The sequence below is a fragment of the Bidens hawaiensis genome, unplaced genomic scaffold (assembly GCF_021521415.1).
Source record: "Bidens hawaiensis isolate Kalapana, Puna unplaced genomic scaffold, B.hawaiensis_p1.1 tig00039120_1, whole genome shotgun sequence".
Taxonomy (NCBI): Eukaryota; Viridiplantae; Streptophyta; class Magnoliopsida; order Asterales; family Asteraceae; genus Bidens; species Bidens hawaiensis.
The window spans coordinates 80,874-152,732 of NW_027496886.1; the positions used below are offsets into that span (position 1 = coordinate 80,874).

General features: G+C 35.2%; 2 protein-coding genes and 3 pseudogenes across 4 annotated transcripts in view; 1 reads left to right on the forward strand and 4 right to left on the reverse strand.

The window, feature by feature from the left end:
• The window catches only part of LOC143591001 (serine/threonine protein phosphatase 2A 55 kDa regulatory subunit B beta isoform-like), a 12,703-nt gene extending 7,067 nt beyond the window's left edge, over window positions 1-5,636 (reverse strand). Inside the window, exons 1-4 of the mRNA XM_077071331.1 lie at window positions 5,532-5,636; window positions 2,603-2,706; window positions 2,362-2,460; window positions 2,151-2,270 (exon numbers count right to left, since the gene is read on the reverse strand). Coding sequence (XP_076927446.1) covers window positions 2,151-2,270; window positions 2,362-2,460; window positions 2,603-2,706; window positions 5,532-5,634 — 426 coding nt within the window. The 5' untranslated portion in view covers window positions 5,635-5,636. The remainder of the gene's footprint in view (window positions 1-2,150; window positions 2,271-2,361; window positions 2,461-2,602; window positions 2,707-5,531) is intronic.
• A 20,608-nt stretch (window positions 5,637-26,244) lies between these two features.
• On the forward strand, window positions 26,245-30,343 carry LOC143591002 (inactive protein kinase SELMODRAFT_444075-like; annotated as a pseudogene). The gene is made up of 9 exons (XR_013145593.1): window positions 26,245-26,455; window positions 27,379-27,533; window positions 27,604-27,698; window positions 27,782-28,770; window positions 28,842-29,002; window positions 29,556-29,632; window positions 29,728-29,875; window positions 29,954-30,103; window positions 30,176-30,343. The product of XR_013145593.1 is annotated as an inactive protein kinase SELMODRAFT_444075-like (transcript).
• Window positions 30,344-32,749: 2,406 nt separating this feature from the next.
• On the reverse strand, window positions 32,750-33,362 carry LOC143590997 (PRA1 family protein F2 pseudogene; annotated as a pseudogene).
• Window positions 33,363-41,425: 8,063 nt separating this feature from the next.
• Window positions 41,426-47,087, reverse strand: LOC143590995 (protein FLX-like 3; annotated as a pseudogene). The gene is made up of 4 exons (XR_013145592.1): window positions 46,551-47,087; window positions 46,321-46,466; window positions 42,107-42,187; window positions 41,426-41,973 (listed from the first exon to the last, which is right to left on the reverse strand). The product of XR_013145592.1 is annotated as a protein FLX-like 3 (transcript).
• A 6,591-nt stretch (window positions 47,088-53,678) lies between these two features.
• On the reverse strand, window positions 53,679-58,880 carry LOC143590994 (3-epi-6-deoxocathasterone 23-monooxygenase CYP90D1-like). Its single transcript, XM_077071326.1, has 7 exons — window positions 58,633-58,880; window positions 57,797-58,121; window positions 55,766-56,167; window positions 55,119-55,208; window positions 54,831-55,016; window positions 54,586-54,716; window positions 53,679-53,984 (listed from the first exon to the last, which is right to left on the reverse strand). Exons 1-7 carry the CDS (start codon window positions 58,878-58,880, stop codon window positions 53,897-53,899), a joined length of 1,470 nt encoding a protein of 489 aa, XP_076927441.1. The 3' UTR covers window positions 53,679-53,896.
• Window positions 58,881-71,859: the final 12,979 nt, after the last annotated feature.

Consider the following 71,859-nt stretch of genomic DNA (forward strand, 5'->3'; position numbering starts at 1 on the left):
TAGGAAATAAATGCAGCAATTACCAAGGCAATTAGTCTTATATATATGTTCTTGTTCTAGTTTAGTAGATGTCAACGTTTTGTTTATCAATTGACTTGGTTAATACTTGTAACCAGAGACCAATCCTTCTCAAATTGGGTCCCTGTCCTTTTCATATTCAGTAATAAAAAGTCAGTTCTTTCGGTTTTTATCAATTCGCTCCATTGCCGGGAAACTAAAGGAACGATGGTGCAGACCAGGGGTAATGATGGCAAACTGGCAGTAGTGTTTCGCCCGATCAAATCGCCGTTCAGCTGTCCACCATTGCCGCCAAGCTCGACACCATAGAGTCGCAATTGAGGGATGATGTTGCAGCACTCAAGACCGTGATGTTTGGAAAACCCCTCTGGTGCAACGATCAAAGTTCTCCCCCAAGCTTTGATGAGTTCAGGAACAAGTGGACGACAAAGAACCTGAGGTCTGGTCAAGGAAGACGATACCAGTGACAATCCCATGTCTGGAGTCGTACACGAATTTCCTTCTTTTTCAGCCATGATTAACCTTGCTGTCAGTGATGATACAAATAGTGGCAGTAACATTGGTCTTGGGTCTTCATTGGTGGGTGAGTTCGGGACAAACAAACCCAAGTTTTTGAGTTGTATGGATCTATGGTGCAACTTTTGTACGCGTTTGGTACAACAGCTACTTCTGTTGCACTCAAATTGGAGGAAGTATGGCCCTATTACAACAAGCAAGTCAATATCCATAACATGATATCATATTTTCTTCATGCTGGGAATAAAGATTTGAAACGCAGAGAATTAGCAAGAAAGTTGCCATTCTCGACTTGAGGAGAAGTCGGTTACCGGGCAGGATGTATTGATATGAACCCGACTTCTATTCGGGTGAGTATTAGGGCCGGATCCAAGGGAGCTTATGGATCCAAGCAGTTATTGAGTAACAGGGGTAGTGGGAAGATGAAGAGCTAAGGTTTAGGAAATAACTGCAGCGCTTACTAAGGCAATTATAGTCATAAAAGCATCTAGATTTTGCTTTTTGTTGTGTTAAAAAGATGGTTTTCAGAAGCAAGAAATCCAAGCTTTTCGCTTTTGGAATACCAAATTACAAATATACCCACCATTCCATGATCTGTAAAACTAGTAAATATATATAAAAATGTCCTTTTTGATCATTTTTACCTACTTTTTGGTTTTTCCAACCACAAAAGCTAATCCAAAACACTTTTTTTAAACACTACTTTGAAAAAGCCACAAGTAAATAAGCTTAGCCAAATACCCTCTTAGTTTATATATATGTTCTTGTTCTAGTTTACTGGATGTCAATGTTTTGTTTATCAATTTAAATGATTAATACTTGTAACCGGAGACCAAACCTTCTCGATTGGGTCCCTATCTTTTTCATTTTCAATAATAAAAAATCAGTTCTTTTGTTTCTATCAAATGGTTCCGAATAGGGACCCAAATCGAGAAGGGTTGTACTCTGGTTACAAGCACAAAAGCTAATCCAAAACACTTTTTTTAAACACTACTTTGAAAAAGCCACAAGTAAATAAGCTTAGCCAAATACCCTCTTAGTTTTATATATATGTTCTTGTTCTAGTTTACTGGATGTCAATGTTTTGTTTATCAATTTAAATGATTAATACTTGTAACCGGAGACCAAACCTTCTCGATTGGGTCCCTATCTTTTTCATTTTCAATAATAAAAAATCAGTTCTTTTGTTTCTATCAAATGGTTCCGAATAGGGACCCAAATCGAGAAGGGTTGTACTCTGGTTACAAGTATTAACCAAGTATTAACTGTGCATGTTTGAGTTATCTTTATAATCCATGACTAAACTAACCTCTAAAGTCTAAACCAAACAGCTTCCTATACTAGATCAAAAATGTTATATAATATCCTTTTGAACTTGTGGTGTTACTGTTTAAGAAGCACATCACGGAACATCGAATTCACTTTTTTTTTGTGGTTATATAAAGAGATTGACAACTAATTGATAAAAGAATATTATCACTTGACATAAACGTCAGTATTAGACTTGACATAAATGAAATACCATAAATGCAAAATAAAGTCTACAGTTTACAGATATGAGCATGTTACAAGCAATGTAATTATGCAACAAAGTGAGAAGAATATGGAGTGATTACCTTCCAGAACTTAATAGTTTTATCGTTAGTGGACAGAAGAAAAAGGGCACCATTGGCTGTATGGCACCATCTAATTTTGTTAATTTTCTCCTCAATCTCCAAACTCTTTAAATAATCAAACTGAGAGAGAAAAAATGGAGATATAGTAACAACATATATATATATATAGCAATCAACTAGTAAATAAACATGATAAAGAGCTCAATAATACCTCAGGTTCATGGCTCTGGAACTCAGTTTTGTATCGAAACTCTGGATGCCTACTTGTTGAGTAATCAGTCTTCTCTAAATCTTTTCTACTTCCACCATTCTACACAATGCAGCAAAATTAAAATGAGTGCAAGTAACATGATAAACCATATACAGAAAGTCAGAAACCATAAGTACAAAATGCAAGTTGTAAAACATAAAGAAAATATCAAACAAAAAATAGAATATACTCTGGCACAAACCTCCTTTGTATCTGTTCTTTCAAATAATACTACCCTGCCCCCACGATCACCAGTTGCAAGATGATCACCGCTTTTATCAAACTCGATTGCTGAGATAATATCAACTGAAAAAGAAAACACAAATAAATCAGATAAAATCAGATAATCACAAACTTTTGGATAAGGCTAAAAAGTGAACAATAACACAAAATGGTCCTAGATTATACAAAAGTAAATGGAGTTGAAACTTAAAACACAAGATACAAAGATCATATGAATTCATAAAGGTAAAACATTTTGACTGCTTCATAAGTCATTAAAACAGCTAAGGAAAAAAAACTGCATGACTAAAAAAGTAGATGCCAAGAAAAGGTCTAATTTGTGAACCATAGAAAACTGCAATAAGTAATAGATATCAAAGTTCTAAAATTTGGTGATAAAGTAAAATGAAAAACAAAGCTAACAAAGTAATAACTAATTTCTAGAAAAGATGAAGATTCGATTACTTATGTTCACATTAAACATTGCCCTCTTATATAGTATAATATTCCCTACTTGCCATCTATAAATGTTTTAATCCTGCTTACTCATCTGCGACACAAAACTTAGCTATTCATATAACCTGTCCTCATATAAAACAGTGGAAACTATATTGAAGTTGATGGGGGTTAATAGCTGCTAATCACTGATGCATTTCGTATATCAAAGCAAGGCCTGTGATGACCACACATAGGGTATATGAGTATATCTAAGTGACAGCATCTACCACGTGAACAATGTGATAGTAACATACAGATATAAAAAGAATTTGCAATGACATAAAACACAAAACAACTGGCGATATTCTCGTGACACGTTTTTGTCACGTTAAGGGTGCCAAACACGTTGGAACAGCCTTCCGAGTCAAAGCACGTGGAAAGTATGTAGGCGTTCAATTTCAACCCATACTAATTATAGAAATTATACTTCAATAAAATAAAAGCAATAATGTAGTAATGATACCCAAAACAAATTCAGCAACTATGTGATTGGACATAAAACTTCCAACCTATGATGAGATTCCATAACTGTTAAATTAGAATAATGATGTTAAAACTTTTATGTAGAAACTACTAACTTGTAACAATATAGAACTTGCCATAACCATCATCGGTAAGAACGGTCTATAATAAATATAAACAGCCAATCACCTGTCCAATATCACAACCAATCATGCAGTAATAATGTGTTGCAAAACGTATACACTAATAACATTAGAATTCTATGTTTACAGAAACAGCAAGCACTAGAAGTAATCTATTAAAGATCTCTACAAGCCTTAACAGTTACTGAGCATGAGTTGGTTAACGACCTAATTTGATTGTTTCAGTAATCATCAATTAATCACTAAGGTATCAATATTCAATCCAATAAACAAACAACATACTACCTCCAAACCCTAACATAAATCCGCTTATCGTAAGTTCATAACAATAAAAATATAAATAAATAATAACCAAAATTAAACGTTGATGTAGTAACTAACTAATAACATTATAAAACTTGGCATAACCATCACTGGTAACAAGTAACAGCATATAACAAATATAACCACCAACCACCTATCTAATATGACAACCAATCATGCAGTAGCATGTGTTGCAAATTCTATACCCTAATAAGACTAGAATTCTATGCTTACATATAAAAACAACAATCACTAGAATTAATTCATTAAAAACCTCTACAAGCCCCAACAGATACAACCACCAACCACCTATATAATATGATTAACAGTTACCTGATCGAAGCACAAGTATTAAACCTAATTTATTGTTTCCATAATCATCAATCATACCGTATCCAAACCCAAACATAAAGCCACGCCTCATATAATTCTTCATGTATGAACTATAAATCTCATTCTTGTTCAAACTTTTACGATTTTCCAAAATTTTCACCTTCACTCGTATAAACGCTATACTACTTGTTTAGATTTTCGTCAACGTCATCTGAAACGTCCTGGTATGTGAATATCTCATGCCTGTTAAAAACCTCTACAAGCCCTACACTTAATAAACAAGTCTATAATCTGCTACATGTGATACTCCTCTAGCTCAACAACTATATCAAGTACAAGGATTCATTACACCTAATTTGACTGTTACCGTAATCACTAATCTATCAATCCAGTAAACAGACAACATACTGTATCACAACCATTCACACAGTAGCACTGGTAAGAACAGTATAAAGTAAATAACTAAATATAACCACCTATCTAATATCAGAACAATCATACAGTGTCAGTGGCACAGGTGATCAAATATGCATAATGTTACAAATTCTATATACGCTAATAACATTACAATTCCACGCTTACATACAAAAACAACAATCACAAGAACTGATTAAAACAGTAACCTGATCAGAGCACAATAGTATTAAACCAAATTTGATAGTTTCCATAATCATCAATCAATCACAACCCTAACATAACTCCGCAGATCGTAAGTAAAAATAAAAATAAAAATCAATAATAACCTAAACCAAACTTTTATGTAGTAACTAACTAGTAACAATATAAAACTTCACATAACCACCAACTACCTGTCTAATATGTCAACCAATCATACAGTAGCATGCGCTGCAAATTCTATACACTAATAACACTAGAATTCTACGTTACTAAGCCCTAAAAGTTAGTTAACAAGTGTCAGTAATACATTAAAACAATTAAACAAGCTGATTAACAGTTACTAGTTACTACCTCATCAGAGCACAAATATTAAACCTAATCTGATAGTTTCCGTAATCATCAATCAATCACTAATATATTGATCAGCTCAAACCCTAACATATAGCTACAGATCGTAACAACAAAACTAAAATCAATAATAATAACAACCTAAACTGATCAATTAAACAAATAATTAAAGGTAATTATTATTATTATTAATATTATTATTACCTTCCTGTACTTCTTCACCGGCGGTACGTTCACCGAAGACCTGAGAAAACTTCCACTCTAGCTGCTGCTGCTGTGGTGGTGGAGCTGCTGCTGATTCGTTCATTTCCTCTTATTTCTTCGTTAAGTAAGTAATCAATCGAATAACAATAATAATAATAATAATAATAATAATAATAGGTAAACCTAAATCTAATTAAAGTGAAATGAATGAATGAAACGCATGACCGAATAGCGATTGAATGGTGGTGTACGGATCGAGAGTGAAGAGTAATAATAATGTGGCATTTGGAGGTTGAATTAATTAGGGATGATTGAAGAGTATCATCATCGTAATTGATTTGTTTATGGATTGATTCAGATTCAATTTGCAGAAGACGCAGACAATCAATCAATCGCCTCGTTTTTCTTCGTAGTCGATACAAAGGATAGAACCAGTCACCAAACCCTTATTATTATTATTATTATTATTATTATTATTATTATTATTATTATTATTATTGTTTATTTTTGGAAAATTCCGAAAATAATAGTTTATGAAAACAAATTTAAAGTTTTATCATTCATTTGTAAAAAATTCTGAAAATATGTATTATGAACTAGTCGTGATGAGTATATTTTGATGGCACACGAGTAGTTTGTGAAACCAATTAAAATTTGCCACATAACGAGCGGGTTCACTAATCATTTACTCGTCACGACTAAATAAGTTTCATACCTCGTAATCAACACCCACGAGTAATTTATAAGTCCTTTAGTCGTGACGAGTAATTCAGTCACTTCATTTTGAATTAACATATACATACAAGTTTTTTAAGTGATTGGAATTTATACAAGAATCAAAAGAACACCACTTAAATTATACAGCATTACAGCTTTAACAACAAAAAAAAATATTCAAATATAATTTTATAATATTCTACCACAATTGTAGTCTGGGCCTATGGTGAAAGAGCACAGTCTGGCCTGGCCCATGTTCATGGGCCAACAAATCCTTTAAAACCCATATAGTGGTCCACTGGTCCTCACGTATTCACTAAAGTGGCCATAATATATTTATTATTAAACATGTTATATTTTTCAAAAAACAAAATACGAAAGATATCAGGCCACATTTTTTGTTTATAGTTATGATAACGGTATTACGAACTTATGTAATTTTGTTATTACGTCTACAAAAATTCAAAAGTTTGCTATTACCTAATTTATCTCAATACCTGCGACCCCACCAGTTTGGGTTTGGCCCTAGCATTTTGGCCCATCACGGTACTGTCGGTGCAACCGAAACGAGCTGTTCGCAAGTTCGGATGGATAAAAAGCTTGAGAACTTTTCGAGCCCGGGCCTCAAATAAAGCTCGTTTAGTTATTGAGCCCGAGCTCGAGGCTCGTTTACACTCACCGAGCCCTAACGAGCCTTCAGTATTCTTTTAAGTTACACCTATTTTGGACTACTATGTATTAAGTTAACACTTCACAATTGAGCTCGAGTTAAGATTTTTCGCAAAATATATAAAAATAAGAAAAACTATATATATAAATTAATTAATAAATAATAAACGATCCTAACCAAGTTAACCTGAGCTTGAAATCACGAGCTCAAGCTCCTCGACTCGCACACACTCCTAATCACATATAAGATTTAAACAATTCCAAAATTTATTGCTTCCACTCTAATTCTACACATCAACAAAACATGTCTATTTGGAATGAGACTCCCAAAAAGAAACAAACTCAAATAATTTATTTCTTATGAATAACTCATATAGATCTACTAGTAACCGATTATTTATGTTATTGTCTTTATAAAGTCCCTAAACATTTTTTAACAACACAATCACTCAAATTTTTTATATTTTTAACCGCTATTATGTTATTAAAAGCATTAAAACTAAATGACGTAGTTGAAACAATGACAACAATATATTTTTTTAACTATTTAGTGATTATCTTTACCAATAAATTTCAAACAAGTTTAATAACTGTTTCATTTAAGTCACCCAACTTAATGAGTTAAAATTATGGTGATTTTAGGCAAATTGGAAATAAATATCCTACATTTTTTGCATTGTCGATAATAATCCCAACTTTAAAACTCACTACCAACGGTCCAACCTTTCAGCTATTATGGTCCTCCGTTAAAAAATACTTAACGTCGTTAAGTTTTTTTCGAGTTTCAAACCAATGTTTTAGGGCTTTTTATCAGAAGAATGATACGCGTCGACTGATGTAAATCTTATCTCTAAACGGTGATTCAAATGGCTTGATTTTTGTTATTTGGTAATTCAAACACCCGAATTGAAACAATGTTTCGTCATTTGGATCACCGTTTCGAGATAACTTTTACATCAGTCGACCCGTATCCTTCTTCTAATCAAAAACCCTAAAATATCAGTTTGAAACTCGGAAAAAACTTAACGGCATTAAGTGTTTTTTAACGAAGGACAATTGAAAAAAAAATAACTAAAAGGTTGGACTGTTGGTAGTGATTTTTAAAGTTAGGATTATTATCGACCAATACACAAAATATGGGATTATTTATTTTCAATTTATCGTGATTTTATTAGTTAGAAAAAAAATTGAATAATTTTATTAAAACAGTATTGAAACTTAGTTAAATTAACACTTCACTCTTAAAAAAAAGAAAGAAAGAAAAGATATGTAATGATTTGTAAGTAACATGGTAAATAGCAATATTTTGGGATTGGTTTTGGGGTGGTGACTGGTGAGTAGTGACAATGACCTACCTTATTACCTTGTTTAGTGATTGGTATCAATATCAATAGAACCCAAATTAAAACATGAGTGACTCGTATACAAACAGACTGAACCCAGGCTGACCCTCATGCAGCAATTGATCATCTGGGATTGAACCCCCCCTGCCACCTGTTAGCTAGGGTTCAAGGCAAAAGAAAAAGGTGGCCTGAATCAATGATAAAAAAGAGACATCATAACTTGTGTCTTCTAGTGGTTCATATGCCATTTTCTCCTTGTCCTTCTATCTATATATATAAGGTATCTTAACTAGAAAAAATTATTGAAAGTTTTAAACAATGGGCTTAGTTTTATATATTTCAAAAGAGGCAAATATATATATAACTTCACATATCAACAAAAGTATAAAACCGTTCATTAGCTACTCGATATTCAGTGGTAGACGCACTTCATAAGCAGGGGTAGCGTAGCATCCGCTACCCGCTACCATCCGCTACCCCTCAACTTTTCGTCGACAGTGTATTTTTTTTCTTTTTGGGTCGTTTTCGTATTTCGCTTCCTCTGAAAACTTTTTACATTACCCCTATATGTTTAGAGGTCAACCAATTTAAAAGTTCAAATTAAATAAAGCTCAAAGCAAATAAAAACAACAAATCTTTTTTTTTTCTTTTGTTTGAACGAGAAACATTAAACAGAAACAGACTCAAGCATAAACAAGCTCTACGAAATATCATATTTTAAAAGTTCAAATAAAAAAAAAGCCCAAACAAAGCTTATAGCCCAAAACAAATAGAACCATTAACTTTTTTTTTTCCTTTTGCTTGAATGAGAAATATCAAACAAAAACTAAACATAATCATCATTTTGAGGTTGAAAATTTTAAAACAGTTTTGGTCCTTTGGATATGCAAATTGAAGACTTGGAAATAGATTTAGTGAGGTTTTAACTATTTTGTTAAAAAATATGTTTGGATTAAATCTTGAGATTCGTTTTCTATGTTTGACATATCTAAGATAGTGACATTTTCGGAAATGTATCTGAATAATTTTAGTAATGAAAAAATATGGTGTATTTCGGTGATCGTATGACCTTTTATCACACTTTAAAGAAAGATGATACATTTTTAAATTTGGGTGAATGTGTGACCTTGCTCGTGTAATGGTGGAAACCAGAAAGCACGTCATGTTTTCTTTTGTTTATCAAATGTTAAAGCTAGCGTTGGTTTTACCGGTTGCAACCGCAACCGTTGAAATATGTTTTTCTAAAATGAAACTTATCAATACGGGTTTGCGTAAGTGAATGTGTGATAAGTATTTGAACAATGCTTTAATTTGTGCAGCGAAAGAGAAACGTTAGTTAAAGTAAAAAAACATGGTGTAATGGCTCAATTTCAAGCTTTAAAAAATGTATAGGAGAAATTTGCACCTCATATATCGTGCTTCTATTTTTGTTTCGTTTACATTGTATTGAATACAGTAAAAAAAAATTTAAACGTTACCCCTGAGATTTATGTCTAGATCCATCACCGTCGATATTAACATTACTACATTAGACGAGCTTAAACAAACTAAATATTACATTAGAGCTCATTTAATACACGAGTTTGAGTTTCATGTACCAAGCATGATTAGAATCGCAATATAAACAACTTTGTCATTATCCTCTACCTATACATATGGTATAATTACAACAAATATAACTAAATAACATAACATGCAAAGTTAATTTTTTAATGTATAAAGTAGTTATATATGCATAGTAAAATACTTAATTAAAAAGAAGAAACTTGAGCTTATAAAATTACTCATGAGCCGAAGACCGAACTCGAGCTCGAAACAAGCAGAATTCAAGCTCTTCGAAGTTATATGAACCAATCAAGAGTTTGGGTTCGACTCATTTGCATCATTATAAAAAAAATAAAAAATAATAATAAAAACCTAAGATAAATGTGCTTTGAAAACTAAGAGACAATGAAGTTTGTAACAAGTTGCTAGTCTCTAAAATATTTTACATGAAAAGAACCTAATAAGTAAAGGGAATAGTTTCAGCTTATGCCTTTTTAAAACTTTAGAATTAAACTATATATTATATCAAATGCACCAAAATTGCTTTTAACTTACAGATACGAATAACTGTCTAAATTTGTTTATTTAAAACTATTATTGTTACTATCATTTTAAAACTTGTAATTATGTAATAGAAAGTAAGTAATAACTAAAGCAAATTTATTTAAATTTCTTTTGGTATAATGGTTGTATTGGAATTGAAATACTTGAAAATTTGGGATGTGAGACAAAATTTGTATATGGTATTTGTCATTGATTTCATAATATTATTGTTGCAACATGCATAGCCCTACCAAGTACGAACACATGAAGAAATGAGTGAATGAAAAATAAAACACAAGCAATGCCAGAAACCACCAGACCTGCAACATCCATGGACCATAAGCTTTTGTAATATTAAAATTCAAATTCAGTATGATAATTACATCATAGGATCATGAGATGTTAAAATGTATGATAAAAATTGATTTATTTATTTACTAATTTTTATTTTAATAGTGAGATATATATCAACCTTCTCTGTTTTTAGAAATAACAAATGGATCATGAGAAAATTAAAAAAATACAATAAAACAGAGAAAACTACTATTAGTCAGTTGGCTTTTAAATGTATTTTATTTCATTTCCTTATATTATAAGGTAAAAGAAAAACTATATAGTTCACGAAGTTTGCAACTTGTACACTACGTATATGTAGCTCGTATGAAATACAGATATATAACTTTGTAAGCTATATATTCTTTTATCTTTTTTACATTTCTAGACTTATAATTAATAGATAATTGAAAAAAATGACTGATATGCAATAGTAGTTTTTTCTGTCTTCTCGTAACTTTGTATGTGTGTGTATATGAAGTGAGGGAAAAATGGAATACATACAAAGTGTAATGTAAACAAGTATTTATCGTACGAAACATACGAAGTGAACGAAAAATGGACACGATGGCTTTTTTCGTAATTATTCCAAATAAAGTAATTATACTAAAAAGTGTAATGTAATTATTATTGTTATACTTACTTTGTTGTAGTGTAATAATAATTACTTTATAACAAAATGAAGTATTACTTTACTTGTAAAGTGTAGCATAATTAGAAAAAATGCCACCATGTAGGTTTTTCTTTTTTTCTTTTTTTACAACTAGACCCTTGAGGTTTCTCATTTGCTGTCAATGTTATCCAAATCACTAACTCCGTTAGAAAAGTCTGTTAAGTTGATGGGCATTTTAGTAAACTTAGCTTAAGTACAAACGTCGAGATGGAACCGCACATAAATGATTACATTTCTAAAAACGCAAAGTAGAGAAAGAATACAAACATTCAAGTGGTCCAAAAATAAGAAGACGATAACGTGACATAACATATCCAAATGAAAGTTTGCAGAGGTTGATGGACATGAAGTAGACAATTGAGACGATGGTTGTGGGGTTTATGGCTTTCATAAGTTATGAGATCCCATTATTGTTTCATTTTATCTACTTTTGGTTTATTTACTAATTTCAATTGTACATAATATTTGACTAGTTATGCAAGTTTTAAGGAAACATAACACTTCTAACTTTTGATGTTTAAATAGCATGTATATGCTTATGATAATCTCATTATAAAACTTGTTAACATGATTCAAGTAACTATATCATACAAAAACGAAAAAAAAAAAGCTGCTTGTGAGTCATTTGAGGTCGGCTCTTTAAAAGATATTTTATGTTATATACAAATTATGACTATAAATATATAAAAATATTTATAAATAACTAATAAGTAATAAACAACCAGAGTTTGTACTTGAAAAACACACACTGGACGAGCTTGAGTTAGAAAAACGAGTCGAGCTCGAGTTTTAAAAATCTAGTTAGAAACGAGCCGAGTTCGATCTTAGGTGACAGAGGCGGGATCAAAGAGCCCCGAAATCGTATACGCGGCACGAATGAGAGTTGAGGAGGAAGATATTGTTTGAAGAAAGGTTAAATAAATAAATAAATAAAAATTCTCTTCTAAATGCTTTAATCTTTATATATATTGCATGGAAATTGAAAAAGAAGACTAAAGGGAAGGATGCACTAAAGAGTGCTCTATTTAGTGATATATTTGTCTGAGTTGACCAACATCTGATTTGAAGCTTGAGACTTCTTAACATGCCATGGCCAACCAACCAAACACACATATTAACATTAAAAATTTGAGGCCATCTATACATATGGCCTTATATTTAATCACAAATCATTTCAAACAGTCGTATGAACAAATATGGAGCATCCATTTTAACCTTTTAAGGTTTGATCATGACCGTCTATAGTCAGAACCGTCGTTCAGATATTGGTTAAACGACCGTTCAAACCATTAACTTTCAAAGTTTGTTTCTTAATGGTTAGAACGTCCATCTGAATATCGTTCAAACGGTCATTCTACCTAATAATCTTCAAACTTTAACTATTTTGAATTTTTGATCAAAATGGTCGTCTGAGTGCTTTATGAACGACCATTTGATGATGTGAAATCAAATAAGAATAATGTAGCTATAACATGGCCCTATAGTAGTGTAAGTTGATTGCCCACGACATGGCTTCGTTGTACATTCATTTATGAAAAAAGAATCACTATTTTAGATTCTTATCTCATTTGTTGAATTATTATCAATGTTGTGTAAGGAGGTCCATAAGGCCGAGTATTCCCCGAGTATTCGTTACAAGGTACGGTGCCGAGACGAGTTTCTTTAACTCCGTCTAGTTACTAAGAATCGATCAAATGTGGTCAACCTCAGCCAGAGTCACATATAGTCGGTTAACTTGGACCTATTTTGACTTAAAAAATAAAACATAATTCGTATTTCTATAATATTAAAGAATTAATATCATTTTTTAATTACTTATTAGCAATTTATAGAATAACATAGTATTCAAAAATGAATTCTTCTTTCTTATATTGATATTCGCTTATTTTGTTATAGATATCAGTAAATTTATGATATTTAACACATATAAAATATTCAAAAACTAATTTTCTTTATATTTACTATGTCCGAGTACACCCAAATCCCCAGTCGGCCGCTTAATGCCTGCCTAGCGACTTTTGCAACATTGATTATTATTATTAACCAGCAAAACAGTGGCGGATCTAGAAGAGAATTTCAGGGGTAACCTATTTTTTTTACCGTGCATTCACTTAATGCAGGTACATAAATAAAGTTAAACAAATACATAATAGATTTTTCCTTTCCGGCTTTGTAAAGTTTGAAGTCAAGTCATTACATCGTCATCTATTACTTTATCAAATGTTTTTCTTTCGACCACACTAACTAGACCATTGTTCGTATAATCATCACTCATTTAATTGCGTAAATCCGTCTTGAAAAATTGCAATTTAGAAATACATCTTCCAACATCGTATCAAACCTTTTTTGTCTTAATTCATTCAATGTTCGTATTGTTCTGTTTAAAACTTAGCCGTTCATAATAATTCTTGACCATTTTAAGATGTTTTGAGAGACCATTTATGAGACATAAAATATCTTCTATAAAGTGCATATAAAAAACAAATTCAAGTTATTAAAAACTAGAAAGAATAGCTTTGCATTATATTTTTAAATATCTAAAAGTTAACTAAATTACTTAATTATATATGCTAGCATATGAATAAACATTCGTACATAATTAAATTCAATTATTTCAATAATAAAAAGTACGTAACAATAAAAAACCAAAACCAATACAAATAAAAGAAACCGGAAACCTAGAAAGAATGTCAAAAGGACTTTTGGAAATTGTATAGTGAATTCAAGATATGATATATAATAAAATAAAATAATGAAAAAAATGTTTTCTTTTCATAAGTAGGTTATAGGTGGGTCAAGCCTTTATGTTTTAAAAGCCCACTTTAAGTCTTTAACCCATTTTCATATATAGAGTACGTCCTCTTCAATGTTTCAATAACAGTTTGCCGGCCACCGCTCTATGGTCGGAAAATTTTTAAACATTTTTTTTCCTCTTTTAACTTCAAGGCTAAGGCTTTTGAGAGGTATCCTAATATTTGTTCAGGGGTAACCTATCTTTAAATTGGAGGGAAAAACAAAAATCTAACACATCCTTAAGAAAGTTGAGGGGTAACCCGGGCAACCCCTGGCTTCCATATAGATCCGCCCTTGCAGCAAAACCAATATTCATTATCTCATGCATGTAAGGTGTTGTTTGTTTTTGAAGACAAAAACTGTCTGCAATCTGATTTCATCTGATTTCATGTCTGCAAATGAAGATGTGGTCTGAAGGTCTGCAATCTGAAAATATAATACTGTTTGTTTAATAAACTGGGTATCGTCTGCATAAGCTGAATATTAGCTACATATCATACATATCACAGTAAGTCATTTAACATCTGTAGATTAGTAAAATAGTTGGTGGTGGGCGGTGGTGGTGGCGGACGATGGGTGGTGGTGGTGATGGACAGTGATGGTGGGGGGTGGTGGACGGTGTTGGTGGCGGACGGTGGGTGGTGGTGGCGGACGGTGGGTGGTGGTGGTGATGGACGGTGATGGTGGTGGGTGGTCGACGGTGGTGGTGGTGGCGGACGATGGTTAATAGTAGTGGACGACGGTTGTGGCCGACGGGTGGGTGGTGGTGGTGGTGATGGACGGTGGTGGTGGGTGGTGGATGGTGTTGGTGGCGGATGGTAGGTGGTGGTGGTGGGTGGTGGTTGCGGACGGTGGGTGGCGGTAGTGGACGATGGTTGTGGCCAACGGGTGGGTGGTGGTGGTGGTGATGGACGGTGGTGGTGGGTGGTGGATGGTGGCGGTGGTGGTGGTAGTGGACGGTGGGTGGTGGTGGTGGCGGACGATGGTGGTGGTGGACGGTGGTGGTGGCGGCAACGGATGATGGGTGGTGGTGTTAGATATTGGGTGTTGGTAGGATGTTAAGAAGTGTGAAAAAGTTAAACAATAGCTTTTTTTTAAGACCATAAAAGTAGTTTGTAGATCTTATTTAAAAAAAAACAAACAGTTTTCAGAAGCTTATGTCTGCACGCCCGCAAAGATAAGCCTCCTGCAAATGTTTTAAGAAAAAACAAACACCACCTTGACATTATAAAACTGTGAAGATGAAAGAAGGTGGGCACTAGGGCATACGGTTTGAGCGTTCGGTGAATGTGCAATTAATTTCATTAAATATGATATATACTTAACAATACAGACATCTTGGACCACCTGTCATGGCCCCTTGTTTCACGCTTTATTAAACCTTATTATATTTATTTATCCTGCAAAAAAAATCCCAAAACAATCTAAAAACGCTTTACATAACACATATTTAAAGAAATGAAAAGGGCATGTACAAAAAAATTTATGATTTAAAACATATCGCGAAATGAGATGAGATGGTTTTTCAAAGAAAAAAAGTTAAAGTGGTAGATGTTATCGCGAAGATTAAAGCTAGTTTATTTTTTTGGATTAGAAATAGATCTAAATTCAAATGCATAGAATGGAAGGACTGATACGATTCCCCTCTTATATTGTTGTAATTTCTGGTTTTCCATGTGGTTCTTGATTTAAGGACTGGCATGTGGTTTGTTTTGTATAATGAAGTTTATTTTTCAAAAAAAAAATTAAAACATATATCTTCTCTAATATAATTTAATTGAAGTATTAATGTGTGTGTTAAATTTCCACTTGTGGCCTAGTAGTAGGATGTTTGGTTCTCTAGTGGAGACTTAAGTTCGATCCTCACATATGCCACTTTTGATGGATTATGGCAATAAGGGGTTTGAACTATGCATTGCGAGGTTGTCAGAGAGTTAATGAGTTATGCTTTTGTGGCTGCACAACGACTGTCAAGTGACAGTCAGCGATATGTTTTTCTTGAGGAACGCCCAAGCCAAACTTCGAAGCCAGCATGAGCCTGGTTAAGACAACATAATCTAGTCGGAGTGAGGTGTTAGTGCACAGATTTGGTGTCCGCAGTTGTTCGAATAGGATAGAGGTTGTTTAGTCTTTATATTAATGTATAAAGGCACATTCGCTAATGATGTTTAGCGAATGGGCCTCATTCGTTAAAGACTAGACATATTCGTTAATGTAAGAGCTCATTCGTTACTACCGTGTAACGAATGGAGGCTCATTCGTTAAAGTAATGCCCATTCGCTAAGGATGTTTAGCGAATGGGAGGTCATTCGCTATGGGAAGCCTCATTCGTTAGTGATGTTAACGAATGAGAAGGACTGCCTATAAATAGGCCTTCCCTAGTGAATGTGCATAGAGATTTGTGCCATATTTATCCTTTGTAACGTTATGCTGCCGGATTCTCTCCAGGCTTAATGTATTGATCTCTATTAACGTATTGAATGAACACGACTTAACGTATCGATTTGCGACTAGTTCCTAGGCTTGTAAACGTCCGTATAACGTTTCTACAATACTTGAAAGAGCTTGGGGTTAGGATCTAGAACTTATGATTACGACGATACATGATGTTTAGGTATGATTAATGTTGTTATACGTTATGAATGATGTGAGAGAATGAATTGGCAGAGTGACGAGAGATAATTGATAAACAAACTTGAAAAACTTACATTAATGAATAATTTACAGCATATATATAGGGGGTGACCACATTCGTTAACATCACAGTTAACGAATGTGTCATTCGTTACATTAACCACATGAATGAACTCTTCATTCGTTAATACATTTTTAACATATAACGAGTAGCCCTCATTCGTTATCTCATTCGTTAATCTGGGTTAACGAATGAGCTTACAGATTAGACGAATGTGTTACATTCGTTACGGGGTAACGAATGTAACATTACATTAGAGCGAATGGCCCATTTAGTCATATTTACATTAAGACCCCTAAACTTTAGATTAATTACATTAATGCCCTAATAAAGACTGAGACATACAAAACGTGTATCAACAAACTCCCCCTCGTCTCGAGCTCTTTATCATACTTTAGCGTTGAAAAATCTTTGTCTTCCAATCAACGCGGCTATGAATCTTGTATGCGTAGCAAACACGAACAACCCTCTGAAACGGCATTGCAAGATCATAATCCTTTACATTAGCGAATATGATCTGATTTGTGAATAACGCGTCGTTGTCAGACTCAGATAGATTGACCAGCCACATCGAATCAAATACACGTAACGTCTTCGTGCGTGAACCCTGGCCATAAACAATAACCGCTTCGCCTGTACGATTATCATAATACCAATAATTAAATGAAGTGAATAGACTCTGAGGGAATATCTTCATCGGAACCCTCTTCATCGTCTTCGGCGGCTTCACTATTAAGATTAACTTCCTCCATCCCGTGCGTGCATCTATTTCGTCAATATATTTGTGTGTCGGCACCTAAGGCTGGAAGAATTTGAAACCAAAACGGGTTTCATGCAATAACTGCCTGTAGAACCAGCTAGCCCATTTATCGTCTCCACGGTTAACAAACGGACAATTAGCTAAGGTTCGTACATCCCATCGAGGCATAGATAAAATATCGTGTGGGCGTCTGAAATAATAAATACTATGCTCCCACTTCACGATATATACCTTAAGATCTGAATCGTACTGCCAGGCCACCATATCACCTTTAACGTCTTTAGCAGGCTTGTACTTCTTCATCTGGTATGCAAATTCCCGAGCTTTCTCAACTTTCACATCTTCTCGGTCATGATATCTGAAAGTCTTGATCATCTTATTCATCTTTTCAACATTATGCTCAAACATAGTATCAAAAGCACGTTTCATCTTCTTCTCTGTAGTGGACACATGACTCGATTCTGTAGCTTTTAACTTATCTTTTTCTTCCTGTAATCGATGCTCTGCTGCAATGAAATGCTCAGTTGTAAAGAACGGAATACCCGAGTCATTGTTATTATCTGTGTAAAACTCCGGATATTCTTCAGCAGTAACATATTCTATTTCCACTTCTTCAAAATCAGGTACATTCCCTTGAGGAATACCTGTATCAGTACTATCTTCCATTTCCACATCCACATTCTTACCCAATTCCTCAATCTCATCATCATTTAAATCCAGAAGCAAGGCAATTTGTTCTTTTGTTAAATAATGATCAACAAATTCACCTTCTTCGATCTCATCAGCATTCACCATACTGTAAACAATCCCATCCATTCCTACAAACAGAAACATGTTAGCCGGAATAACGTCTATTGGCTTGGCTCTCGTGTAATCTTTATATGGAACAATCTATAGATTACTATCTTCTGACCCACCACCAACTCTCGCATCAGTCTTATTACCCACTGACGGTGTGGAACTTCCGCCCGGTTGCTGATCTACGCCACCCCCTGCACCATCCTGATCGTCTTCATTATTCTTCAACTTCTTTAATTCATATTCTTTGCATGTTAGTTGAAGAATAATGTCCTCTTGTTTGTCTAACCTCTCCCCCTGAGCAGCAACTAGGGCTCGAAGTTCCTTATTATCACGCTGAGCCAATAGAAGATGTCGAAACAAATTTCGTTGTGCCAGCTCATTTGCAGCTCGACCTGCTTGCATTTGAGTGTGTTGTAAATGCAACAAATTCATCATGTGAAACCATTGAGCGTGAGGAGCCATGTGATAGAAATTAGGATGTACTGGTTGCATAGGACCTTGAGGACGACTGAATGTCATAAAAGAGTGCTTAGGCCTTGGCAATGGTGTAGGAGTAACAGATGTTGTTGACTGTGGTGAAAAGAGCTTGGGGTTAGGATCTAGAACTTATGATTACGACGATACATGATGTTTAGGTATGATTAATGTTGTTATACGTTATGAATGATGTGAGAGAATGAATTGGCAGAGTGACGAGAGAGAATTGATAAACAAACTTGAAAAACTTACATTAATGAATAATTTACAGCATATATACAGGGGGTGACCACATTCGTTAACATAACAGTTAACGAATGTGTCATTCGTTACATTAACCACACGAATGAACTCTTCATTCGTTAATACATTTTTAACATATAACGAGTAGCCCTCATTTGTTATCTCATTCGTTAATCTGGGTTAACGAATGAGCTTACAGATTAGACGAATGTGTTACATTCGTTACGGGGTAACGAATGTAACATTACATTAGAGCGAATGGCCCATTTAGCCATATTTACATTAAGACCCCTAAACTTTAGATTAATTACATTAATGCCCTAATAAAGACTGAGACGTACAAAACGTGTATCAACATGAGGCAACGTAGCTTTCCAAATTTGAAGAATGCGATTACCTAACACACAAGAAAGTTATCATTCTAAAAAAATTGTGTATTTCTTTAAAGGTACATGTAACGCATATTCCATGTTTTGTCCTAATAGTTTGATAAAGGTTAGTGTTGTGTGGTATTTTGACTTGTAATTACACTACTAGCATAATTACAAAAATGCCACCACATCACTTTTTTCCTTCGCTTCACACAATTTGTAAGATGAGAACCAGTTTTTACATTAAAGAAAATAAATTTTAATGTGGGGTCGATGGATTGTAGATTGTGTGGTGTAGTGGAAAAAACGAGTGATCATATATTCATCTCACAGTCTCGTGCTATTTTACGACGTTAATTTACCAATTTATTAGTAATTAGTGACTTAATGTTACATCCCTCTATTTTCCCTTTCTCGGTGCAAGAACTTCTCAAGTTCTATAGCACAAGTAATTTGTACCACCAAAATGCCAAGGTCTTACAATCGTGCTGGTGTATAGACAACAACTCAGTAAGTTTATCTAAAACGATAGACTAATATAAAATATAAAGTCTTTAGGCTATCTTTAGATCTAAAGTCATTCTCCGTCTCATAATGTGTCTCCAAAAGATAATTTGTAACACAAAATAATAAAATAAAAATAAACATTACCACCCCTTTAAATAAAATAATTTGTAAGTAACTTGCATATTATATAATTCAAGTTTCTGAAATTGTTCAAAAACCAATAATAATAATAAAAAAGAAAAACTTTTTGAAAATTGTAAGACAATAATAAAATGTTTTCGGACGTTCGAAAGGTACGTGGGACAAGATCCGACCCCTCGCCGAAACCACCACACCTGACAACCGCGACCGTGTCAGACAACCGCCGTAATAATTTATTACCGCCACTGTTAACGTCAACTTAACGGAGGTCTCACCAAATATAGAGTTAGTTGACCGTTTACGTGACGGTGAAGAGTAATGGTGATTGGTCCATGCACATTAGATTTCAAATCTTGCAAGGGGGACTACCGAGGTAGATTTTTGTAAGTTAAAGGGGGTATGGTACAGTTCTACCCTTTATGAACTAGGTGTGCAAACGAGTCGAGCCCGAGCTAGACTAAGCTCGAGCTCGGTTTGTTTAACTTACACAGAGCATGAGCTTGAGCTCGGCTCGTTTCGTGCTCTATTTTCAAAGCTCAAGCTCAGCTCGTGAGTAGATTTTCAAGCTCGAACTCGGCTCGTTTATTATATTTATCAATTATTTTTTATATAATTATAATTATTTTTATGTATTTTTTTCTATTATAATTTTATGTATAAAATAGTATATTATTTATTATTAAATACATAATAATTAATAATTATTAAATACATATATTTTAAAAATTTATATAAATGGCAGACTCGTTTAGGCTCGCGAGCCGGCTCGAGCTCAATAAGTGAAGCTCGGACTCGTTTATTAAACGAGCTTACTTTTAGGCTCGGGTTCGGTCTCGATTAAGTTCGGCTCGATAGAGCTTTTTAACGAGCCGATCTCGAGTAGCTCACGAGCATCTCGGCTCGTTTGCACCCCCTGCCTTTATCTTTCTAATAAGTGGAGTGGGCCGCCTTGGTTAATTATAAAGGTTGACAGGCCAACTCGTTTAACTTTTTTTTTCTTTTTTTAGAACGGCAACTTTCTTGTATTTAGACTACCGCACTTTTCAAATTTGGAGAGCCCCGATGCCCCACTCTGGCCAGACTATGTTGTCTTAACCGGGCCCACGCTGACTTCAGGGTTTGGCTTGGGCGTTCCACCGGGAAACCATACCGCCGGTTGCCACTTGATAGTCATTGTGCTACCACAAGAGCAGAACTCTCTGGCGTAACACACGGTGGGACGAAAACTCGGGTGGGCTCAGGATTCGAACTGGCAACCTTTGCACAAGGTCTAGCTCAAATCTATCATTGCCAATATCCACCCAAATATGACACAAGTGGGATTCGAACTTGAGCCTCTACTGGAGAAACCAAGTCTCCTACCACTAGGCCACAAGTCTCCAACTCGTTTAACTAAACAAGCTAGATAAGTTAATCTGAACATGTTTAGTTTTATAAACATGCTAAATATGTCAACTCAGAGTATGATTATTTTCTTGTCCTGACTGGGATATGTAGAAATTGCCACCCCTGGTTTTAATATAGTGTGCAAGTTTGTAGCAATTACTGTCATCGTCAATAGAGTAAATTACTATAACTTGCATAATATATTATAATTGGTGGTGATATTTTCAGCGCTGGATATGGTTGACATAATAAACTTATTAGTTTTAGTATTTTTGAACGTTGGATATGTTTTAGTTATTTGACCAACACTTATTAGTTGACAGAACATAAGGGACTAGAAAAACTATATTATGAGTTGACGCATCTCATAGTTTCAAGTTTTGCCTCAAGAAAATACATAATTTGTGTCTTTGAATAGCGATAGCCAGATAATAGTTCATCTGGTTGCTTAACCATAACATAAGCATCCATTCTCGTACTTGGCCATACCTCACCATGCAAGGAGTATGACTGATAAGACAAACTAGTTTAAGGTACTTAAAAACCATAAAACATTTTAAAAACACATAAACGAGGTGGAGCTTGTAAACCACTTTAAGCTCAAATTATTTAAGAACGAGATACAATGTATATGTATAAAAGAAAAGGTTTTCAAATACCTCGGACTATCCCTTCTTATAAAGACAAATACATAAACGAAATCACACATACGTATGCCATCAATGGGAGATAATGTGTTGCCATGGCTCAGTTGTGTATTATAATCGAGTTTTGACACATTGCTTAACATGAGTTTGGAAGGCATATGCTTACGACATCAATCTAATTGCAACGTAAGTAACTGTTACAGATCTTCGGTAAGAATGGCACAAATGTGGTCCTAGCATAATTTCTATAGTGGTCCATGTCGTATATTTTCCTTGCAGGCGTTCACGTGTTTGGTTGTGCTACTTGCAGCGTAAGATAAGAAGCGTACGGAGAAACATACTTTCTCGATCTCATTAAAGAAATACATGCCAAAGGTTCTTAGCATATATCAAAATAAAACCAAACTGTTAGGTTCCAAGGCCACCCCAAAAAATCCTTGCCTTCTATGACTCTATGTGTCTCGACCCCAAATTCAAGCACGTTATTATTACTATAAAAGCTTGATTATTACTAAAACAACTCGAACCTACATGAATACACCTCCATTTGAAAACACGCACACACACAACTCCATTACTTGTAGTAGTTTAAAACTTGAGTCGCTTTTAAATTCATTTTGTGATTTTAGTATCATCAAGATACTTTGAGAAATCGAAGTTTATTTGGAGATTGAATGATAAATCATGATATATTGGACCAACAAACATGTGTGAAGTACACGCTCGGTCAACGGTAATATTATTTTGATGTCAAGGAACATATAAGATTATAAAAGGTGAAGCTCCTAAACCATAGAGGGTCAAGGCGGGCACCGCCCCTGATAGAGGTCAGGGGGGTTAGCCCCGGTGGGCTCAAGGGACAACGCATCATTGCTGGGCCAAAAGTACACATTAATTTATCTTCATAAATGACTATAAATCAGTAACAAGTTTTTAATGATCGGTAGCAACAAAGTTACTATCAATTGTGTTCCTATCAAATGATAACTTTAAAGCGGTTGTGAACATCATTAGTTATTCCTAATTGTCATGCCCTTTCACCACGACTTGTAAAATATTCAACAAAATCATTATGATGGTCGAATTCTCTATAATGACTCGTCAGGTTCGATTTAAGAACAACTATTTCAACTTCAAATTTTCAAATAGAAGAACATTTAGTTCTTTGAAATACACTTTTTTTCTTATCAAGAAAATTAATATTGATAAAATATAAATAGTTTCAAACACGTTCAAATTAGCCATATTTCACTTTCACATTTCACCACTATTCTCTCAAGCTCCTCAACGAGACAAATTAAAATGATACACAAAGCACAAACTTTTAACATCTTCCTTTATCTATGGTGTTCCTTGTCTCATTCTAAATTTCACCTATTTTACTTTATTTTGTCTCACAAAACCTACATTTTAGAAGTGAAGCAACCAACAATCTAAAAAACAATTTGAATAGCATTTATAATACATATACTTTTTATTTGTTGTTGGATTCGCGTGAAGGAAGGTCTACTCTTCGAACAACGGACATTCTTGTGTTTAGTTGGGGGGTGGGGGAGCTGCTATGTTTCTGAAAAGGGTTTAGCAGGTCATACATAGTAACTCAACGACGCCGAAGAACGATAACTTTGTTTTCAGTAGGATTGGTTTTGCTATTCAAAAAGGGGTAGCGGTTGCCCGCTTACCTGTCTCTCTATTGTAATTGGATCCTTTTATTTGTCAATAACTCATCATCATCGTACTCGGTATATCCCACAAATAGCAAAGCTATGGTACCGTAGGAATAGAGAGACTGCTTCCGGTGAGACCCCCGGCTCGATAGTAGTTTTACATCAAGCCTTGGACATAAGACACATAACACTCAACCATCAGCACACCGGCCAATTAGTGCATGTACCCTTGTCTTTCGGCTATCAACTCCACCACATGATGCCTGATTAATCTTTCGTCACTTTTAACATTATTTTCACGAGATTAGTAAAATAACGTCAAAATTAATACAATTTCACTTTAGCACACCTGAGGGTTCACACATATATACACATTATATGCGTACCGCAAGCAGGGCGCTTATTTGTCAATAACTATTATTTAAAAAAAATACAAAAGTTGTAGGAAATCAAATATATTTGCTAGCTCTTAACCACCTTATAAGCTGTTTGGTAGTCTCTTAAATCTTGATAATTCTATTAAGATGCCACATCTGAATCGATCACAAGTAGAATGCATGGTTCACTAAAAACACACCTCTTAGTGGTTCATGGAGTCTCTTGATGGTTAAGTTTCAAAGACATGCTGAATGATTCAGATGCTACCTTAATCAATCAGACATATTAATGATTCAACACAAGATTGCCATAATTCTACCGCAAATGAGGCAATAAAGACATACCATATAACGCGTTTAATTCATATAAATACCACACTATGCATTTAGGGGTGAACCTTAAAGGCATACATTCATTTAATTAATGAGTTCGAAGGCAGACTTCGTACTCCTTGTTTGTTAGGCTAGTAAGAGTAGACCTCCCTTGTCTGCTATAAAGCTTGTTTGGATATATGTTGTCGAGTTTAAATATAAACTTAATTATCATGTATAAAACATTCTCAAGCTTAAAATATATTTTACTAGTTAAGTTTGACCATAATGCTCGAAACGAGTCTATACTAGATTCAAACTCTATTAACTTAAACAAGTAAAATTATAAATACTCAACGTGACAATACTCTCGACTTGACACTACCCGTTCACCAGATGTGTCATCCTAAACTTTACGGGTGCAAATGAAAATATTAAACTTTCGATGACAACATGTCTTAAAATAGTTAAAAAAAAGGAAAATTGGATTTTAATAATCCCAACTTATTGCAGTTGGCCGATAATAATCCCAACTTTAAAAATAGTTGTCAATGGTCCTAACTTTCACACTATTTGTTTTCATTAGACCTCCGTTAAAAAAATTTAACGACGTTAAGTTTTTTTCAAATTTTAGATTGATATTTTAGGGTTTTTGATCAGAATGAGAATATGAATCAACTTATGTAAAACTTAACTCGAAATGGCGCTTTAAACAGTTTAATTTTTGTTAATTAAAAGTTTAAACATCGGAATTGAAGCATCATTTAGTCATTTGGACCCACCATTTGATGGTAAGTTTTACATCATCGACTCGTATTCTCATTCCGAACAAAAGCCCTAAAATATCAGTTTGAAATTTGGAAAAAACTTAACGTCGTTAAGTTTTTTTTAACGGAGGTCCAATGAAAACAAATAGTGTGAAAGTTGGGATCAGTGACAGCTATTTTCAAAGTTGGGATTATTATCAACCAACTGCATTAAGTTGGGATTATTAAAATCCAATTTTCCTAAAAAAAATTATTAAGTATTTTTTTCATGTTTCTCGATAAGAGTTGGTGTTACTGAAAACGAAGAACAGTGTCAGTACTGTAAAATCTATTCAAACCCGAGGGCATTTTCGTCAACCCAAATCTCCCAGCAGACGCAATAAAAATCGTGAAGATGACACACACACATTAACTCACACTCACATCTCTCACTCACACCTTCACACATCGAATCGAAGATAATAATAATAATAATAATAATAATAATAATAATAATAATAATAATAATAACATCATCATCTCCATTTATTTTATTTTCAGTTTCCAGAATTTAAATCTCCGTTACAAACGGTACAATAACATTCATTTTTTCTTTTTTAAATTTCTAGTGATTTTTGATAACTTGAAGCATCAACATGATTGATTCACAAATTTCGTTATTGCATGCTTCCGTAAATCATAATGTACTAGCACCGAATACGGGTACTCGGCTTTTCATGTTTTCCGTACATGTACCATTCAGTTTCTGTATTTTCAGTGGTACAGGTACCGAAAACATGAAAAAAACAGTACGTTATTCAGTATATAGTATTTTTAAACGGAAACCTAACCGAACTAAACCGTTCATATTTTCATATAATTTTTTATTCTGTTTGAATCACAGGTTGTGGAGTTCGGGTCAAAACGCGTGTCGAACAAATTGTGATGCTGCATGTATGAAATATATTTGAAATAATTTGTATAATTTATTGGCTCAATGAGAAGAGAAGAGAGAATGAAGAAGGTGGAGACGGGTTCGGCTGCGGCTGAGAAGATAGTTGTTGCGGTTAAGGCGGCTAAAGAGATTCCGAAGACTGCTTTGGTTTGGGCTTTGACTCATGTGGTTCAACCAGGGCATTGCATTACATTGCTTGTGGTCTTGCCTGCAGAAACTTCTGGTAAAAGTTTGAGTCTATGTGTAGGTGTTTAACTAAAAAGTGAAAAAACTCCTGCAGTGTCACTGCCATGTAGGCAGGGTGGGGGGTGCTCGCTAACTTTTGACTAAAAACACGTATTGGTTTAACTGAAAACAAAATTATTATTATTATTATTAAAGATGTGGTCCCACCTTTTGAGCTAGTTTGTTCAAAAAGCTCGAATAAAACTAGGTTCAAAAACTTGATATTCAACAACCTGAGCTGAGTGGGCTTATTTTTGTAACGAGCCAAACTCGTCGCAAGTTCACTAACTTTTGACTAAAAATGCGTATTGGTTTAACTAAAAACAAAATTATTATTGTTGTTTTTTAATTTATAAAAATGTGATTGGTTGGATTAAAGATGTGGTCCCACCTTTTGAGCCGGCCTGTTTAAAAAGCTCGTGGCTTGCTCGATAAAAGCTCGAATAAAACTAGCTAAAAAAACTTGATTTGCAACAACCTGAGCCGAGTTGGCGCATTTTTGTAATCGAGCTAAACTCATCCCAAGCTCGTCTCGGGCCGTGGCTCGGCTTGCTTAACTTCAAAATTAAGCTTGAGCCTAGCTGAGCTGCTTCGTTTAATTTCAAGCTCGAGCTCGAACCCACCCTGGCTTGACTCATGAATAGCCCTTGAGCGGTTGCCGCCCTATGGGGCTTCTTCTTCTTGGCACCCCTCCACAACAATAGGTCTAAACATAGCATGTGTAATGTGTTTTGTGTGCGCATGTATAGAGAGGGGCCGAGGGCATTCATTTCAGTACCTATAATATGTAGAGAATCGTTATAATAACCGCATAATGCATTTGTACCTACTGCTTTGAATGTTATACACATAACAATTAGGCAACCACTATGTATAAGTACATTATGTGGTTCTCAAACAATACATTTTTCGCTAATGTAGGTAAAAAAATATGGAGGTTTCCAAGATTTAATAGGGACTGCGCTAGCGGACACGGGAGATTTAATATAGGAACAAGTAATGACCACAAGGTCGAGATTACGGATTCCTGCTCGCAAATGATCCTTCAGCTGCAAGATGCTTATAATCCTAACAAGGTTTGTTCGTCTCTCAATCCAAAGCGTTACTCATTGTTCAATATTCAATTATCTAATGCAAATATCTCAGATAAATGTGAAGATAAAAATTGTTTCTGGATCACCGTGTGGAGCAGTAGCCGCAGAGGCCAAGAAAATCCAAGCTACTTGGGTTATACTAGACAAGTGCGTCGAGCTAAATTCTTAAAGCGTTTATAAAATTTACTTTTTTTTATTTTTATTTTGTTGCTTACAAAATCTTTTTGCAGGAAGCTAAAACATGAACAAAAGCAATGTATGGAAGACTTACAATGCAACATTGTAATAATGAAAAAATCGCAGCCCAAAGTCCTTCGTCTGAATTTAGTCGGTTCACCCAACACGAAACTCGAAGTTGAGCGTCCGTTACCTTCAACTAACCAACCGTCTGAAAAACAAACAAAAAATGGTCGTGGGCCCGTTGTCACTCCAACAAGTAGTCCTGAGGTGTTTACTGCAACTGAAGCCGGAACGTCTTCAGTTTCAAGTTCTGACCTGGGGACTTCACCATTTTTCGTCCCGGTAACTACCGGTTCGTTAAAAAAGGATAAATCATTAGCTGAAGAAGAGAGTCGGGATCTTATCGAGTCAAGTTCGGACTCTGAGAGTGAGCAATTGTCATCATCTTGTTCTAGCTTAAGGTTTCAACCATACATGGTGGAAATTAATAATATTATCACATCCGGTTATCAATCATCATCATCACTAGCTCAGGCTTCTACATCACAAGACATATTTAGAAGATTATCGAAAATCGATAGAGACAGTGAGCATGGAAGCCAAAGAAGTGAAGTAGAATACAATGTTAATGTTAATGTTAGAGAAGTTATATCTTTATCAAGAAATCTACCTTCGGGCCCGCCTCCGTTATGCTAGATATGTCAGCATAAGGCGCCGATATTTAGAAAACCACCAAGATGGTTCAGTTACGCTGAGCTGGAGCTCGCTACTGGAGGGTTCTGTGAAGCTAATTTCTTGGCTGAAGGTGGATACGGTTCGGTGCATAGAGGGGTGCTTCCTGATGGTCAGGCGGTTGCAGTGAAGCAGCATAAGGTAGCAAGCTCTCAAGGGGATCAAGAGTTTTGTTCAGAAGTTGAAGTGTTGAGCTGTGCTCAGCATCGGAACGTTGTTATGTTGATTGGATTTTGTATTGAAGACGGAAGGAGGCTGCTTGTCTATGAATATATATGCAACGGGTCGCTAGATTCTCATCTTTATGGTAAGTTTTAAACTATATGAAGTTGCATTATTATTTGGTAATTGTGAAACTAATCTTTATGAAAAATGCAGGGCGTCATCGAGATGCGTTAGATTGGGCAGCAAGACAAAAGATTGCTGTTGGAGCTGCCCGAGGCTTAAGATATCTGCATGAAGAATGCAGAGTAGGCTGCATTGTCTATCGAGACATGCGACCAAACAACATCCTTATCACCCATGATTTTGAACCTTTGGTACATTCTTGTTTTAAGTACATAATCATATTTAGATGATCAAGAGGCTTTACAATAATATGCATTACATTTATACACACACACACACACACATATATATATATTTATATTTCAGAACTCTAAAAAAGTTAAGAACTTCTAGGAACTCGTAACAACTAAACATTTTTTTAATTTTTTTCATAAATTAACATTGTTTGAGACTACTTTTATCATATTTTATATATAAATTTTTTTATTACATATATAAATCACAAGTTTACATATATGTAAAATTTATGTAATAACAAATTTACATCTATAAAAAAAATTTTAGATATATGTAAAAACTAATTTTCATAATTGTAATCGTAACTATATTTATAAAATGTGATAAAAGTGCACTCAAATAATATTAACATATAAAAAGTTTTATAAAAAACGTTGGTTATTAAGAGTTTCTTCAAGTTCTTAAATAATTCAAAAGTTCTGTAATGATACTCATTCTATATATATGTGTGTATATATTATATATATATATATTTTATATATATATATATATATTATTTTCTTGAAGGTTGGGGACTTTGGTCTAGCAAGGTGGCAACCCGATGGCGACACTGGAGAAGAAACACGAGTTATAGGAACGTTTGGGTTAGTCTTTAATGTGATTCTGTCTCTTCTGGTTCGATCGCACCATCTCCATAATAATATAACACGAACAATAATATTTTGTTTTGCGGTTTTAGATACCTGGCTCCTGAGTATGCACAAAGTGGTCAGATCACTGAGAAAGCTGACGTATACTCATTCGGAGTTGTTCTATTGGAGCTTGTTACAGGTCGGAAAGCAGTAGATCTTTCCCGACCTAAAGGCCAACAATGTCTCGCAGAATGGGTTAGTTGAGGCCCGTGTGCAATTACAGACGTTATTAACACATTTTATATTAATTTTTGTTTCTCAAATATTTAACAGGGACGCCCATTGTTGGAAGACGAAGCCATTGATGAGTTGATCGACCCACGGTTGGGTAACTCGTATTCAGAAGAAGAGGTTTATGGCATGCTGCAAGCTGCTTCTCTATGCATTAAACGAGACCCACAGTTACGCCCTCGCATGTCACAGGTACATCTTGGTTTTAGTATTATTAGTTGATCAAAGCCGAAAGTCAAAATTTGATGATGATTTTGTTGTAAGGTGTTACGGATACTTGAAGGGGACATGGTTATGGATTCGGGTAGCGATGTTGGGAACAGGAGTGGTAGGATTTACTTGGATCATCAACTGAGTCCAATGCGGGAGACATTTGACAGGTTTAGCAGCAAACTTTCACTTGACTCAACAAGGCCTTATCGACAAAGATAAAAAGGCGTACGACTTCATGTGATAATCCATGATAAGTTAGTTTTTTTTTTTTTTTTTGTAATTTATCTCGAATGAAGAAAAACGGCTGTCGGTCAATTCCGACCCCTTCTGAACGCATTCATTCGAAAAACTAAGGGTCACCACTATGAAAATTGGATTTGCAGCAATTCAAAGCCCAGACACTTTGGGACTGAAAGGTTGAAAGGGAACCGATATAGAGCAGGCAGGGTCTCGGTTTGGTCTTAAATTTGACCATGACCCTGGCTTAACTTTGTGACTATCAATTTAAGTTCAACTATTAATATGAAAGATTGTCGTTTTATTAAAGTAAAAGAAAAATATCTGGTTTTCGACCGGTCTAAAAAATGAATTTGATGGAGACTAGAGCAAGGGTGCGGTTTGGTTTATAGTTTCATCTTCATCGTCTAAATTCGAATATTAGATACATTAACAACTCATTCTTTTATAATGTAAAGCCGAACGCCTTGCTTTTATTATACGCAGTTAAAAGTCACTTTGGATTTTCTTGGGCTGCAATCCTGCATTGTTGTATCTGCATATTGCTGATATGTAACGTGTCTCGCACTCTCGCTATATACACATACCATAGCAATCACTCACATATTCACGCACAATCGAAAGGTTATATGGACCGCATACAAATGCATTAAGGTTTTATATATACAAATCGTTGTTTAAGATGGTCTACAAAAGCTATATGATCCATTTAACTTTACTGCAACCAGCTAAGGTGAGATTATTGGGCTGCAACTAATATTTACCGGGGATAATTCTCAAAATACTCCATTTGACGAGAAAGATTTTTAAAATAGTTCATTTGATAAGAGAGATTCTCAAAATAGTCATACTTTTTTGTAGATTCCAAAAATGTCCATTCAAAACCGTCGACGAAGACAATTCTTGAACCAAATCCATCTTCGCCAATTTGAGCCAAATCTGTCTTCAGACAACTTTTAAACCAAACCGCCGGCTCCAATAATTTTTGAAACAAATTCATTGTTTTTGAAAAACGTGTTTTTTAAAATCCGACAAAGTTGAAATTTTGTTTTTCTTTTAATATTTTATAATTATAATTAATTTTATTCGTATTTAGTTTTTTCTTTTATAACTTTTAAAATATAAAGTTTTATAAAATTTCGAATACACCATTGAGACGAACTTTTAAAAATGTGCCAATATAAATTTTACTCAAAACCGATTCGAGTTAAATTTATGTCAAAACGTTCAATAAAAACTTGACCCGACTCAGTTTTGAATAAAATTTATGTTGGCACGTAGATAAAAATAAACACGTCTCAACGGTATATTTAAAATTTTATAAAACTTTATATTTTAAAAGTTGCAGAAAAACTAAACATGAGAAAATTAATTATAATAATAAAATATTAAAAACACAAATAAGTTTGTTTGAAAAAGTTTCATTGACAACGCCAAATTTTGGTTCAAAATGGTCTAGGACCCATTATTTAATTTAGTTAGCATATTTTCATTGGTTGTTGAAATCCGTTGACTCGTTTACAAATGCGTCGCCTCAGATAGATTTCGCATGAACTTTTTGGGACTATTCAACAAATGAGGATTATAAAGAGAATATTTTGAGAATCTTGCTCATCAAATGGATTATTTTAGGAATTTCCCCTGTTTGTTGTATACATTATCTACACAACATTGACAGGCTATACGGATCAATATACAAATAAATAACGTTTTATGTTAGTTGACATACGGATTGTTCTATTAAAGTCCAATTTTAGTTTGATATACAAACTGAATCTCATATACACGCAGTCGTAGATCCTATCGAAAACTCAAACAAGCAGCAAACCGTTTTCTCACTCAATAATCAACACAGTAAAAAGTAAAAATTCACAAACACAGATGACAGACCACCAAATGATCATATACAGAAGAGTAAACTGTGGTTTTTGTCCCTGTGATTTTTCCAAATCTACGGTTTTAGTTAAATAGTTTCAAATTTACGATTTTCATCACTATGGTTTCATTTCACTTGACATTAAAATCGACCATACTAACGTCGTCAAGTCTGATCGTTAAACCCATCAGTGTGCCCATCACGTGAGGGGCAATTTTGTCCTTTTTTCCTAAATACACCCCAGCCCCTCCCGTGAGGGGGGATTGCGAATTAGGGTTGGGGTTTATTTGTGGAGCAAAATGACAAAACTGCCCTTAGGTGAGAGGCACGCTGATGAGTTTAACGACCAGACTTAACGGGGTTAGTGCTGTTGGGTTAATTGCAAGTGAAATGAAACCATAGGGACGAAAATCGCAAGTTTGAAACTATTGGACTAGAAACGCAGATTTAGACAAACCCCAGGAACGAAAACCGCAGTTCACTCTATACAGAAAGAATAAACACACTACCATCTACGACGAAGAAGCAACCGAATAACCACCACCTGCTTCAACATCCTCATAATCATCCACACGCCTCAACGCAGCATGCACCACCACCACCACCACCCCAACCAAAACCGCCACCACCACATTCATTATAGCATCAGTCAACAACAACAAAACAATCGTCACAACGAACAAAACAGTTAAAACCACACCGTCCTCAATAACCCGATGGAAAACAACCAACGGCTCGTCTCTAAGGAAGTACAGAAACAACCATGCAGCCATCAACACAATCAACACGATCAATGAGACCGGATGCCATAACAAACTTAGAAACAGAAGAAATAAGATAACGATTGCGTAGTTCAACTGGAAGTAGTTGATGTTTGTTTTAATACGTGGAAGTGATTCGGAGAAGGCATGAGGGAGGCTGAGGGAGTTGAGGTTGAACATTTGTTTCCATGGACGTCTAGTGTTGAGTCCGGTTTTTATGAGTTGTTTTGCGCGGGATAGGTATTCGAGATTTTGGCCTCCGGTGGACGAGGTCGGGATCGTGCCGTACGTTGTCATTGTGGCCGGTGGTTTGAGAGGATTGTGAGGTTTTGGAGTGCAAAATGGGGCAGAAGATTGTGATGTGAAAGTGTTCAAGTTGGCATGTTATGTGATGTACCTAATTTGGATGTGTTAGTTATATTAGCTGTTATTGCTAGGACGGCTGTTTTTTATATAATAATAATAATAATAATAATAATAATAACAACTAGCTAACAAAATTTGCCGCAACTATGTGAGTTTGGTTTGTATCGGTTAAATTTGATACAACGTTAATAGTAAATCAAAAAAATAAATTTGTAAACGCCCAAAACGATATTTGCACAAGTATGACTTATAATTAAAGTGACACAAATTCATTTGGTATGGTTAGGTTCATCACGGCACGACACAAAAACCATAAAATAAAATAGCAAACACCAAGTCTGCACGAATTTGATTGATACCGGTACAAAGAAAACATATAAATCAACATTTATTCGGATGGCAAATCTATGTGAATTCGACCGATATCGGTTATGCACGATATTTACACCCAAAAATATTTGACCAACTAACATATTGAACAAAAAGAAAAAATACATACTTATAAAAAAAAGCATATTAAAATCCCCAAAAAACTAACAAAATAATATAAATGAATTGTTGCATCAACATCTACTCTTAATAGCAACAGCAATAAACTATTACTATTAAATAAACTTTGCACAAAGCATGTTTAAATAAACTTTGCCACCATACAAATCTCAATTTTGACTACATTGCACCTCCAATAGTCCGATGACTTGTTTGTGAGGAGCTCGCTTGTGAAGCCGACACACAACTTAAATAATAAGCTCGAATTTTCCTTTCGTAAATTTTAGTTTTTCACTTACGATATATACATTTACATAACACGAGAATATCTCAACTTCAAAAGATAAATAACGATTGCAGAAAAAATATATACAAGATGTCAGACTCGACCAGACAAAGCTCAACTACCCTTGGGACGAACCCATCGAAAGGAAACCTGGATGCACTAAATCCACACGACATGGGACTGGTGAACATGGATGGCAACCAATGCGGGTCACAATATGTTACAAGTGGCTCATACAATCAATTGTCACATGTGGTTGGCTTAAAACTTAATATGGGAAGAGCCAATGATGAGCTGCCAATATATATTTAAAGAGAACGTGCTTGGACGTCTATATAATTGTCCCTAGTGGCCCATCTTAAGCTAAAGCATTATTATTAACCACTATTTGATTAGGTTGACAAGGACCTAATTAATATCATTTAGACAAAAATACAAAAAGGAAACCTCATTTTATGTTTCATATTGAAAAGAACAGAAATGCAACCCCTACCGACGAATCAACGATAACCCCTACCAGTCACGTAGTATTTTACACCAGAGAATCGGTTTAAATATATATATCTGATAAAACTGAGTAATTTATTAGCTTAATTCTTTCACGCGTGCACTTAAACCATATATGCTGTAAAATATCCACCCAAATGAGCGGATCCAACGGAATATTAGTAAAATGTGGACACCTAGAGATCTTAAAAAGGTTTAAACAACCATCAATAGACGGTATTAAACTGTTACATTAGCTCCTATTTTGGTGGACATTTTTAGAAGAGAAGGTCAAACGGGTACATTGATGCAAACAAGCAAAACAGACATTTTAGGGATTTTACCAAAAAAGAAACAATGAATGAGAATGTAGAGAGAGAGAGAGAGAGAGAGAGAGAGAAGAGAGGTACGCCAATGTATAATTGTCAGGGCCGGTTCATAGGGTAGCCGGGCCTTAGCTGCCGCTAAGAGGCCGGAATTTCTAAAATTATATACATAATACCTATATGCATAAAGTTTTTACATTTGGAGCATTCTCAACCTATCTCCAATCTTCATCTCTATAACTACACTAAAAAAACACTACATTTCTCTATCCTGTTTAATTAAATAATATTTTTTATACTTTTATCATTACATTTTCTCTCTCCACCCTATAATTTAAAAAAAAATCACTACATTTTCCTCAAATTTACAAAAAATTACTACATTTTCTCCCTCCATCTGATCATTTACACTAACAACCACGCAAAACCCCACCCTCTAATTTACAAACTCCCCTCACAAGATTTTGAGGGATAGGGTCATGAGAATGCTCTTAGAGATGACTAATGAATCAATTTGTATGTATATAGACCTTTTCTTATAACTATAAAGCCAACTCTTTACAATAGATCATTATTTGGCCCTATTAGCGATCAGGCCCATAAAAGACTGATTAGGGTAAGCAATAAGGCTACAGTAGAGTGGTAGACAAGCGGTGAAGTTAAAACACAGATGATTTGGAGCAAAAATATTATATATAAGGAAAGTATTTTAGTACTCATCTAGGCACCCGAAATCTTGGAGACGGCCCTGATCATTGTGTTTATGGATGTCAATTTTTCCACTCCATAATCAAATATATATAAAAAAAGGGCCTTTTTTTGGTACTTGTCTAATCAATGCTTCAACCCCCTACGCGTCAAGAAACGGACAACCCTCACAATTTATAAAGTGACAAGCGTGTTGCCAGTGTCACAACGAAAAAGCGAGAAAAAAAAATGTTAGTTTGAATGATCTGATGTTATAGACTGATATTTAACTGTTAGATAAGATGTTTGATCAAGATTTTGAACCAAACTATACAGTAATATAGTATATAACTAATGTTAACAATTTGAAGATGATATCAGCATATAAAATATAGCAAATAATATATATATAAAAAACTAAATGAACTATCATGAATTCATGATAGAATAAATTTTGTCACACAATAATTATTTATGTAAAAAACATTAAAAAAAGGAAAGCCAGATCACACCGAGTGTAAAATTTACCAAGGACTTCACTTTTCAAAAGAATATGATTTGAGGTCAAAATAAACAAAGCCGATTTATCTTTTTGGTTCTAAAAATGTGAAACTTGGTTGACATTATGTTACATTATGAACCTAATTTCGTCATTTCGACCTGCATACTTAGTGAACGAGTCGAACAGATAACAGCAAAATTGGGTGTCATTACGGGTCAAACGGTAAAAGACCACCCTAATCACTTTATGAAAAAGATTAAAGCAAAAAAAAAAAAGAAAAAAAAGAATAGCACTAAATGTTTATAGACGATTCAAAATTTATGGGCAAAAGGGGTAGTGGTTCAACCAAATCTACCTGTAGTGACCCGTAACCCAACTCACCTACATCTACTATATTCCTCAAAATAAGAAAGGACGAGGAAAACATACCGATTAATATTTACCTTTTCCAGTGCATAATCCTACTAGAAAACCTGCAAATGCCAACAAGTTGTCATTAATATTACATGAGCTGAAACCAAACCTTAACATGTTCTTTGTGCTCATTCAACAAATGCAAATAACAATTACCCTCAAGACAACATGTTCTATCAGCAGAAAAACCAGCATTAAATTCCATCGGTTGTTAGGAAAGTCAAACCTGATTGACGGTTTGATTTCGCTGCGCACGAGAAGCCATATAGAAAATTAGCAGAGGATGGTCTTTCAATCCCAACATGATTCTAGTAAGAAAACAAAAACTGTTGCAAATATAACGGCAAATAATAGAGATCGCAAGACATGCTGATCTAAAACAGGTCATATTCAATACGGGTCGAACGGGCTTGAGCTGACTTACACCTTTCATCCTTTTTTTCTCTTTTCAAAATACGGTATAAAATTTTACTGTGTTAATTTTGATGCAAAGGCTATTATTACTATAACAATTGACATATTTGAAAATAAAAGCAAATCAGGAGGTTTTATGCGTTAGAAAGACTTTTGGTGACTCTCAACCAGTTTGGCATGTTCCTTGTTAGCTTAACAATATGATTTGGCCCGTTTGAGATAAGACACTGCCCATGCTAGCCCGTTCATAAGTAAATAGATGGAAGATGCCATATCTAATAGCAAATTAGATTTTCTTTATATTATTAATATAATGCTTACAATTAAATAAATAATTTATTACAATAATAAGATACTAGACTTTTAAACGACTTAGGGATACAAGTCATAAAACACAACCAAAATTAACACATTCAAAACATCACTAGCAAATTTAAACAGTGATAAAATAGGGGTGCAGAAGAATTTATATACAGAGGAACAAATATTTAATTTTTTTTAGGGGGGGGGGTATCATTTATGGTTAAAAAATGTCAAAATTCGGGATGCAGGGATCTTGATCCCGATTGAGATTGCACTTAAATAGCAAATAAGATTAAAGCAGAGGAGTGATTTGCAGTGTATATTATGATACGTGTGTGGCCAGAAGGTAGTTACATGAGTGAATCGATTGAGAATATATTACACTGGACATGAGATAGACACAAACATGATGTATGGTTTAAAAGGGAAACCAATAAGCAATAGTGGGGCAAATTGTCATCCGATATATTACTTGAAAGCAATAAACGGTCAAACATATCGATATTGCCCACAATATTTTAATGCATAAAACATTTAAATCATTATTTAATATATATAAATTAATATAAACAGACAAACTTTGTAATAACTTTTGGCACCTTTTTCTTTTACTTCTAAAAAACCAATATTCTGGCTAACCAGTGCCAACCACGTGTTCATAACAGGTCAAACATGTAAGCAAAGTAAAATAAAATTAAAAAAACAGGTCAAAGTGTATTTTAGTTTTCTCCTACTGGTTTCTTTGGTTAATTGTAATGGCAAGGATATAGGACCTTACCTATATTGGTACTAAGTATAGGTCATACTTGCACTTGCCAAACCATAAAGAAATGCATTTCCGGCATCTAGAACAATGTTCATCTGCAACACAACAAACAGAAAACATATATTATGAGAAAAATAGCTTGAACAAAAGTGTTAGTTAAAAGAACATAGCAACATATGATAAATGCTCCTACGTCTAATGTCTCACCAAAACTACAAATACACATGAAAATGAGAAAAATAAAAAAAATAAATAAACTATGAGCCTAATTTTGAAATTTGGCAGATTATCTATATCTCCATATCCATAACCAATAATCCATCTTAGTGAAAATGGTATTTAAAAGTGGCTAATTTATACTTGCTGGCGTCTTTCCACGGTAATTGACAAGAATAAGAACCTTCAGATGCAGTCTCCAAAACTTGTTACAGTGAATGCAGATAAAAACCATACCCAGAGCCTTAAGGTATATACATCTTCATCCATAGCAAAGTGGAGTATGATTTGCCAACAGGATTTAAAAGTTGACTTGACTTGATGCATGCATCACACAAACACCCCGGTCAACATAGTGTATTGTCCACTTTGTGTGCAAGTAATAACACAAACTCATGGTGTTCCAAACATGTAACCAAAGTTAGAGAGTTCACTCTATATCCTATCATCTCTCTTTGTATTTTGGTGATGTGATATTTGCCCCAGGAGAATACACTGTCCCAATGATAACAACTCTTAGTACAAGTATAACTTAATTAGCCGAAACCCTAATCCACCATCACCACATTGATAGAGGGACCCTATTCATAGATTATTTTGCTCACATAACTAAGTTCATGAAATTGAACAATTTAGCAAATCGACCTACTTCAATTCGATTATTTCAATGATCGATTTCAATAAAAGGCGTCTAGTATTGTTTGATCTAAAGTTGGGGTCTCCCTGGAAGTATCTCTATCCTTTGGGAAAGAGGCACGAGTTTCCTACCCCACCACCTGTCGTCAGACCCTACCAATAGCTTTGCAATGGGTGGGATTTTACTAGATATGGTTTGTCGTTGCTAGTACCGATTGATCTCTTTGGTCTTTTAGTTCTAAACCTATCCAAGACTTCTCGTTTAGTTCCGTGCTTCCATGCATGCCATCAACCATCAAAGAAACCATATCCAAAGGGCCATGCTCCATTATTGGATTGTCAGTACTATTCCCATGTGAATCCCTAGATGTACTTGTGTTCGTGTTAATGTCTTGTTCACACTCCAAATTCATAATCACGGTTGTTCGCGTTCCAAATCTGTCGTGCTCCTACCGGTTTCTATTACTACTCCATACCATATCCCTTAGAAGGTTTCCTCAAACTTGTCTCCATGTGTCACCCTTAACTGCGCCATGAAATCTCGAATACAAATTGCCCTTCTTGTTGTTCATTCATTACCTTTATGATGTGCACTCACTGTTCAAGATCTTGTTCTTGAGTGCATGCACCATGAAACTACCATGCCTATTGCTTGTCAACTATAACATATGATACTAACTCATAGTGAGTGTCATGTTCATGTCCCTGGTTTTGGGCATGGTTCTAGTTTCCAAGAATCAAAGTCCAATAGGGTTACACTTCTAGATGCAATGCAATGCATCACAAGTTAGAAGGGGGAGGCTTCTTTCGCTGGCTAAAATGAGATTGACGACCTTAAAGACTTACAATTCGAACATGATTAGCAAATGTGCTTCCAACAAGAAGATTGTTAGACATGCCAATCATAGTTAATAAGTTAGACTTAATTCAAGCTCCTAATCAAGTTTAGCTAGTTCTCTATTAGTAGCCTTCTATCTTACACCAACAGAAGCCATTGCATCCGAGACACATGCAACTCCTAAGATCTCATTCATGATTACAAAGAACTAAATCCAAAGCAATAAACCTACTATAGAACGGCCCAAGAAGCATGTTATGCTTTGTTGTCATGGAAAGAATCTCCTTTCATACCGCTCATATCCAATGCCCCATGTCATGCACAAGTGTTGACGTCGTTAAGTCTCCTCAAGGTGAACTTTTTGTCAAATTGCAGTACTGGCCTACTTGCCATCAAAAAGAAAACCTTAAACCGATTCCAGCATGTAATTCGCTTATAATCCTAAAATTTGTCTCATAACACGTGGAACCCGAAAGCATGCCCATCCTATATGCATATTTGCATCCCCACCACTTCTCTCTTTGCCAATATCAGCATATGATCTCTCTAGGTACAACACAACTAAAGAGTAGATGAACTTTCAAATTGAACAAGGTATGGAGGTGAATATTGGCTTAAATAGACATACTTCACAGTAAACTATGGGTTGAAATTTCATTTCCACATTGGAGAAGCCCCAACTCCAAGAGAGATGTGAAGCCAAAATGGACAAAGATAACGGAATTGGATAAAGAAAAACACGGTTATATTAATTCGCAAGCAAAAAAGAGAGCTATAGGTGGTTCTATAATGAAGCAAGAACCTAGTATAAACATTAATCTAAGTATATAAAGTTCAATATGTATACGTAGCTCAAGATATATTTACGAATAATCAAGAATCAATTTTACCCACGAAACTGAGACAGAGTACTTGTCTATCATAAAGTACATACCAGAACTTAGCCCCACGCAAACGCCACGTCAGCCTTCCTTCAATCTAGCCACCAGCCAATGCAAATTGAGCAGCTCGCCATGTATTAGATGGTGGCAAGGATGTTTGACTGCTGAACTATATTACAGCATTATTAATGAAGAAATAAGCAGAAGCACAAAACAAGATACACGAAACTGCAAAAGGTTTGTCTGAACTGCTGCAGACAGATCAACAGAGGTGCCAAACTCTTCATTAACAATCTTTAACAAGGTGATGGAACCCGCGGATTTTCGTCTTCCTAAAGCTTTCCACATGAGAACTTGCTAATAGTTTCTTCACTGCAAACTGATGAACAGTATATTAATACTGCTGCCAATAAATGTAGATCCTTACTCTCGTTTCAACTGAGATATGCCTACCGACAGTATATAACTTATGACTGGGCTCATCAGCTATTCCTAGTATCACTAAATCTGTCAGAAATACTGAATCCATCAACTTATTAAAGAAATGTTCCTAAAACTTAAAATGTACCCAGCCACTGAATTATATGAGACATATCAGTAATAATGATCTCAGAGCACGTCATGTCATCCTAGTCCTCAGGCACACATGCATGTCATGTGCTTCTCGGTAACTGAATTTCATATTTCTAGACTAGTATCCTAATAATATATACATTATCTTCTGAACCAGTATCCTAGACGTCTACTTTTACAACCTATGATACTAAACTTTATAACTTAACATTCACTATGTTCTTCAGAACCTGTAATAAATACAGGCCTTGAGTCAATAGAATCTTCAAATCATTTTCTATAACTTTAATCCTTTGATTGACAGCTTTCAGTCTTCATGTTCCAATACGGGGAAAATAGTAGATAAGATACGTAGCAACGAAGAATCATTGCTCTAGTAAAACTTACGGATGTGATCATATGAGTTAAAAGAATGTGCGGTCACAAAAAATAAAGAATCAAGAAGATGAAACCAAATGGTGTAAGCAAACAATAAAAGCATTTAAAATCTGGTCAATTAACACTAAGTGATAATCATGCCACACAAGAGGATCATTGTCTCCATAAGTTAAGTATAGCAACCCAATACTCCGAATGCACTTAGTAAAACAGCTTATAGCTAAAAGTTCAAATAAAGGGATTACTTGATGAAACGCAAACATAAAAGAACCATACACTTCTACCAACTCAATATGCTTTTTGCAATTGGGAACATACGCCGTCCACATATCAACGACGGGTTGCACGAGATTTCTCGGGCCCTGCCCATTGACCGGAACTTGAACCATATAATGGTCCCTTGTCAGCAGCACCCTGAGAAAAAACACACCCCAGAATTAACCCGACCTGTTTTAAGAAAATACTCATTTTGACCCCAACTCGTTACCCAACCTGCCCAATTTTCCACCTGACTAAGTATAAGATTGAATGAAGTAGCAAGTCATACCAAGTGAACGCCGTGTCCATCGCCATAAAGAGGGGGGAAAACGGTCATCTGAACTTCCATATTTCATCCCATACGACCCGCCTAAATATAAGATATTGTTGTAACATTAGCAAAAACTACTCTAAAAAGATCAGAAGAATGTTTATTTAAAACAGCGAAGCATAACCACAGTAGGCTAGTTATTTCATTAATCATCTTAATCTCACATAGTTAGTCAGTTACTATTGTTAGGATTAAACGCACACACGAAACTGAACACACACACGAAAGCAATAAACGAACACGAGGATTTAACGTGGTTCGGTCTAAACTGACCTACGTCCACGGGTGGCAACTAGGTATATCTTTATTGAGTGACCGAATATTACAAGTACATAATGTTGTTTATATAGAGACTGAACTAGGGTTAATAAATTATTATGCAAGAAATCTAAACCGGGCCGGGCCATTATTATGCAAGAAATCTAAACCGGGCCGGGCTTGGGCCCGACAGCCCACACCCGTCTCCTCTTTTGACTTCATATAATAAACCGGGCCAACAAGGCCTACGAACCCAACAATCTCCCACTCGGAGGCCTTGAGTACTCTCGTCTGCACTCCTGATTGTACTTCTGTAATCTGAACATTAAACTTCTTCTAGTTGCCCACCGCCTTCTCATCAATTAACCTGAAGGCCCGTTGAAGCTCCCCGGAGCTCCAACACGTCAGTCACGGCTGAAACTGCCCCTGACCCATTCTCTGTCCCTACCGGCTCCCACTGTAACGAACTACCGGATCCTGAGATAACCTGAGAACAAACACTCTCCATATTCAGCAAGTAATTCATTGGAGAGACTTTTACAGCTGGAATACTGGTTTTCTTAATCCACTGTCGACCTGGAACTGTAACTGAAACACGACCTGTGCTCCCACTGTCACGATGTCCCCCAACTGATTTAACCTTCCTAGCTCGTTCATCCTGAATCTTCACTTTGGCTCTGGGTTTGTTACTTGCAAAACGAACCTTCTTCTGCCCACGAGATTCTGTGAACCGGATTTTGTCTTTCACCAAAACTGGATCTACTCCTTTCGATGACATATCGACCATATACAACGAACCCATTTTCTTGTCACGAGCAACAACGAGATTCCCTTTGACTACTTTCCACTGCCCATTCCCGAACTTAACATCGTGCCCTTGGCCATCCCAACTGCCCAACTGATATCAAACGTTTCTTCAAACTTGGAATAACCCTCACGTCTTTCAAAGTCCAAGAAGTACCGGCTGAAGTTATCAAATCAACGTCTCCCATACCCGTAACCTCTAAAATATCATCATTCGCTAGTCGAACCTTTCCAAAATCCCCAAATTTAAGATTCTTCATCGTTTCACTACAGTGAGTGGCATGAAACGATGCACCAGAATCCATCACCCAAGCATCAACGCTACTCTCAACACTACAAACCAAAGCCTCATCACTACTGACCCCATCATCTGTGTCGTCTTCTGTAACGTTCACCTCTTTCTTACCATTCGGACACTGATTCCTGAAGTGTCCTTTCTCTTTACAACCCCAACATTCAATATCCTTACGAGTCTTAGATTGACTCCTCTTCCTGCTCCCACTGCCTCGCTGTTTTCCCCTACCTCTACCTTCTGTGACTAGCATATTGCCTGATGATTCACCTGAACTTCTGCGTCTGAACTTCTGCGTCTTGAATCTTCTCCCAGAATCAGATCTCGAATCCCATCGAAAGTAATATTTGTAGACGAACTACAAACTGCAGTCACTGTTTGCGACCAACTGTCGGGCAAAGAGGATAATAACAAGAGGCCTTGAACTTCATCATCAAACTTAATGTCAACTGACACTAAGCGGGACAAGATCGAATTAAGATTATTGATATGAGTTGTAACTGACCCACCCTCTTTCATTCTTGTTGTCACTAGCTCTCGGATAAGATAAACTTTATTCGCTGCCGAAGGCTTTTCATACATGTTGGATAGCGCCTCCATCATACCACGTGCTGTGGTTTCTTTCATGATGTTAAACGCCACATCTTCCGACAACGACAAAGTAATACAAGCCCTAGCTTTCTTGTCTAACTTCTTCCAATCTGCTTCTGACATCTTTTCTGGTTTTTCATCCTCAAGCACTACATCCAAGTCTTTCTGACAAAGTAGTGCCTCAATCTGCATCTTCCACCAACCGAACTTCTGTCCGTCAAACTTCTGTATCGAAACCTTTCCGTCTTCTGCCATAACAATGACTAAAACGAAAAACTGGATAAAAACAGAGACAGACACAACAATGGCACGAGCCTGAACTTAACGACTGTTCAACTGAACTCTGTTAAACAATCAACCTATTTAACGTGCAGCGGAATAACGAACTGTAAATCAGAAACCGAAACTTTAAACTGAAACGATAAACCTGACAAACGCGGTTGGCACTGGTTCTAAGTTTCTTTAAATTTCTTCTGACTTGAAACTGTTCTTCAACGAAAATAGGATCTTGATTCGCTGGTTCTTTGCTTAGTCGGATATTGACCCAACTATTTATTTCTTGATGGTGGCTTGTAGTTGGCTTTCCTTATTTTCTTTCACGTGGGACAACAATAATTTGCAAGCACAAGAAACACAAATCAAATAATAATATTTGTGGTGATTGTTGTGTTCTCACGCCCACACCAAACTAAAGGAAAGTTAAATCTCAAATATTCTGGCTTTAAAAAAAAAACAGATCGGGCTCCTGCCTTGTTTTCACGGCCCAATGAGTATTCTCAATCCAACAAGCCCTTAATGTCTTTCTTGTTCACGAACACACTGCTCCTGCCCTAAACCTGACCAGACGGTCCTCAGATCTCAGGCGAGCGTAGTGTATGACTGCTTCCAAACAAAACCAACAAAAAAACGCAGATCGCGCGGGCTGGGTTTAGTAGCGGCGAAACGACGGCGGAAACCCTAACGGCGATCGGAAAACCGTAGGCGGCGGCTGGATGGTTTGGCGGCGACTCGGCTGGTTCAACGTGTTCTTCGCGTGATCTGAACCTAAGCTCTAGATACCACTTGTTAGGATTAAACGCACACACGAAACTGAACACACACACGAAAGCAATAAACGAACACGAGGATTTAACGTGGTTCGGTCTAAACTGACCTACGTCCACGGGTGGCAACTAGGTATATCTTTATTGAGTGACCGAATATTACAAGTACATAATGTTGTTTATATAGAGACTGAACTAGGGTTAGTAAATTATTATGCAAGAAATCTAAACCGGGCCGGGCTTGGGCCCGACCGCCCACACCCGTCTCCTCTTTTGACTTCATATAATAAACCGGGCCAACAAGGCCTACGAACCCAACAACTATCTTAGCATTAATGTGGTGACAAACCTACAAATCAGGAGCTATTTAATTAAAAATGACACCTTATGCAACAAAAGCTATGTCCCATTAGCCATCAATCAAGCCTAATCACACTACATTGGCATCCACCTTAAATCAAAGACTTTTAAAGGATTAAGCCTCTTTCCCTTTTTCTCTTATCACATGAAAAGAATATTGAAACATATTGAAGAAAAAAAAACTTCACATGGATCAGTTGTTTATTACAAGGTGAGATCAATGTGACACTTTAGAACCTAGAGGCACTAAAGATTGCAAAAATGAAGTAACCTACATAACACAAACTATAACAGATTGAAGAATCAGTTTACTAAAGTAACTTGTTAGAGGTAGGATAGATATTGAGTTTATCTAGTTTCCATTTTAGGCCTTTATCTAAAGAAATATAAACACATCTAAATTCTGAGAATCAGATTGCAATACTAATAAGATAAATTGGAATAAATCCAAATCTATCGACTACTTATATTATATAAGATAAAAGACATATCTCAAAACAAAGTTGGAACCTCTTATCATCATATAAATCAAAGACTTTGGCACACAGGAGAACATTTTCCCTAAGAACTTATTAATGTGCTAGAATGTAGGCACAAAGACTTTATGCATTTTGTTCTTGGGCAACATCTGACTTGTGTCAAATTAGACAATATGATGTTACGGGACCAATTAAAGGAACTGATATTGTTCAACTATTCTTAAAGAACAAACTAAAAGCGAATGAATTGAGTACCAATTACAGTAAGCTTCCATAGTGTCAGCAAACAAAGCATGTAAATTTAGCCAAACATAAATATAACTAAAAGTATATAATGGTAAATACCAGCACCCCATGATCCAGCGTCAGTACTTGTAAGTTCCACACGGAGCTTTTCAACTTCACGCGCCATAGAAACCAAGTTCTTCTCCATTGCTTGCCTTTGTTCCATCAACTCTATACCTCCTTTCTTCTCGTAATCAATAGAAGCTCTACAAGATACAAAATAATGTTAAGTTCATCAATTTATTTTAATTAAATGTTTAGACATTTATGCATATAGAGGATATAAAAACCTAGTATGCAAAAGCTCTTGAAGAATTCTCTCATGCTCTGCTCTCAAAGCTGGAAGTTGCTTATTATCAATTTGCAGTTTTGCAAAGTCCTTCTTGAGAATCTGAAGCTGACCAGATAAATCATGCCTAATAGAATTTAGTCTCTCAACTTCGGCGTGAAGTTGTGCAGCCTCATTTTTCAAAGGTTCAATGGCATGGAGATCAGCTTCTAGTTTCAAAACATTATCAATAAGCTTCCTCGAATGTATTTCATTTTGTTCTTGAATATCAGCAACTGCAATATTCATTCGCCTAAGTTCCTCTTTGGAAGCAGCCAAATCTCGTTGTAGAGCAATTCTGTCTTCAACTAACCTCCTATTTTCACCCAAAAGCCTGCGAATTTCATGATGTTGGATTTCAAGTTCTTCCTCCAGCATTGCAGGATGAGGTGGCATAGGTCGAGCAATAGGGGCCCGTGACGGAGGCCCTCCTGGATGATACCCGTTCCGGTTATCATATGCCTCACGAGGATAGCGGTTCCTTCCTGCCATCTAATAACACCCTAAGAGAATAAAAAATAAGCAACCCATCATTCATCAAGCAAAACCATTATGTGGAACAAGAAACGTACAAATAGATAAAATAACTTATGACACTAATTTAGTAAGAGAATAACTAAGAGATAGCGTGTCAATAACTACAAGATTTGTACGTAATTCTTGCTAAATTTAGCTCTGTGGTGAGATGCATTAAAGACATTGTTGATCTTAGCATCCTGGGGCAGCTTACTGTTGGAAAATCAGTATTAATCGGCCACTAGTCGCTAATCAATGATCTACTAATTAACTTTTTGGTAATCGGTAACACTAATCGCTAATCAGTCCCAATCGACCTTAATCTGCCCAAATTTCAGCCAATTTCCGTCAATTCCAGTCCTGAGTAGGTCAAGGAGGGGGGTAAAACCTGTCTGCTTCAAAAGCTTACATATATAAATCTCTGTGTGTGTGTAAATATATAGCTGAAAATTACATATAACATTGTGTGTGTGTATAACTGAAATTACGTATAAAAAAGTGTGTATTAAGATTTTTTAACAGTTTCTACTATGTTACTAGATCAAAAACTTGTGTATTACACGAGTTGAATAATGAATCCATAAAAAATGCTAAATAGTTACACGACCCAATCCGTCAGTAACATAGAAAATGCTTGTATATGTATAATAAAACTGAAAAATAAATATAAAAAATTCCAATCCGATTAATCGCTAGCCGGTACGTCACCTACCGACCTTCGGTTAACGAGATCTACAACACCGAATTACAGCTACAATTCTCTATCTAGATCACTACTCGTTTAACCTAAACCGGAGTTCTACAACACCGAATTACAGCTACAATTCTCTATCTAGATCACTACTCGTTTAACCTAAACCGGAGTTCTACAACACCGAATTACAGCTACAATTCTCTATCTAGATCACTACTCGTTTAACCTAAGCCGAAGTTCTACAACACCGAATTACAGCTACAATTCTCTATCTAAATCACTACTCGTTTAACCTAAACCGGTTGAATCACAGACCAAAACATAACTCATTCATTCCAGCTATATTAATCCAGCACCAGATCATCTAACTAATCAACAAATTTATCTCCAATCATTTAATTATAACACATTCAATGCACAAACAAATGGCACGAACAAACCGAATGCAAAACCCTAGGTTTAATAAAATTAACAATAATCGCGTGAAAACAACGGAACGAAACAATATAGCGAACCTAATTAACAGAACTGGATTGAATTATGCATAACGAACCTTGATTTGTGAAGGAATTGAATTACGCGATGCTGATTGATTGATTATTATGTAATTTGTTAGTTGAGTTGAAAGCTGGACGCCTAACGAATATCGGGCAAAAACGTACTGTTTGATTGCAGGTAGGTGATTTATACTAGCCCATAAAGAGGCTTGACTGGCTTTCTATTGTGGGCCGGCTAGATCCAATGAATCAACTTTAGGGTTGCGAGGAAAACGTTATAAACGAGCCGAGTTGTTCGTGAGTTATTTGAGACTGGATTGGATTGTTATAAGTTTGAATTGAGTTACGTTTTAAGAAGAGTGAGCTAAAATTGAATTCCTTTAATATATGAGGTCAGCCGGATAAAAGTTCGAATAAAACTAGCTAAAAATCTTGATTTGAAACAACCTGAGCTAAATTGGCTTATTTTTGTAGTCGAGCCAAAATCAATCATTAATCGGCTCAGGACATGGCTAGGCTCGTTGGCTTGATCTTAGGCTCGTTGAACTTCACAATTGAGCTCAAGCCTAACTGACTTGCCTCGTTTAATTTCGAGCTCGAGCTCAAAACCACCCTGGCTCGACTCGGGCTCGACTTGTGAACAGCCCTAGACTCTGGCCGAGCTTCGTATATGAAGCTTGTTTAGGCTCGCGAGTGTAGACGAACCTTTTATTATAACATAAGATAAAAGGTCGTATGTCGGTGCCACAGAATTTAGAAAGCAGGTACTTTAACCTTTTATGTAAATGCTTTGGAATTATTAATAGTTATATGATGGTGTGATGGTTGGAGTTATTTTTGATAAACCACATACTGATGGTTTGCCCGGGTCTCTCTGAAAGCCGCCTCTTTATTCTCTGGGATAGAGGTGCGGTGTGCCTGCATTTCACTCTCCCTAGACTCTTCTTATAGCTTTGCTATTGATGGAACTCCACTTGTTACGATTGATTGATTGAGGACTATAATATTGAGTAATAAATATGACTGATATGTATAAAAAAGAAAGACCTTCTTACAACTTTGTGTTAGACGCATGTATAAAAAGATTACTTCTTCCAAACGTGGGAATTAATACGGTTTATATGTAACTTGCATAAGGTGTATGTATGAAAAATGGCTTTGATATTTGAAACTTAAGAAACAGCTTCTATATTACAATCCAAATGCCATACCCTTAGGGTGGGTGTTGTGGACGAATGCCCACTCCACCTGAGCACCTTGTTAATAAAAAAAGGGGTGTTCCAAACAGTAAGAGCACCCACAATAATCTACATGTTTTGAGGTTTGATTGATGTGGTATGAGGCAAACTAGGTGTTTATGGACTCCATACATCGTGGAGCGAAGTTTGCCTCTACAAACTTAATTCGAACCTTAAGGGTGGATCCTAAAGTCATTCCCTCTCACATACACATACTCATATACATATTACATATACATATATAATTTTAATATTTTTAATAAGGTTTGTGGATGTTAGTTGCTGTGAAAGAAAATGAGGTTTTTTTAGAAAGTTTGAAATCTGATGTGACGGTTTGTAAATGTTTGTTGTTGAGAATGCTCTGAGTTGCAAAGCGAAAAAAGGGAGAGAAGCAGGGAATCCTTTTCCCCGAATTCGTTAGTGTGTTAACACCCAAGAGAGAGCTAAATGAGGTGGGGTCCACCCCAATGCACCAATCAAACATTTTTTAACTTATAGTTAACCCACAACGTAATGTTAAAGAGTTGGCTAGTTAATGAATTCCTGTCTACATAGAATTGACAAAACACTTTAACTTGAGGTCTCTAATTAGCTTACAACACATAGCCTACTAAAATACTAATACACAATAATCATCTCGAGTGTTACATGTATACAAAAGGTCGGAAAATAATGAGCAACAAAAGTTTTACATTTATACAGACCTCCCCCGTTTCATTTGTAAGTTTAATTCATGCATGTTATTAGGAAAAGTAGTAATTTCCCATTTACGTACACAATTTCACCCCATGATCTGTTAGTTGCGTTAGTTTAACAAGCATGTTCACGTTTATTCTCCTACATGTAATCATGGTTTTGCATTAAGAAAAAAAATGCAGAAAATTAAATCAAAGTTTGTCTACATTATTTACCATTCTTTGAGCCTAACCAACTCAACAAGTTTTATCTAATAGGAGATTGGCCGTCTTGAATTGAATCGGTATTTATAATACACTTTACCTGTTTAATGAATCTTTATAACAAATAAAATTCCTAGGCTTTTATACACTTAGGTATAACATGATTAATAATGTATACATTACTACTTGGCACATTAAAGATTTAAATTCCTAATTATATATATAATAAAAGACAACTTCCTTATGCATTACCTGTTGTAATCTTTGCTTATTTTGTTGTATATATTCTGTAGCTTTAAAAATTGTATGTACTGCACTATGTTTTGTACTTATTCAGATGGCTAACACGTCTCTCTCAACTTTACACGTATCTCTCTAAACAAAAAAGTTGTACGTACTTCTATGCCACCAGCTATTCTCTCTTTCCCTCTTGGTCTTCAACGGCGGCAAAACCATCTGCCACCATCATCGTGGGAGCCAAGCCGCCGACGTCACCGCCATCGTGTTCACCACCGTCATCACGATCATCGGAAACCCTACGTGTGCTGAAGGCGGGGTCCGGTGGTCGGTGTCGAGACGGTGTGACGAAACGACCGGAAAAGGGTGGGCGAGGTGGTTGCCCTACTGTTGCCGGGTTTCCAAACCCTAGGTGACGGTGGTTGGTAGCGGCGGTGTCCTACTGTTTGGAAACCCTAGGTGACGGTGGTTGGTAGTCCGGTGGCCCTGAAATCCCCAAATTGCAATCAGTGTGTTGATCCATCTGTTTCTAAGTGGCGGCGATGTGTTCATGAACTTACATTATGTTATCAACAAATTGTTGTAGCATATGAAATATTTTTCAACCAACTTGCGGTGCTTTGCTTTTGTGATTTGTGACGTTAGATATGATGCACATGAGGTGCTCGATGAAATGCGCCTATGTTCGTTTGGGTTTTAGAAAGGTTGTGATGATTTTCTGAGCCTAGGTACGGTGCACATAAGGTGTTTTGACAGAATGCTTTTATGATTGTGCTACATCTTTTCGGTTTTTCGGCGATGACTGACTGACTCTTGGCGTGACGACTGTGGTTCTTGGAAAGAAGCAACTACAATTGCAGCCATGAATATCATCTGAGGCTAAATTTAGATTGTTGACTTTTGTGACCGCTTCCTGTCTTAACATCATCAATGTCAGTGACGTGGTTAAACATTGGCAGCTCTATAACATGGAGTTGCTCGGTCTTTTCATTTGTTCGCATTATGATGGTGAAAATGTATTTTTTTTGTGTGTGTGTATGCCATGGTCGTATTATGGCCTGGATTTGATCAATGATTTCAGTGATTTGGGGTTTTGTGTTTATGAAATTGGTCTTGCCCTTACTATTGACTGTGTTTGTAAATCAAGTTTCTAACTTGCATTTGATCTGTCATTTCATATGTTCGCATTATCATAGTGAAAATGGGTTTTTTGTTTATCTAATTATGGTGTTCAAGATCATAGAGATTACCTTTGATTATCTATTGTGGCAGAAAATTGGTGTTTCTTGAAAACCTTTGGATGATATTATTGACCCATTAAAATAACTTTGATTTGGTTTAGCATAAAATAACGATATGAGGCCATTCTACGTGGCCGATGATTTTCGTGTTTGAGATTTTTTTTATGTTCTACCTAGAAGCTGTGACGACACGCTTCAATCTGTCGACGAACTTGAACCTGTCAAAGTTAATTGGAACAAAATAGTGTTCATCTACTCTTTGGCATGGCAAACCGGATGGTAATGTGAAATGAACTATGGTTTCTCTCACATCGCAACCAATAGATTTGCAGCTAAGGTGGATTTACCTTTCTTTGTTTCCGTGTTTACTGATCGAAGCCCTATGTCCCTATGTGTTGTTTGAATGCAGGAAAAGCCTATGATCGTACATCGATCTTTGTGGTGGCCACAAGTCTGTGTCTGCCATTTGTTTACAGGTTTCCTTCCGCTATAAAACTTGAACAAGAAGTGGGCTTATGGGTAATATATAAAAAGAAGTTGCATTAAGCATCAAATAATTGGATTTTATGTGCAACGAAGTGAGTTTCTGGTCATGAAATGTTTTGTGCAAGGTTGGGCTTCTGGTCATGAAATAATTGTTCAAAGCTACTATCATGTCAAATAAGAAACAGTTGTTGTGTGTAAAGATTGAAAAACATGTCCCAACGTTTGGAAACTAAACAAGAGCCAAAACAAAAGTCAGCACATATAAAGAATGAAAAACATGTTTCAGCCATATAGTTTATGTGTATCTAATAAGTACCTTTAACCATTTGAAATAATAATAATCAGTTTGAGGTTTAAGTTATCATATAAATTATTTTATTTGTTTTGTATCAGCAGTTACTTCCCTCTTTGATTTTGCTCTGAACATCAGCTTCATTAATCACAAGGTTTGTTTTCTTAATTTATTTTCCATACTGTTATAAACTTATAATGCTCAATAGGTAGGTTAAGTGAATGTTCATCTAAATTACAAGTCATGTTCTCATTGCTCATAGATTGAAGGCATATCAATCTTTTAGTTTAGAGCTCTATAAAATGATATAGTTTGAAATTGCTGTTGTGGATTAATAGTCAAAAGTCAAAGTGAGGCTGCTGATATCAGATCCCTTTGAAGGGTTCTTGAAATTTGAGGTTTGATATTTAAATGGTGAAGATCAAGGTTTCACCATCTCTGTTTTCTAAGGTAGCCAACACTTTTTTGTATAGAGTTGTCAACTTTTTTAGGGTCTAAATTATGATGTTTTGTTTGGTTTGTGTACAGGTTACCTTAAGGTGGCTAAACGTTAATTGATAATCAGGATCAGATTAAGCTTCTAACAATGCACGGAATAACTTAAAAGGCCACGCCACATTGATTGTTGTAGCTCATGGTAGAACTGAGGTATAGGATTTTTTTTTTGTTTTGCAAAGTTTAGACCATTTTAGAGTTTGTATGCAAGTTTTAGGCGAGACAGTTATTACTAGCCTCTTTAGAGTATATAGCATTACGAAAGATTGGGGCACATTGAACATGTCAAAATTGAGCTACAAGAAGTTATTACTAGCCTCTTTAAAGTATACATCATTAGGAAAGATTGGTACACATTGGACATTTTTAAATTGAGCTACAAGTCTTGGAGAGTTCACTCTTTGTGCTTTCGTAACATACGATTGTATTTTCTTTTTCCAACTTCACGCCCCCGCAGCAACGCGGCGGGACTAAATACTAGTTTACTTTAAAATTTAAACCAAACTATGCAAAATTAATTAACCCTAATCAAGTTTACATAAAAAGGTTCAATTCCTATTTTCTCCACTTGTGTCCTTTTTAACATGCACGTGTGTAAGTTTGATGAGACAAATATTCCATGTCCCCTCACACGTGTGGTTCTTGTTCTTCATCCAGCTTGTCTTTTGCTTTTGACAGATATAGAAGGCCCACAAAATCATAATTACTCCTCTTTAATTCTCTCTTTTGACCCAAATTGGCATCCTGTTTTTCATTCTTACTGTTGGGAAGTTGATAATGGTGTCATCCTCAGCTACCCACCTGCATTTGAACCCGACGTAAACACAAAAATTTTACATGAACCTAAACAAGACGTGAATCTGATCAAAATCGTGTCATAGAATTGTACATATGAACTCACATGACACGTTTAACCCAAAAAAAATGTTAATGCTTTAAACTATGATAACTTATTTTTAAACTTGTTTAGTTTGGTATAAAAAATAGCCAAAAATTTTACACCAAGTCACCAACTCAAACACGACATGAATCCGAAAATCGTGTCTACTACACATGCACCCATATGACACGTTTAACCCAAAAAATATTGTTAATGCTTTAGAAGTCTAGATTTACATATTATTTTTTTGAAGCAATTATATTTAAACAAACAATTTATTTTTAAGCTTTTCAATTTTGGTATAATAATACCTAAATAGTTTAATTTAGTTAATAAAACACATTCTGAAAAAAATACATAAGTAAAAAATATTGGCTAAACAGGTCAACCTGCGAACCAACTGGGTTGACACAAATGCGGCCGGTTTAGCTAAACGTGTTCACAGGTTCAACCTGCAACTGACCCTAACACGTTTAGATAGTACATTCTTTTATCTTTACCCTTTGCATGTGTAACAACTACCTGAACTGAGTAACAAAATGGTGTAGGAATATGGAAGCTTCTAGTCTAGACAAATCATGCCCAGGACATAGCCTGAGTCCTCCTCCAAATGGAGTGAAGCAAGTGTTGCTACCACTGCTCATATCTCTATCCTGTTCATCACAAAAGATTCAAATTTTCATAAGGTTAATATAGTACAACTTAAACAACACAATATTGTATTATTACACCAAATGCATGTTTATAATAAACAATTAGCTAGTTACCTGCCACCTCCAAGGGTTAAATTGCAAAGGTGACTCATGGTGATTATCATCAAGATGGACTGATCTAAAATGAGTCAACACACACCACCCTTTTGGTATAAGGTATCCTTTGATCTCCACATCCTTCATAGCCTTTCTAATCACTCCCATTATTATATTTCCTAGTCTTAGAGTTTCTGTGATCACCTGTTTAGTTCATTTTAGTGTTATAAACTTATAATTATGCAATTGGTGTACGTTGTCGATTTAGGTAAACCAAAGTGCACGAGCGAGTCAAGTTTAACGTACATTTTGTGTAAACGGTAATGATAGGTAATCATCCCAACACAACGGATCTCCAAGGTCTTTTTTACGTCTTTTCAACTCCAAATTTTCCTCCTAATGATCATCATCAAACGGTGAATGGGTGGGGAAAATGATTACTAGAGTGAAACGATAGCGAAAAATAATCATTACAAGTATTAAAGATGGATTATATACTATGCAACTTTTAATGGTGCATGTCACCTTCATTACTAAGGCCATGCAACATGCACCAAAGTAGTGAATTTTGATTACACTACAACAAAGTATATGTGATCACTTTATGATTTATATTAACACTTAAAAATAGTAACTTTGTATCACACTTATAAGTTTGTTAAAGTAGCTTAACTTTATAGTTCTATGAAAATAATAAGACATGTACTTGTAAGTGTTTAAAAACATAAAAGTTTGCATCCATAAATTATGTATATCATTATTGTGAATAAAGATTGCAAAAAGTTTAACTCTTAAAAGTGCCAAGTGCTTATGTAGCTGTATTATAAAGTTTGACTTCTAGCTAATTTCAACACTAATTAAGTACATCTCTTTTTCATAATTTTAGAACACTTTTAAGTGTATAAATATACTTGAAATGGAATATTATAACATATATGCAATTGAATAAGTACCTTAAGTTGATGGAGAGCTTTGGGACAGTCGAATAAATATTTGATGGCTAAAGTTATAAGTAACGGGACAGAGTCCTCTCCAGGAATCATCAAATCAATCATATTATCAGATATTAATTCATCTGTTAGCTTTTCGCTCTTATTGTTGAGTAACACATCAGCCACGTCCATTGTATTTTGTGAAAGAGAACCACCATTTATCTTTTTATCCTGAATAATTTGAAGGACTAATTTTACCATCTTTTTCTTGGCTTCTAATGAGCGATGAAGTTGTGTTCCAGGCAATTTTATGGGTAATGACATGAGTCCCGCAATGAATTTTTGGAATTGAATCTTCAAAAACTCCATTTCTTCACCCGGATCTAAACCAATCAAAGCTTTGGCCAGTACTTGAAATGCAATCTAAGAATAATCAAGAGAATCACAAGTATAAGTCGGTATGCGTGAACTTTTAATAATACTCAATAGCTGTCTGCTATATCTTACAAACATTTACGCTTTAGTGCATGCATATATTATGAATATAACAACAGTAGAACTCGAAAAATTCTAATAGCGACATGTAAAATAGGTAGGGAACATATGATTAATTACATGGACCATATGTTGGTGATATTTGTAGACAAAATAATTAAATTATAATGATTATGTAACCAATAACTAGGGTTGTAATTGCCTTATACCATAAAAGTGTTGAGAAAAATCAAAAGTTAACATTTACTTTTGTAACTTGCTATTTGCTTAACCCCTTTTCCCCACACTTAAGACACCCAAACAAACTACTTTTTGGTTTTGTGATTTTGTTTTCTTCTTCTTACAAATGGCCAAAATAGTTAACAATCAACACCTTTCATTTACACTGTAAATGTAGAGAACTTAAATTTGAAATTTCCTTGGAAAATATAAATAATTAATTTAAGTTTTAGTTCTATATCTAATTAACAAAACATGTTTTCAGTAAAATTAATTTGAACCAATTATCTCTTAAAAAGATCACTAGTATTCTAGTAGAAAAGTAAGTATTAGAATGGGTGATTCTACAGAATCCAAAAAAAATAAATAAATAAAATAAATAAGCATGAACATCAATGGAATGAAATATCATATTATTTGTTCCAAAGCAAAAGATCACAATAATTAAACATGGTCAAATGAAGCAACTTGCTTTAGGTTTATTTTATACAAAAGTTATTGTATATATAATAAGAAAAAAAACCTGGAAGGAGTTCGGCAAGCTTTTATAATTAGGTTATGTATATTATATATAGGCATAAAGACTTAAATTGCGGGGTGATCATAATATTAGTAATAATTGTTAAAATCAAGTATTTAATGTGATGTTTTTTAAGAACTAGTGAAGTAATCATTGATTTAAATCATCATAGTAATTTGATGCAAGAAAAAACAAATAAATTTGCCAAAAACAATATATATGTAAACAATTTCTTAATTTTCAACTAGAAAATATGATAAGAGAACATCATAATACACACTTACACGTATTAATTAAAATACAATAATCAAAACATTAAATATTAAGAGAAAAATAGAGATACTTAGCAAACTATTACAAATAATCATTGATTTAAATAATCATATTTGTTGTAAGAAATTAAAAAATTAAATTAGCCAAAACAATTTATACACGCACCTTTGTTTCAGAATAAAAAGATGTTTTAAGAAACGGAAGATACACTTTTAAGGGAAAGTTAACGTACAAATTAAATTAGCATGTCAATTGTGATAATCAAGTAGTGTAATTATATGTATAAATAGTGTAATATGTAATTGCATCGTAGTGTAATTACAATATGCTATAATTACACTACACTATAATTACAATATCTATACGTTAATTTAATTTGTATTTGATCCAACCCTACACTTATAATATTAGTTAAAATACAATCAAAACATAATAAGAAGTAATAAGAGAGAAAAACAAATATGCTTGATATATAGAATATAGATATTTTTGTGAAGCTATAACCAACTTAATGTATAATATTATTAGAGAGAAAGAGAGCATACATTTTTGGTTTCATCTTGAATGTAAATAGGACGATCTTCTTTCCAAGTATCCATAGATTGCAAAAGCAGTTTTCTCATATTACAAGTAACTTGAGCTTTAAGATATGGAGACTTGAAGAAAGAACCAATAAGTCCATGAATTCTCCGGTGCAAACTTCCGTTTATCCGCAAAATTGATGACTCTCCCATCAACTCCGTCAACGATTTCGGATACGACGGCACGAAACTATTGGCATCGCTTTGTAATATTATTTTGCTCACTTCTGCATCAGTTGATACGATCGTTGGACTACCAAATAAATGTGACTTGAACACCTTCCCATACCTATCCAAAAACAAAATAAATAAATTAATAAACAAACCAAGTTTTCAAATTTAAAATGTTATATTCAAAAAGGTTTAGCAGCGCAGCTTGCTGTATGTTTCCATTCAAGCGCAAACAGTAAACACTGTATGAGAAGGTGTTATAAACCAAGTTTTCAAATTTAAACTGCTATATTCAAAAAGGTTTAGCAACGCAGCTTGCTGTATGTTTCCCTTCAAGCGCAAACAGTAAACACTGTATGAGAAGGTGTTATAAACCAAGTTTTCAAATTTAACATGCTATTCAAAAAGGTTTAGCAACGCAGCTTGCTGTATGTTTCCCTTCAAGCGCAAACAGTAAACACTGTATGAGAAGGTGTTATAAACCAAGTTTTCAAATTTAAACTGATATTCAAAAAAGGTTTGGCAGTGCAGTTTGCTGTATGTTTCCCTTCAAGCGTAAACAGTAAGCACTGTAAACACTGCTCGTTTAAATGTAATTCTAATGGACACAGAATAATATAAATACTAACAAGAGACAGCGTTTATCCATGAACGATTGAGGACGATCGGTGTAGCCACACGCGATGAAATCTAGAGTTTCGCCGATGAAAGGCCAGCCCATGCTTCCTAAGAGAATTCTCTTACTTGGTGATGATGATTTGCATGGAGGACGACGACGTTTGTTGATAAAGACGAACGAGACGAAAGCGACCACGATCGCATAGAAGACGGTGGTGGTGGTGATTGAGAGGAGGAAGGAGGTGAATATGGAGTCCATGAATGGTGGTTTAGGGTGGCATGTGAGTGTACACTTGTAGTTAGTTGTGAGTGTAAGTAATAATATTGGTGGTGGTGGTGAGATGAAAATGTGGACGTACGTGTGTACACGCGTGCTTTAGATTATGAGTCATCACATAATACCTTGATAAAGTCTCATTGAACAAAAGCAAAAGCAACATCTAAGTTTTTCTTTTTTTTTTTAGTATTTTATGATAATGATAGTATAAATGTTTGCTAGAAATTGTCATATTAGTTTCTGTATAGTGGAGGAATTGTTTATACTCAACTAGTTTTTTAACCTGACGTGTTATGTTGGGCAGGTCAAATAACGCGTCGGATGGGTCGAATCCGTTTATGTACCTTTCACGTTGTAGTTGTGCATTACTGTGGGTTCGAACCTTAAAATTAAAAGAACGACATTTGTTCGGTTGGTAAAGCCTGAGCGTTGTCAGTCTCGGGCGCTGCGACACTGAGTCGGTAAAACTTGGGCGTTGGTAAAACCTAAGTGTTGTCGGTCCCAGGCGTTGCGGCGGTGAGTTGATGCGAATTCGGTCGGTTTTGATCGGTTACGTTCGTTACAATACCGGAGGTAAACAAAACGGTCGGTAGAACCCGGACGCTGATAAAAACCTAATGTTGTCCATCCCGGGCGCTTTATCATTGAGTTAAGACATATAACCATCTGATTGTCAAATTTGAAAAAAAAAAATGATGTTGACCACTTTTGTGCTGCCACCTGGTCTAATAGGGGCTTGGCGGCACCAAAATTGTTAATTATATATATATTTGTGTGTATAATATTAGTTTTGGGTAGGATTTTATTATGGTTAACTAATTAATCAACAAATTATTGAAAGATCATTATGTGAAACCAAACAATTATAAGAATTATAAGAAGAATGTATATAGAAAGAAAATGCTTAGTAGCCTCTTGGTTGTTACGCATTTGTGACAAACATTGAAAGACCTCAGATTTTCGCTTGTTAAAAATCATTTATTGCATGCCGCAAATTTCAGACTGGCTTTACAGCTCAGCCATCCGCCGATTCGGGCTTTTTTTTATTTTTTTTCAATTAATTGGCTCTTCATTAATAATCAAAAACAACCAAACGATTTACAATGAAGTGGCAGGTAAGCGGGCAACAAGCTGTGCCGCAACCCCCTTTTGGATAGCAAACCCAACCCTACTAAAAACAAAATTTTGATTCTTATGGGCCGATAAATTGCTATGCATGACTTTCTGAACTCTATTTAGAAGGTCAAAGGCAAAAGTGACCAAAAGTGTCAAAGGCAAATGGGATAAACACGGGTTTATTTGAAAATTACACTTTACGCCATTCTCTTGATTACCGCCGTTGCTAATTTGAAGCAAATTTGTCTCACATTTAGATCCTTTTTCATAACAAATGCGTTGCAAATGTGTGACAATTTATAACGCATTATAGTGTGTCATAAATTTTCGTAGCAATTTCATCAGTTTTCTTATAGAGAGTTAAAGATTTGTTAAAAAAATAAAGCTCTATAAGCGACTAAAATACTTTATAAAAGTTTTATTTACAAAACAAGGAAAACTTAGATTCATTTAGGAGAGTTCTAATAATCCATCTTTCACTTGTTTTAATTAACAACTTTAAAGACACGTACATATTTATTTACCATGATCAACTGTATTTAATGTTATCTGATTTATTTATATAAGACTATCTAATAAGCTCTACATAAGTTTCTCGATAACTAAATCTTATGATTTCTTATGATTAACAGAAAAAAAAAAAGACTTTATAATAAACTATATTTTACTTGATTTATTTATTAATAGAATACTAATAAGCTTTACATAAGTTTCTCGATAACTAAATCTTACTAATAAGCTATGCAGATTTTCGGCGCACTGTTTTGTCACAAATGCATATTAAACTGTTGTTTGCTACGTATTTGTGACAAACCTAGAAAGACCTCAAATTACCAAAAGTATTTTTATTTTCAAAGCAAGCAATTTGAATTTTCTTTTTCCAACAGACATAAAATAAATGCCAAGATTCTATCTGTGTCAAGATTCAATGTTATCACACAAACGAATAAATAAACGCTTCGGTCATGTCAATGATTTGCATTCTAGTTATTTTATTTCGTTATTTATATTAAATAAAGTTGCTAATCATAAAATAGTAAAAGTACTTTAAATTTGAGTTGAAGAGTATGAAGAACGCCGCATTGCCATGAACCCATGATTATGGGTTTATACTATATTATTATTTTTTGTATTTTCCTCGTTTGAGTATAGCTTTATGACTTTATTATGTTCTTATTTTTTATATGGGTCTTATTTTAAGTTTCCGGGTTTACTTTCGTTACATTTATAATTAACTTCGTTAAGTTACCGGTTTTAACTTTTTTCATTGTCAAGGGGCTTATTTGGTGTTCAACTTTGCTTTTAAGTCCGTGACCATTTGGTCCACTTTTGGATAAGACTCTATAACTCTTGGTCACGAGTTAGAATCTCACTTTCAGCACAAAAAATCTTGGTGCCATTAACAAGGATGTAATTGAGCTTTCAGACGTAGGTAAGTCAATGGATTTTACAAGTTGTCGGTTTCCTCCTGGAATAGGTTGGCGTTATCCTCGAGGGTCAAACTAACTTTGGACGGTTGAAATCTCGTTTGAGGTATGGACACACTTGGGCTTTGAAGAGGCATGCCACTAAACCCGAATTGTCATCGTCCTTCGAAGGAAAAAAAAAACTTTGCCTTTCAATTTAGTGTGAGCTATTCAATTATTTTGATCCTAATATTTTAACTAATCCAACTAAGTGACTAACTAAATATAGCCACGGGTAAATTAGTCTCTCCTTTATCTTTGCTTTAACCCTTATCATCATTGTTTCCGTTGACACTTCTCTTATTGTTTTGTCGATAATAGACTTTTTCCGATCTCTGCATTTCGTTTGCTACCGTATTATGAAAGACGATTACGGTAATTAAAGTTAATGTTTCACTAAGAACCTATAATTTTGAATTTATCTAAGATGTGATTTCATAATAATATTTCTTATTGAACCATAATTTGAATATTTTTGTGAAGATTCATCATTCATAGCAAGTGCATTGATATCAAAAGTGATGCCCAAAGGTTTTACTAGGGTTTTGGATCGTCCATCATCAAGTTGCATTATATTAAACTTTCCAAAAAGGACACATCTACTTTAAGACTAGTCTAAATAGACCCAACTATAGAACGTAACATAGACGGCATTCCAAGTCAAACAACGACTTAATCATCAAAGCATAAAAGGGACAAGTTCACAAGACATAAGACAATGATTTATTGAACTTAAACAATTATGATATACTTTTATACTACAATAATATGCACACAAAGATATGAGCATCCGTCAACATCTTAAGAGACCAAAGGTGTTCTCTGTCTAGTTTTGGCATAAATGTAGACCGGCCGCTAACTGTGGTTTTGATGAACAGCAAACCAAATAGGTTAATTCCGTCGGTTAGACGACTGGGTGGTTTAGAATGATTTTTTAAATCATTAGTTTGTATTAAATGGATAAAGATGGTTCATGATAAGCATAAGCGTATCTTTAATAAGGGAAAACAATATACAAATAATATAGTTAAAACAGTTGAATCCAAGTTTCAAACTAAACTGAACTGAACTGTTATGTTGTGCCAAACCATGAATCAGAGCTTTTCAATCTCAAACCGACCCACACTTGCTTCGATTTAGGCGGTTCGATTGGTAAGAAAATCACCATATGTTGTTTTGATTCAAAAGGTTAGATAAAGTGTGAAAGTGAAAGGGTAAAAACTGTAGGTTTGGAAATAGTGAAAGGGGTATTTTGTTTAAATATATCAAAAAGGCATATTTAGGCATGATGATGGTGGGGTTTGATACTGTGCTTTCTTTGTGACCATCACATCATAATTCTTATTTTCTTAGAATCACAAAAAATCTCAAAATAATGTAATAAAAAGGAAAAAAAAATATAAGTTGGCAAGACAATGTATTCATCATCATACACGAAGACTAATCATTCTATCATCCAACACATCTTTAATGGTTTCTGCGGTCCTTCTCTATCTCCTTTCTTCAAGATTAAAGGCACACTTCTTTTAAGAGTGGAAAGGACACTCATAGGTATTACTTTTACACACGTCAATCCCGCATTATCATCTTATTTTTATCCTTATATACTCACAAACTAGAAAATTATCGGCGGCACCTACCTACAGGTATCCTAAACATTTTGTTTTTTTTTCTTGTTTTTTATAATCTAAAATAAATAAAACAATTTAATGTAATTTAAATTATGTAATTAAAATAAAAATATATAGCATAACTGATATATTTAAATACCCACAAGTACCCTAAACATTTTGGGTTTTTTGGGTTTTTCCAAAACCCGAAACTAGATTTTTTAAATACTCATCTGTACCCGAAAAATACCCCAATAAGTGCATCATCTTAAAAAACCAAATCTATACCTGAAAAATACCCGGAAAAAACCAGAAAATTTGGTTTTTTTCAATACCCAGAAACAGGGTATTGAAATACCCGGTTGTTCTATACCCGACCCGAACCCGATGCATATGGTATGGTTTTTAGAGACAATACCTAGGCCCGAACCCGACCCAGGTATTGCCAATACCCGATTTTCTAATACATGGTTACACGAACCCGGTTTCATACCTGGAAGGCTGTAACCGGGTATTAGAGAAATCTGATTTGTGCACCTCTATACTAGAGTATAGAGGTGCACAAAAAACCCGAACCCGGAACCGGTTTTTTTTATACCCGGTTTTTAATACCCAAACACGTACCCGACCCTACCTGTAGGGTACGAATAGGGTATGCATCTCAGTACCAAAACCCGTACCTGGAACGAGGCCCGATTTATACCCGGTAATACCCGAAAACCAAAACCGGTTCCATACCCGAAACCGGGTTTTTCCAATACCAGAAACCGGGGTTTTCAAATACCTTATCTATACCCGAAATTACCTGAAAATACCCCTAAAAATTGTAACCCCTTAAAAAAATCCAATCTACCCGAAAAAAAAACCCAAAAATAGGGTTTTTTCAATACCCGTAAATAGGGTATTTAAATACCTGGTTTTAGAATACCTGATTCGATACCCGACTCGAACCCCATGCATAGGGTATGGTTTTTAGAGAGAATACCTAGACCCGAACCTGACCCTGGTATTGCCAATCCTGATTTTCCAATACCCGACCATACCCGAACCCAGATATTTAAAAAACCCGTTATATGCACCTCTACTAGGGTACTAGGTGAAGCTGGACCGAATGACGTGAAATTGGGTATCCATGCTAACTGGGCTAGGCCTGCTAGGCAGATGGTCTTAACTAGAGGTGAAAAAAAAGTTCTGGTTTGGGACCGGATCATGACAAACCGACGTGAACCGGTTTGATAAGGAAGCCGGTTTCACTCAAACTGGTTCATGAACCGACCCAAACCGCCGGTTTTGGTACTGGCTCCTCTTCTAAACAATCAAACCGGTTTTAGGAAAACCGGTTTTAAACCAGACCGAACCGACCTGGACCCGGTCGGCCTCTCTTGCTTCTAAGCCGGTTTGGGTCAAACCAGTTTTGACCAGGCTTTGACCAAACCGGCTCGGTTTATAAACCGGTTCGGTTTGAGAAAAAAACTGGTTTTGTACACCTCTAGTCTTAACTAAGTCTTTATTCATTTTTATCGAAGCCCCTGCCCCCTTGTGGATTTTGTTTTTACGGTATCATAATCTGTTAGTACGCATAGTCCATTTTAAAGAGTAAATAAACATTGTAATTGAAAGAAAATATATACAAATAAAGAAACCACAATTTTTATCTTATAAAATCGAAATAATAAGTCGAAGTAGAACTTTTTAACCAGAACCCAAGTCCTTTTTTCCTACATTGTCACTTAGTATTTCATAGACTACAATTTTAGAGGTCAAATTATATACTTTTTTTCAAAAAAAGCCGACACTGAAATACTGAAATATTGTAGAATTGTAGAGTATGCATTTAAATTGGGCCCAACCCAACGGTTTTGGGCCTAACACATGCTATAAAAGGGATAGTTAACCTCCTTGGTAAAAAGGGACACTTCTTTCGTAACACACACACAACTTATTCTTTTATACATGAAAGCGTAAGATAACATTGTCATGGCAATCCCAATATAATGTTTTGGAGGTTGGCCTAGAAACTTCGCTCTCTAATAATTTCTAATGATTTGTTAGGGTCAGTTTGGTATTGTGTAATGGAATTGACAAGACAATGAAATAGACTTTGGAAGGGAATGACCATGATTATACCATTGCCTACTTTGGTAACTCCATGGAGTGAAATGAATCATTATTTGTGTTGTTTGGTAGCCAAGAAAAGACGAAATAATGGAATACAAATCTAGTGGTGGTGTCGGTGGTCGGTAGTGGCGTTGGTTGTTGGTGGCATTGGTGGTGGTGCCCGATGGGGGTTGGCAGCCCGTGACCAATGGTTGTAATGGCGAGAAAGGTGGTTGTGTCTGTGGCAGTGGTGCCGATGGCTAGTGGAGGTGGCTGATGGCCGGTGTTGGTGTCGGTGGCAGCGACGGTGGTGAATGGTGGTGGTGGTGGTAGTGGCCGATGGTTATGGTGAATGTGAGAATGAAATAGAAAAAAAAAACATGTGGGGTGGTGGTAGTGGGCCGGTCCATTCCATTTCGCATCTAAATTCTGCGTATCAAACACTATCTTAGTGGTTTTACAAACCTAACATAGATCAAAGAAGTTGAAATGCGGTTGGTTAGAGCATTCTCATCCCATCCATCAACCTCTCCCCATCTTTAAATTATAAAAATCCACTAAAAATTAAATTCATCTCATCCACTATTTGTTTACTCTAACCCTAAATTATAAAAAATTGCAATACCAACTTTTTATATATTTAAAGTAACTATTTATCATTCTTTAAATTATTGTAACTATATAAAAACGAGAATATAATAAAATAATTGTTTATGAGTAAGATATATGATAAAATTTGTGGATGGATTGTGGAGATTTTTAAAACTAAGTATTAAATTTTAAAAAATATAAATTTTAATTAAATTATAACGTAAAAAATAATGGGTAAATTATGAATGCTCTTACAGCTCCGTGAAAGCACACTCGGTTTGGTCCATTGGATAGGGACGGTGTGTCGGTGTCCACATCCTCTTAGGTTGATACATTGCCCTCAAGATTGGCTGGTTTTTTATGACCCAATGCAATGGTGCCTTCTACAGTCTTGTGGGCCATGTTATAGAATCAAATCGCCTTTTCCTCTTTGGTTTATTGGGCCTTTATATTATATATTCCTTATTTGTATGAATTGTATTTCCCTATGCATACACTTCAAATTTAGAGTTAAGGTTACGACTAAGCAAATAATTACATATGTATATAAAAAAATATATTATATCTATATTTGTATCTATACTAGTATATAAATTGATTTTATTTATATCACAAAATGATTTTTATTTTTAAATGAACTCAACAAAAAAATACACGTGCAAAAATATTTTTTTTTAAATATAAGTGTTCACATAGTTCAATATAGCTTTAATCAAATTCACTTTGTTGTCCCTAAACTTAATCAATTTACATTTTTTTATTAAAAAGATAAACCGCTTCATATGCAACTAACAAATAATTTGTCGATAACCTTTTATAAACAAAGGAAAACAAAAAACTTACACCCAACCATATCATAACGCGACGAGTGAACCAACTAGTTCATTTATATTTTTGGATATAAGTGTATAACTAATATTACTTGTGAATGAAAAAAAAAATACATGCAACTCTAGTTTTCACTGTTTTTTATGTCTTTTGATGTATTTGAAAGTCACAAGAACATGGTGGTGTCATGTGAGTTTTTCTGGTAACAATTTACGTGTCTATAATTTTATATAAAATAAAAGAAAGGTAGAAACCTTGAACGTATTAATATTAGCTTGAACAAACCCATGTTCTTTCCGGCGTTATGTCATAATTCAATTCATGGTTCCATAATCAAGAAACCCCACACTAATAAATTTGACTCCTAACATTTCTTATCAATTTTACATGTTCAATTTGTTGTTGAAAACACCATTTATATGGCCTCTTATCAATAATGTGCCCATCACTTACATTATCAAATTTAAATAAATTAGTTAACATGTCATGTTAACAATCATATTGTTTCTAAACAAGTGAACCCATCTCTTTCATGCATGAGATTGATATACAACTATACAAGTGAACCCATCTCTTTCACCAACCATTAACAATAATTGATTAATGAACAATAATTGAATCAAATTAATTAAAAGGAGTTTTTTTAAATATATATAGTAATGATATTGTTGACGTTAATTATATATGAGAATGTAGCATTCGTTTGATATTTATCCTTTATATTGTTTTCCTCACACATTTGAACAATTAAAAGCAAGGTTGTTCACGAGCCGAGCCGAATCAAACCGATTGAGGTGGTGCTCATGCTTGGCTCGTTTACAAATCGAACCGAGCCAATGGACTCATTTACAAACCGAGCCAAAATCAAAGGAGCGTTGCTCTGCTCATTTACAAAACGAGTCGAAATCAAACGAGGATTTTCCTAGCATATTTAATTGAGCATCGAGTGAGTACCCGAACATTACTTATTTATTTTTTCACTCTAAATTTTTCTATAAGAAAAACATGTTTCAATACCTCACTGGACATTATAATATTATAGTATTTCAGGTTTATTAGTATCGGGCTCGCAAGCCTGGTTCATCTGTATATATTGTAATCAATAAACGGTGCTATAAGGTTGCGTTGATGACGTGGTTGAGACGAAATATACATCTAACTTCAAACTTGTTTCTTATACAATATTTTAAAATGAAAAAAGAGACAAGTAATGCAGGTATCCTCGCTCGATGCTCGATTGAATTAGCGTCGTCCAATCCGTTACTACAAAATACTTATTTGAAAACCGAACTGATCCAAAACCGAAATGACGTTTCCGAGCATTTTTCAAATGAAGGGAGAGCAATAGTTGAGGCAGGCTCAACTATGAGCCAGGGATGAGTGGTATAATCGAAATGCGACATTTATTTTTTTATATTAAATTGGTTTTGGCATGTCTAATTTGTTGACCCATCTAGGCATTTGACCCAACCCATTTGGCACGTTTTATTTACCATTTTTTATTATTTTATAATATATGTCTCTTACACTTAACAGTTAGCCTATTGAACACGTTGACTATTTCAAATTATGCAAGTCTTTATAGTTATAACATATTTTTTTCTGAAACATTTGACCCGTTATATGTGGGAGATCAAATAAACAAACATTCAAGAGGATGGCTTGTTCTAAGAAGTAACAAGATACTTTATAGTCACACAAGCCGTGGCATGCACAAGGAGTATATTTGGCAATGTACAAAATTAAAGCAGATCTATCATATCGTGTTTCATGCCTAAGATTTGATTATCCAACCTTCACAATTAATCGGTGATCACGCGTATTTATGAGTTAACCTGACAAACTAACAAAAGTCGGGGGTAAAGCAAACAAAAAGAAAACGACGAAGGAGAGTGAGGGTCAAAGGCCCCCCCCCCCCCACCCCCCGATTTTATGCAGTGGTACACATTTACTCATTTTTCGTCCAGAAACTTTTTGTATATAGCGAAAATTTACATGTTTTCGACCGAAAGTTTGACCCCCACCCCCCGCGATTATGAAATTTTCTATACATTTTGAGTTCACCTCTCGTTTTCATCTAAGGTTCGCCACTAAAAGGATGTTTAATTAGGGTGATGAAGAAACACTATGTGACCCCGGCGGATTATGGATAATCTTAGGGTTAAGTAGATGTTTCCCACGAGGGTTAGGTCCTGCAAAGATGGTTATTCTTCTGATGACCTGCAAAACAGACACCGTGAGCTCGTCACTGAGAAGGGGGGGGGGGGGTTCCTCCTTGTGACCACCCTCCGGCGTGAGAATCAGACTAGATTGTTCTGAATATAAATGTATATTGAGAGAAATAGCTAGGGAAGGTAAGATAATATCAGATGATATCCTTTTATACCGTTCCAAGGTGTTGGAGTATTTATAGCCGAAGGTAGGTTTCCAAGCAGGTACAGCCAGCTGTATAATATTCCTTTTCCACCAACTGTGAGCTACGTACGTGCCATGCTGGTGGTTGGTGGGTAGGCAGCGGCTGATAGTGACATGGCCGGCTGTGTACTATTCCTTTTCCACCAACTACAGGCTATGTAACGTGCCACGATGAGGGTTGGTGGGTAGGCAGCGGCTGATAGTGACATTTTGTACTGGAGCATGCTCCTCCTCGTACTATTGTCGGTGAGCTGTCGCCTGTGATTGATTCATGGGCTGCTTTGGTCAGATCTTGTCTATTTTGTCCATACCTTGGCTGGTATAGTACAAAAGATCTTCCAGAAGCATATGGACTGGCTCTTTTGGGCGGGAATATTCCCGCCTGCTCATTCCTTCTTCAGGTGACATTGTTGAAGTATTAAGAGTTAGTGCCTTATGCGTGTAGCTTTACTGTTAGTGCGGGTAGCCTTCCTTCTCAGCTTGTACCCATAGCTGCGGGAACAGGCAGGGTACTGTACCAAGGGAGGCTTTTCTGCGGGAACAGCTGGCTTACTGCGTGTAAGGTCTTCATCTCTCTGAGCATGGTGGGTCTTGCGGAACCAGTTGGTCTTTGCGCAGACGTACCCCATCAAGGTGTGTCTTGCGGGTCCAACTGGGCTTTGCGGGGGCCTACCTCTTCAGGTGATTCTTAAATGTTAAGAATATAACCTGAAAGTAGTGATAACGTAAAGAACGAGTTCTGTAATTTTCTCTATTAAATGATATTGATTTTAAATAATTATAAGTTAAATAGTTGGATATCTAAATGTATTCCGATATTTTACTGAAACTTATTAAATCATAAATCAGAAGAAGATTATAATCATATATTTTCTATTTTGAGAAGTTGGTCTAGTGGGTAAGAGGTTTGCACTTCCAATTTGGAGATGTAGGTTCAACTCCCATTTATGCCAGTTCAAAGGACATCTCGGTAAAGGGATGAATATGGGCTTTAATCCCGGGTTCGAACCCGGCCGACAGGGGGAGAGGGTTTACGGATTCCATCCGGTTCCCGTGCGTCAAGGGGGTATGGTCTCACGGAGGTCGAAGAGTCGACCTTGGACATAACCCCAAAAAAGTAGGTTTACACGGTGAGATTTTCTGTAGTTAAAAAAATTATATATATCTTATTTGGAAATATAATTTTAAAATTTGGATTATTTATTTTCTTTATAATTTTTGTATTCGTTATTTCTAGTTTCACATTTTCACCATTGGTCGATGACATTCAATATACAGATCTCCATATACAGCTTGTTGACAGCATGTTGGATCCGTTCGACTCGTCTATTATTTACATGGGTTTCTTTCTTTCTTTTGAATGGTGGCTTTTGTATATATAAACAAAGAGCAACGCTAATAACCGAAACTCGAAAACAACTTACAACATTAAAAAGAAACTAGGGGAAATGAAAGTGACACCATTTTTACCAAGTAATCGAGTGACGTTTGCTCTACCTTTTTACCCAAAGATAACCCAATGCTTTTGTGTCTAACCTAGTTAATTAATTAATATAACATGTGAGATTATTATATAATATTATAATGAGTTGATGACATTTTTGCTTACAAAGGTGGACAAAGACTGGAGTGTGAAAGACGGCTGTAAAAAAAGTATTTTGAATAAGAAAACAATTGTATTGTAATTATTTAATTCCACCCTCATTAAAGTAAATTATTGTTCTTTATCAACCTAGCCGAAAATCAATATTACTTTTAATTGATGTGTTAATGTGTAATACTCATGCACGTTAACATTTATGTATACGAAACGTGTATCTTTGTTTATATTAACTTTGTTTCGTGTAAAATAATGTTTTCTCATTAGCATTTATGTTATATACGTTTTGTGTATCATACGCAAATTAACCTTTCCGGTGTGAAGACCAATATGATTTATAATAGCGAAATTTAGATATAAAACATAATATACTTATTTAATATAACGATATATCTCTCGACAGTTACCTTTTGTTATGATTACACACTTAATTAGGTTTAACTATATATACATTTCTAAATAAACTCTAGTAACAACATACATAGAACATGTTGTCAACAACATGACAAACGTTTTAGGTTAAGCTTATAACGTCTATATGTTGTTTCGACCTCATTAATTTAGCGACCAATTTTGACAAGAAAATACGAATTTGGTTGCACGTCATAGCTTAATTAAGTTGGAAATGTTACACAAACAAACGACAATTTATTGATTCTAAAGGCATCCTATATATTTACATTACAACCATCGATAATTTTTACCAATAAAAACCAATCTCCCTATGTATGCTTTTTGATGAACAAATTATGGGTTTTTGTCGGTCTTTTTGGTTAATATTATTTATAATATATAAAAACTACATGAAATCGTAATGGTCAATGGAATTGGGATAATTAACGCTAAATATATACGGGGTTAACAATTTGAATGAAATTGACAAGACTTGTAAAATCTGAAAGGTCCAATTGAAGAATTTTTATTTTATTTTATTTTTTTTTGAATGAAAGTGACAAAAATGACCAAACACCCGACAAAATTTTAACGATTTACACCTATCTTTAAATGTTGAAGTCCTGGCTATTTACCTTTCTTATATGTATATATAACATCATTGATAAAATTATTCGACTTACACTTTTAAAAAAGCAAATAAAAACTTGTAAAAATATCCATTTTGGAGCCCAAATCATGGTTATCGTGCTTGACAAGTAGTTTATTTTATGTGTCCGATGACTTAAAGTCTTCAACATTGAAAGTCTTGTTCACCTAAATACGTATGTTTTACTTGTGCGTAC

Coding starts and splice junctions, on each gene's coding strand:
- LOC143590994 (XM_077071326.1), bottom strand. CDS start 58,880: ATGGACTCCATATTCACCTCCTTCCTCCTCTCAATCACCACCACCACC. Junction 55,209..55,765: donor AAGCTCTCCATCAACTTAAG/GTACTTATTCAA, acceptor GATGATCATTAG/GAGGAAAATTTGGAGTTGAA. Junction 53,985..54,585: donor CATTTTGTTACTCAGTTCAG/GTAGTTGTTACA, acceptor GTTCAAATGCAG/GTGGGTAGCTGAGGATGACA.